We start from the raw sequence: 72,089 nt of genomic DNA, 5'->3' as shown, positions 1-72,089 counted from the left end.
GGTGTCTTTATGACATATGGTTTATTTACACATATTCACAACCTGCGTGTAAGATGGAGGGGTTCACAGCATGATCAGTACATCAGATCTTGCTGTCCATTGCGCACAGCTTTGGGGGTACAGCAAGCAAGCAAGCCTCTCTGTCTGTCTCCAGTTCCCAGCCTTTCCACAGACTAGGCTAAAAACACAAGTTTCTCTTTGGCTCCAGGTTGGTGGGAGGGAGGCCTCTCTCCAGAAAGAGTTCCAATAGCTGTATTCCCTTTGTGTTATATATTCTGACATATGCTAATAGTGGCCACTTGACAACCCCATTATCACACAGGCTAGCTTAACAAAGGAAACTAGTCTGACCAGTGGAACAGGTTTCTTCCTTTGCAGATCCCAAATCAGACGCTGAAAAGGGGATTCATAGAAATCATCCATCTCAACCCCCAATCCCATAACATTATGTTTAGCTCTTACTTTACATAACTTTTATATAGACTTCTAAAACACTTTGCATACATTATCTTAGACTTCCTTACAACAATCCTGTAAGATAGGTCAATTTTATCCTCATATTGTAATTTCAAGGTTGCAAATTGTTTGTTCAAGATGACCTAGTGAGCTTTTACTGGAGATAAAACTTGAATTGGTTATAGATCACTCTCTTAGTCCAGGGATGGAACACCTGTGGCCCTCCAGATGTTGTCAGACTCCAGCTTCCGTCACCACTGACAATCACCTACGCTGGCTGAGGCTGATAGGAGTTGGTGTCCAACAACATCTGCAGGGCCAGAGGTTTCCCATCCCTCTCTTAGTAAGGTTAACAAGTCATGGAATAAGAGGAGATGTCCTCTTGCGGATCAGGAACTGGCTAGGAAACAGAAAGCAGAGAGTAGAAATAAATTGACAGTTTTTCTGATGGAGGGCAGTAGAAAGGGGAGTCCCCAGAAGATCAGTATTGGGACCTGGGCTTTTTAACTTTTAAATGATCTAGAGTTCAGGGTGAGCAGTAAGGTGGCCAAGTTTACTGATAATACTAAATTGTTCAGGGTGGTTAAATCAAAAAAGGTATTGTTAAGAGTTTCAAAGGGACCTCTCCAAACTGAGTGAATGAGTGATAAAATGGCAAATGCAAGTATAAAGTTATGCATGTTGGAGCAAAAAAATCTTAATTTTGCATATATGCTCCTGGGGTCTGAACTGGTGGTGACTGACCAGGAACGAGACCGTGGGGTCTTCATGGATATCTCAATGAAGATGTTGACCCAGTATGGGGCAGCTGTGAAAAAGGCAAATGCCACGCTAGGGATCGTTAGGAAAGGTCTGGAAAAGAAAACTGCCGTTGTTGTAATGCTGTTGTATAAATCTGTGGTGTGGCTGCATTTGGAATACTGTGTACAGTTCTGGTTGCCTCACCTCAAAAAGGATATTGTAGAGCTGGAAAAGGTTCAGAAAAGGACAACCAGAATGATCAAGGGGATGGAGCGACTCTCCTATGAGGAAAGGTTGCAGCATATCATAGAATCATACAATTGTAGAGCTGGAAGGGGCCTACAAGGCCATCAAGTCCAACCCCCTGCTCAATGCAGGAATCCAAATCAAAGCATTCCTGAATCCTGACAGATGGCTGTCCAGCTGCCTCTTGAATGCCTCCAGTGTCGGAGAGCCCACTACCTCTCTAGGTAATTGATTCCATTGTCATATGACTCTAACAGTTAGGATGTTTTTCTTGATGTCGAGTCAAAATCTGACTTCCTGCAACTTGAGCCCATTATTCTGTGTCCTGCACTCTGAGATGATGGAGAAGAGATAGTATCCCACTCGTTACCTTCCCCCACTTTGAGAAGGAACACTTGATAAGCATTCTTTGAGCCAACTGTGGATCCACTTGATAGTTGTTTCATCCAGCCCATATTTAGCTAGCTTGCTGATTAGAATACCATGGGGCGCTTTGTCAAAAGCTTTGCTGAAGTCAAGATATATTATGTCCACAGCATTCCCACAGTCTACCAAGGAGGTTACCCAATCAAAAAACAAGATAAGATTATTGTGGCAGGATTTGTTCTTGAGAAATCCATGTTGGCTTCTAGTAATCACTGCATTGTTTTCAAGGTGCTTACAGACTGCCCATTTTATAAACTGTTCCAGAATTTTCCCAGGGATAGATGTCAGGCTGCCATGTTCCTCCTTTTTGCCCTTTTTGAAGACAGGGACAACCATCTGGCACTTCACCTGTCCTCCACAATTTCACAAAGATAATAGACAACGGCTCAGAGAGTTCTTCAGCCAGTTCCTTCAATACTGTATGATGCAGTTCATCGAGCCCTAAAGATTTGAACTTGTTCAAAGTGATTAGGTATTCCTTGACCATTTGTCTATGAATCTCAAGCTCCAGTCCTGCCCTTTCAAATTCACGTTTGCCAGGAGGGTCATAGACCCTCTTTGGGGAGAAGTCTAAACCACTTAGACACAATTTCTGGCAACCACTGAATTCAGCACAGGATGCTGAAAATTCCAGTAAGTCATTTTAGAAATATATGATTCTAGCCCTCATTGTCATGTTGAAATGCTTGAAAACACTGAGGCCATTTCTTCCATAGACTCCAAAGCAAGAAATGGGCTATGCTGGCCTTTTAGTAGCCAGGGGGAAAAGGCCCATGCACTTCCTTGTGACCCTTGGTTCGTAGGTATCTGCCCCTTCATGCACATTTCTTCCAAATGCATCCTGTTATCTTCCCCCCACTGCTAAAATGCTTTTTCCCACATTCCAAAGTCTACCCAGGTTTTGCACCTGAAACAAGGTAGGAAAATGGAAAGAAAAATCCTCCATTTTGCAGATGAGTTTTCTTTGTTTGCCCCCACTGAGTCATTGCTCCCCACAGCCCTTGCATGATAACTCCTATTGTTCTGGCATTGCAGCTGTACTTGCCCTGAGGCAGGGTGGTGGATTGTGGCTTTTGTCAGAGCGTACCCTGGAGCCACAGAGGCTTTCTTGCATCTCATTTGAAGAGAGGCTCTTCCACTTGAGTTTGAAGGTCAGCTAGTTGCTTTTGCTCTCTGTTGGAGAATGGCCTAACAAGGGAAGATACAACACCTTCCCACTTGCTTGTTCAGCACTACAAGTTGGCAGGCCTTCTCTGACCAGCTGCCAGGATTCATGCTCAGCTATGCACACCCAAGCTGAATGACAGCCAGGGACTGTTGTGCAGAGGTGTTAAAAGGAGGTGCACATGCCTCTGTGGAAGGGAGCACATGCATTTCATTTCCTTTGTGAGATGAACTGAGCAATCCTATCCTCAAGTTACGCCACGTAGACTATACAATCCACCTGAGAATATAGGAAGATGCCTTATACTAAGTCAGACTATTGGTCCATCTAGCTCAGTATTATGGATGTGAAAGTTGGACATTGAAAACAAGCAGATAAGAGAAAAATCAGCTCATTTGAAATGTGATGTTGGAGGAAAGTTTTGTGGATACCATGGACAGCGAAAAAGACAAATAATTGGGTGTTAGAACAAATTAAACCAGAACTCTCGCTAGAAGCTAAAATGCTGAAACTGAGGTTATCATACTTTGGACACATCATGAGAAGACATGATTCACTAGAAAATACCATAATGCTGGGAAAAACAGCAGGGAGTAGAAAAAGAGGAAGGCCAAGCAAGAGATGGGTTGATTCCATAAAGGAAGCCACAGTACTGAACTTACAAGATCTGAACAAGGTGGTTCATGACAGATGCTCTTGGAGGTCACTGATTCATAGGGTCACCATAAGTCGTAATCGACTTGAAGGCAGTAACAACAGCAGCTCAGTATTGTCTACAGGCAGTGGCTCTCCAAGGTCTGAGCAGGTGTCTTTCCCAGCCCTGCCTGGAGACCCTGGGAGGACTGAACCAGGGATCTATTGCCAACAACAGGTGCTCTGCCACTGAGCTCCACCCTTACATTGGGCTCTGTGCATCAAGTTACATCACTGTGGCAATTCCCTTGCCAGTTGCCACTGCCACCAGCAGAAGAGGAAAAACTGAATGGCAGTGGGAGAGGGGTGGACATTAGTTAGAATCTTATGCTTGGTCTCCCATTCCTACCAGAGTGAAGCTATCAGGCCAGAGGGTGACAGGCTTGCCAGCAAGAGGGGGAAGTTGCCCAGCTAAGAAGGCAAGCTGACACTGCAGCCTGGGCCCACGACTTGATTGCTGAAACAGCCGGAGGAGAGCTGTCCACAAGGTAGCTTATGCCCAGAGAGGGCAGAAGATGGATCAGGATCAACTTGTGGGTCTCTGGGTCAATCTGTTGTAAATTGCCAAGGGTTTCTGCCCCCTAATTGTTTAACAGTAGCAACATTTATTTTCCCACCTTTTCCCAGCCAGAGTGAAACCATGATGAATCAAGATGGAGGACAATTTTGCTCTATATGTGTCATTTTTGGCTGAAGGCCGTTTTGTGAACATTTCACTTTCTACTGCTAGAGAAGAGCAGTTGCTAAGGGGTTGGTACAGAGATGGCAGACAGCCAAACAATATCTAAGAAAAAGAATACCAATGTGGTTTTGAAACTCTGTCAAATGTGCCAGTGGCAAATCACTGATGCAAGGGTTTCATTTTGTCCTCCTGTCAGACAGATTATTATAATTCATAGTCTGTGCATGGACTATGTATTGTGGGGTACCACCCACAATTATTAAAATTCATGTCCCATTATTGGATAATTCCAACCTCCTGATCCAAATTTTCTGGGTGATATAAAGGGATATATTTTCATTTTAGAAAAAAAGCTTTTTCTTGGGTGGGGGCATTGCCTTTGGATTTCTTTTTCTCCTTTTCTTGCCGCTGTCTGCTCTGCTCTGCTTTCGCACGCTTTGGCAGCTGAAGGCTTCAGGCCTACCCACTCGTAGGTAACTGTGTCTTTCTTTAATCTAATATTCTAGGAAACGTAGAGATACATCTTGCATCGTATCACTTTAAGTTATTTTGTAAGTTATTTTAAGTTGCTGTAGTTTCAAATATTATTTTTGTTTTATTTTCTATCAGTGCTATAACACCATTAAGCTTTGTACATCAATAAGGAGGAAGGGCGGGATATAAATCAAATAATAAATAAATAAATAAACCGTGCATTTGCTTCAGTTATAATTTGTAGTTTTTGGTTTTTAGTAACAGATTGTGTTTACCTCCCTGTCCCACCGGGTCGCTGCTGAGCAAACAGAACCAGGGTGATGAATCCAATGACAGTTGATGATTCATAGGCCACAGTTTGGCGGTGTATGCAAGGGCCTTGGCTGGATCCACAGATTTAGAATTTGGTGCCTAATTTTCATGGGGAAGTGCAAATTTCAAAGGATGGCTGTATTTCAGTCCATGTATTCTGTCAAAAAGTGCAAACTTGGTAAGTTTTTGCCCCCCTGGGAGGAAGGGTGGGATATAAATCTAATAAATACATAAAGTAAAATAAATAAGTTCACCTTGAAATGCAGACTGGATCAAATTTCTCCCGCATCTATAATCACTGCACATCACAGAAGGTGTATAAAATCCAGCAGGGAAACCCAGGTCTCATTTGCCTGTGGAATGGGGGACCTTGATGTCTTCAGAGCAGCAATGGGCACAGAAGGAGAGCCTTTGTTGCTGGGGTTCTTTGCACAATCAACAGGCAGTCAAGGCGATGAACAAATATAGGAAGGGCAGATGAATAGCAGGGATCTTCTTAGAACCATGACGAGTACCCAGCCTCAGGATTCCAAACAGTGGGCATCCACCAGGCTGCCCAGCTCTGTTCCTGCAACTGGGGTGCAAGTACAAAATACTCCATTCAGGTAAGCAAGGAAGAGAGGAGGGCTAGCTAGCAAAGGGCAGCTCATGCCCCAAAGCAGCATTTCTGCTTATCCTCCTCTTCCTCTCATGCCCCAAAGAAGAGAGATTGGCATGTTCATTTTAGCATTGCTTTTTCAGATGAAAGGGAGAAAAAGAAAGAATCCCCCGCCCAGTTTCATTAATAAAGAATGTTGCGACTTGTCACACTCATAGGCTTTTTAGAAATCAATACATATACATATTTGGATGAGATGTTTGGAGTTTGAAAGTCCTTTAGAGCTTCTTAACTGCCTAATATAGGACCACTTAAAAAACTATTATTAATTTGGAACTACTTCATGTGGGATAATTCTTCTCTGGTATACATTAATATTCACAAGGCTTGAGTCACTGTGATAAGAAAAGGCTGTGCTCACTGTTTTGAAAAGACTAATCAAATTCATCATTGCCTTCTTAACCCACATTTTATAGAACTGGTATGTAATAGTTGAGAGGGCCACAGGTAAATTACCCCTGCAAGGAATTCTAAAAGCTCTCCAATCTGAAATGATACAACCAGGAAATTCTGTTTGTGCACATTAAAAGACATTGCTATATATTCCATCTCCACGCCATGCTATTAGATGTTAAATACTCTTTTGTGGTTCAAAACATTTCAGGAACCTGGCATTTAACAGCCATTATGCAACAGGCAATTACTGTGTGCTATGGTTTTATGTACTTTGTAGAACTTCTAAACAGATGACTATTTAATGCTCAGGCAAGGACCGTCTTGTAGAAGCAAAAAGTGCAAGAAGACAGTGTGCCTGCCATTACTTTGAAATGCTTCTAAGAGTGCTGGCTAGGGCTGATGGGAGTTGTAGTCCAAAACATCTGGAGGGCACCAGGTTGGTAAAGGCTGCTATGTTGCTTTTGCAATGCAGAGGCCAACTCCAGTGGTGTGTGGTGGAGATGCAGCCCTCCTGAGATCACACTTGTATATTTGTTGAGCAAGTATCCCCATAAGCAACATGACATGGAAGAGCCATCGTAGTTCAGTGGCAGAACACCTGCTTTGCATGCAGAAGGCCCCAGGCTCAATCTCCGGCGTCTTCAGGCAGAGCTGGGTATGTACCCAGTCTGGAGTCCTGGAGAGCTGTTGAGGTAGGTGGACCTATGATCTAACTCAGTATAAGGTAGCTTTCCATGTTCCTGTATGAAATGAAAGAATGCACGAGTTGCTTAGGAAACTTGTTACCATAAGACACACTGGCAACTAGCTTTTATGGCTTATTTTTTTAAAAAGGTATTATACTAATTCGTGAGTTAATTATGGTAGCTAATAATAGAACCTCTGTCTTCAGAAGCAAGGTAACTGATTATCAGAGATGTGTAGAGTAAGTAGAGATGGTTATTGCCATCAAGACCTGCTACTTCTGGGAGGAAGGGAAGGATATTAATTGAATACATAAATAATACTCAGGAGCTTCCAGGGCCTCCCAGTGTCAGAAACAACGCCAAACTGGATGTAAACTGCTTAGAGCTTTTTTTTTTAGATTAAGCATGTCCTGTTCAGTCAAAGAGGAAGGTCTTCAATAGGTGCTGAAAAGATAACAGAGATTTAACTCAATCCCACCCCACTAAGCAGAAAATGAAGGTTCAAAGGTCTGGGTGATTAAAAATGATTTTGCCTGACACCTCCGATAATGATGGCGCCAGAGGTGCCTCCCAGGGGGAAACATTTCAAAATCAAGGAGCACCACTGGGAAGGCCCATTGGTTGGCATTGGCTCTCCTTTGCTGCCCTGACTTGTTGCCAGAGCTGAGCCCTAGGCAGCCAGCAGATGGGAACCATGAAGTCAGAACTAGACAACTTACCAAGAGTCAAGCCAGGAAAGACCATCATTGCCCAGTACAAGTCCCAGCCCAAACTGGAAGCCTTTGTAGCTCTCTGGTTCAGGAGGACCAGTGGCCTGCCTGGCTGGATAGAGTTATGGAAGTACTTGGGAACCCTTCACTGCCCAGGGGGATGCTCTAACCTGTGGCCCTGTTTGCTCCCCCCATGGGGGGGAGTCATGTACAGAGCTGTGGATTCCTAGTTCTGCCTCTAGCAACTCCTGGAACTGGTGCTAATTAACCTTCCCCCAGATCTCCATCAGGGATGAGGAACCAGCAGCCCTTCAGATGTTGTTGGACTCCAACTCCCATCATGCCCAGCCATTAGCCATGCTGGCCACTGAGGTTTGATGGTAGGTGGTCTCAAAACACCCAGAGCAGCACAGGTTTGCCCTCCCTGCTCTACATGCACATCACAACATAGGCAAGACGCGCCTCCATTGTGGTTCTTAATGTCTTTAGCATAAAATGCCCCCTTTTTAAAAAACAGCCATCTAGCTTCAAGTGTTATGCTGGGGACAATTTAGCAAAGGAAGTTTTCATCTCGTTTACAGTAAAAATGGTAAACATGCCATTTAAGAGTAATTCAGTGCACTCCGAGTTCCACACATCCCCGTCATAAACACATTTCCAGACGCCACCAGACCCCCCCAATTGTATCTCTGCCCCAATCTCCTGCCTTTGGTGTATCTTCCTGTTGGCATTTGAATATCCTCAGCTTGCCTGGGGTGATCAGCAAGTGACTCACAAGAAGTTCGACAGGCATTATTCCATTTTGTCTTTGCACCTCTCACCCCACCTCCACTTCCACCCCTGGAGCAGCTGCCCACCATTCCACAAGGAGATGTCAGCATTCAGAGGGAACAAATGAAAGGGTGCCAGATAGAGATATAGTGATTCACGCCCCATCATAAAATTATATCCCTTCATTCCAGCTGACAACTTGAACAATGGCACATTTGAAGCATAAATGAAGGTGCTCTTGAGTTATGGAATGGGCAAGGGGGGGTGCAGGGGAGCTATTAAGACAGAAGACGGGAACTGGGACCTACTGAAAGCTCCTTTCTGAAATAATTGGTGTTCTGCTTTTTGCAGTAACAATGGGCTTATGTTTTGCTTTTGCTTTTAATTGCTTTTAAAGACAGGATTTGAAACCAAAGAAAAATAAATATGACAAAAGTTATTAAATGAAATACTTTCCTTTATCAAGCCACACAGGCCCGCACACACATCTTTCCCCAGGTGTGCTGTTCTTGGTTCAGGTAGCTGAAGAGGTTGAGCCCAGCTTGCTAAAGAAGGAGTGCACCTGGGACATGCCATTTTCGCATACAGTTCTTCTCCCTGGTGATGTGAAGGTTGATGTCTATCCAGAGACACATAGATGCTGATCTGTAGTTTTAACCTCTTTTTAGTTTACTGCTGCTTTAATTGTCTTTTTAATGTTTTTAATTACTTGTTTTTATTGGTAATTCTAATTTGTAAACTGCTTAGAGCAGGGTTTCCCAAATGGTGGTTCATGGAGCTTCATTCAGGTGGTCCGCTGTGTGTCCGCAAGAATATTTTTGCTTGGATTGTTATATTGTGTTTGAATTTACATTGGGCTGTTATTGAAGTGCTGTATCGATACACATTTGTTCTCTTGTGCTGCAAGCTGCTTGTGCACATTTATCTGGAAAAGCAAACTGAATGGATGAATGAATAAATAAATAAATACTCATTTTGATTTTAATGCAGCTTTTCTTTCTCATTATGTTGTATTACAATTTTGAGTTCTATGGAATGTCCATGGTTAAGAGAATCAAATACAGCATAATAAAAGAAGCAATAAAGATACAATTAAAAATCATGCAGCATCGAGCACAGCACATCGCCGCCTAGAGTGACCATCGGCCAGATAGGCGGCTTATAAATTAAAGTTTATTATTATTATTATTATTACAACTGCTGCCACAGGCAGAGAAAGCATGAAGGGGGCCTGTCAAGACCACCAGCATTTTCAAGTGGCCGGGGGAGTTTGGGAACTACTGGCTTAGGGTTTTTCTTACAATCAAGTGGTACATAAATTTGGTTAATAAAATAAAATAAGTGTTCCCTTCTGTGGTTAGGAGACACATCCAGTCTTGTTGCTTTCCCTCTGGCTACTGCTGCTCTTGAGTCTGCCCCCTTATTCCAATCCAGTCCTGATCCACAGTCCTCCCTTGCCTAATACACTTGATAGCTCCTAAGGATGATAGTCCTAAGGGCCAATTCCAGTCTCTTAATCTGCTAAGCACTCCAGTACTGCCCACCCTGATCTGTTCAGGCTAGTTATACATGCAAATCATTACACAAAAATGATCTGTAGCTATATTGGTCCATAAGAAAACCTCCAATTCTTATTGGCCCAACAATTACCCGAGGATGTGCAATCTTTTGAGTTCTTCAGAATTCACTGGGATAGATAGTAAACAAAAGGGGGAGGGGTGGGGTTTGTCAAAATGCAAACTCATGACTTCACCACCAACCAGCTTTTTTCTCTTCCTGTCCCTACCCTCTTCCTTTGCTTTCATTACTGATGAAGAGTCCTGGAGAACTCAAACACTTGCATACTACAAGAGATCTGTTCAATAGTCTCCATTCTAGCACTCCTTTGTAGCTTTTTATTTATTTAGAATATTTATATACAGCTTTTGGTCAAAAAAGTTGTCAAAGCAGTTTATGTAATTAAAGGTGGCTTACAAAATTGCTTTAATAAAGTTCTTTACAGTCTCAGCAGGGGTAAGCTTTTGCATATAGGCCTTCCACCTGCAAACAAAGGAAAAGGCTCTGCCGGTTCTGGCTGCCTTAGAGAGCACCCCTTCCTGCAAGCTCCCATTCCACACACATCCAGACCAAATTTGGGAACATGTTCTTATTAGGACAAGCAAAAAGGACTTTTCCACACAGCATATAATTAAGCCCTAGAATTCTGTACTACAAGCTGTAGTGATGGCCACTAACTTGGATGGCTTTAAAAGGCAATAAGACAAATTCATGGAAGATTAGGCTGTCAGTGGCTACTAGCCTGATGGCTATGTTCTACCTCCAGTGGCAGCCTGCCTCTGAACACCAGTTGCTGGGAATCACAAGGGGGGCGAGTGCTCTCGCACTCAGGTCCTACTTGCTGGATTCCCATTGGGGCATCTGGTTGGCCACTGTGAAAACTGGATGCTGGACTAGATGGGCCCCCTTTGTCTTGGCTGACCCAACAGGGTTCTCTTTCTAATGCAATGGATCAGACAGTGGAGGCTGGGGAATGGATCAGACAGTGGGGCACTGAATCCACTCCGAGTTGCAGTCCAAACTTCGAAGGAGTTTTCCAAGGTGCTTTGAAAGTAAAGACTAAAACCTGGAGTGGATTCACTGCCCCACTGGCATCGGAGTCATCAACCTTCATTGGGGTCAGATAATGTCCAGGCTGCTGCTATTACATAATTCTCTCTTCAGGCAGCCAAATTCTCACAAGGGGTTTGATGGAGCCTTCTTCCCTTGCCAACATTAGTGGTGGATCTGGCCGTCTTGGCCTCAGCAAAAGCAACCCTTTCCTAGAAGTATCTGGAAGCAGATCAGATGTCAATGTCCAGGCCACGAGTCCAGGGCTGCTCTTGCCTCACCGTTTCTTCCTCAGACAGCTGACTTGATGTTCCTACCATCAGACATCAGGTGGCTGGTTACTGGGGGAAAGACCAAATCTTCTGACCTTTCCATGCCAGGCAAAGACCTTTTTATTTGCGCAGATCTGCTCTGATCTTCTTTTCATGCTCATTTGCTTTCTGGCTGCTTTACCACTCCTTTAATTACTGATTTGCATTTCCTCCAACCTGTTTTAATTCTGTTTTGTTGCAATCCACTCAGGGAGCTTTCATACAGAAGGGTGGGATATTAAAAGGTATAAATCAAAAGACATACATTTCATTTATCTATATGCAACTCTTTGAAAGTATATAGAAGACCTCCTGCCTTGCCCATACCATCAGAACATCAGAAGAGCCTGCGGGATCAGGCCAGTGGCCTATCTTGTCCAGCATCCTGTTCTCACAGTGGCCAACCAGATGCCCATGGGAAGCCCCCAAGCAGGACCTGAGCACCAGAGCACTCTTCTCTCCTGCTTTTTCCAGAAGTGGAGGCAGAGTATAGCCATCATGGTTAGTAGCCATTGATAGCTTTATCCTTCATGAATTTGTCTAATCCTCTTCAAACCTTCATTAGTTCCTAGTTTCCAACACCACCTCATCTGCGCAACCGGAAGGAAGGATTCCAAGGCTGCCTTACAATTTCTGGTTTGAACAGTGACCTACAAGCAACACAAGCTTTAGGTCCAGTGTGGGGAACCTCTGGCCCTCCAGAAGATGCTGAACAACCACCACCAATAGCCCCAGCCAGCAGGGCCACAGTCAAAGGCAGCATGCTTCTGAAGACCAGTTGCTGGAAACCACAGAAGAAAAGAGTACCCTTGTGCTCAGGTCTTGCTTGCCAGCTTCCCATTGGGGTTTCTGGTTGGTCACTGTGAGGACAGGAAGCTGGAGTAGGTGGACCACTGGTGTGTCCTGCTGGCAGGCTCTCCTTGTGGTCTTATGATGGCAATTGTAGTTGAGCAACATCTGGAGGGTCAAAGGTTCCTTACACCTGCAGTTTAGGAAGTTCAGGCAGTTCAGTCATGTTAAGCTATCATTGTTGTGGGGAGGGGGCCCTTTTGAGTTCCCCTCAGATTTACCAACTCTTCTTGCATCCTTTCTGTCAGTGGGGCAGTGGAATCCTCTGAAGCACCATGGACAGCTCCTTGGAAGCACAGAGCCATCAGCCGCCACTGCTTCCTGTTACCCTAGAGGGCAGGTCTGGAATCAAGGGGTGAGAGCTGAAGCAGATTCTGGCTAACCGTTAGGAGAAGCTTCCTAACAGCAAGAGTTGTTTGACAGCGGAACAGATGGCCTCCAAAGGCAATGGGTTCTCCTCCGCTGAAGGCAGTTTAGCAGCGGCTGGGTGGCCATCTGTCAGGCTAAGGAACTCTTCGCTGAAAAAAAGTGTAGACAGTTCTTACATCTTTTACCATTCTTGACACTTCAGCTAAAAAAAGGAGTCCTCAAAGTGACATACAAGGAAGAAAATACACCATGAATTATTCTTGCAATAATTAACAGGATTGTTTTTCAGCCTCCTAAGCGCAGCTGGAAAGGATGCCCTGAAACAGCAAGGAGACCTTCCCTCCAGGCTCCTCTGGAAGATGGCAGAATTCAGGGATGCAGGCGCTTCTCTTCAGTAGCCCCTGGGGGGGTGGCTGCCTGCCAAATCGTTTGGACGTCCCCTGGAGGAGTCAGCATATGAAAATCTTATGGCTGAACTGGACACTGCAGGCAAGTGATCCTTGCATGATTTTTTTTTTAAAGTAGCAGTTATGGGGAGGGGGCAATTCAGGTTGGAACCATCCCTTTGGAAAGTTGTGGGGGCAAACCCTTCCCCTTGGGCTATTTTCTAAATTAAATCCACATCCTGTCAATGCTATTTGCTTTGCAAGGGGAAATGTACAAATACCTCCAATACCTGTAAGATTAACATCAGCTTTGATGAAAATGGGTGATTTTAACAGGAAAATTGGTTCAGGGAAAACTTTTTAAAAATCTCCCCCAGCACCATGCTCACAATCAGAACTTCATACCCCTATCCCCACAGTTGCTTTTCATTTTGTTATTTTTAACTACCGGGGAGCCTAATCACAGATCTCCTCTGTTACAACTTAGAAGACTTTTAACTTGTTGTTTTTTTAAAAAATGCTTACATCCACATCTCCAGTTCTGCCCCTCGCCTACCAATCCAGCCATCCAGAACCATTTGGGAGCTGGAGGTGCCTAACTTCAGGAAAAGGTATTCACTAAAATATTCCTCCTCCTCCTCCCCCACCCATCCCTAATTGCTGTGTGGGAGTTCCTCACTGGAATAAAAGAGCCTTTGTGTTTTGCTCCTGCATGCACGCACACACATGGAGAGGCATTGAAGCATCAAGCCTGACACCATCCTTGTGCATCGCTGTCACTGTTAAGGTGGCCCTTGGTGCCAAAGAGCACTTATCAAAAGTCTTCAGAGGTGGGTAATGAGTTCGAATGACACAGGGTGAGAGGCACCGAGATAAGAAGCCAGGATTCAACTTCATGGACCAAATCTGAGAATCTTCCTTCCTTCTTCCACCAGTCTGGAAAAATATCAAATGTTTGATATGACTAGAATATGCAGAGAGGGCCCCTTCTAGGAAAATCCATAAAACACTGCTATTCTTTTAGACTGCTTCCTTCACAAGGGCTAGCACAGTAGCCAGAGAGAGTGAGAGAGACTTGTGACACATTTAACTACTAATAGGCATGAAGTTGGCAGGGTGGCATTAGGCCAGCCATCATCTCTCAGCCTAAACCACCCGACATGGTTTTTTGTAAGGACAAAATGGTGGTGAGTGGGGAGAATGACCTCATTTGCCCTGAGCTCTTTTCTAAGAAAAGTGGGATTGAAAAAACACTGATAAATAAGTGATGGGCAAGGATAGAGAAGGGAAGTCATATTTATTATTTTAATCATATATTTGCAACAAACAAAGCCCTGGTCTTATAATTGAGATGTTAACTGGTGGATTTGGACTGAGACAACTCACACCAAAATCATCCCATTCACCAACGTGCATCCTCTGTGAAGGTTTTGCATTGCACCCATCTGTACGTCTCTTGCTCCTACACTCTCACTATCGAATCTAAGACCTGAAGTTCTCTGAGCCCCAAATTCCTGTTGCTCAAGGGAGTCCTGATCCATTGTGGCCAAGCACAGCAAGAGCCCAGAAGAGGCTACAAGTGATCAGGACCATGGACAACGCAAGGATGCAGCTGGTTAGGAGAGACGAGGCAAGCTAAAAAGCAGAGGATGGTTTTCAGCTAAGTCCTACTCAGAGTAGACTCACTGAAATTAATAGGCCTAAATTAGTTGGTTCAATTAATTTTAGTGACTCTACTCTGAGTAGGACTAGCACCGAACACCATCCAGAGTTCTGAAAGAACGTTGCTCCATTGCCAGCTGCAAATGTAAATAGAAGGCTGTCCCAGCTTCATTTCCTCAGAGGAAAATTTAGGATTAGGGTCAGGTCACATGTGCTCCAGTGGGGCTAGAAAGCCTCCTGCTCTTCCTGGACATGCCATGGCACGAGGGGTCCTCCTGAATTGCCGGTGGTTCTGGTAATGATTCCTCTGGGTCAGAGAAGGGGGGAAGGGCTACTACTTCTCCAGGTGCAAAGGACGGAGGCACTTCTGACCCCCCGGGCTCCCCCTTCCACAGAGTCACTGGTGGGTGATGGCTTCAGAGTTTCTCTCCCAGGGTGGCTCCTGAACCCAGCCTCCTCCTGTGATCCTGTGTCATCGGACCCCTCTTCCGATAGCGGGGGCAAGGGGGGCAGTGTGGAGGTCTGAGTCCTTGACCATAACAAAGCAAAGGTTTTCTCTGAAGCACATGAAGAACTTCTGGCATTTAGCAAGGAGACGAGTTACCCCAAGGCTGAGCCCCTAGTCGGCAGCCTAGGGACCTCTTTGTGTCTTACTGGGTCATTCACTCCACAGAGGTGTGTTACCCATTTAACTCTTAGGCTTTTTTAAACCCCACACTAAAAGTCTAATTTATTTAATTGCATTGGCTCAATTCTGACAGATTATTTTGAGAAGGCTGATGATGGCAGTTTACAGAAGATCCTTTAGTGCCTGTTGATTTGTCAAGGCCAAGAAGAACAGAGCAGATGGCCAGAGAGCCACACAAGACCAGACAGGCCCTCAAGGCAAAAAACTGTCTTTCTGAGTATAATGTAGCTCGACATCCATTGACGATATTTTCCTCACACGAGGAAGCTTGACCTGGTAAGTCAAGGACTCGCAGCTCGGACTGCAGGAAACTTGGTCTAGGAAATAAATGAACAGAGAATCATTTTCCATTTCACTTCACCTATTTCTGCTATTAAAAATGATATAGGAAAGCTTAAACCGGAAATTTGATTTCTCTCTCTCTCTGTTTACAAGATATTCTGTAAAACCTAGAAAATTATTACAGGTAGCAGTCAGCGCTTGCCCCAGTCAGAGTAGACCCACTGAAGTTAAAGGACATGACTAACTTAGGTATAATTAATTTTAGTGGGTCTACCTGCATAAGACCACATTCACACCTTATGTTTATTCCACTTTAAACAGTCCTGGCTTCCCCCAAAGATTCCTGGGAAACATAGTTTGTGAAGGTGCTGAAGAGAAGCTGTATTCCCCGGACAGAGCTACATTTCTCAGAATTCCCTGGGAAGGTTTGATTGTTAAACGACTCTGAGAATTGTAGCTCTTTGAGGAGAATAGGAGTCTAACGACTCTCAGTGCCCTTAACAGACTACACTTCCCAGGATTCTTTGGGGGAAACCATGACTGTTAAAAGTGGAATTATAATGTAATATATGTATGGTGTGAATGTGGTCTGAGACTTCGTTGAATACAATCTTATGTTATGTTAAGAACTTCTTTTTTTAAAAAAAGAAGGAAAAAAGAAAGATGCTCCGTCCCACCCCAAAGCAATCTGAAGTGGTAAACCAGGAATAAATCTCCCACATGATTTGGTTATCAGACAGAAGCAGCTGTTGATTCATTCCATTTTAATGTCTTAGGCCCAGACCACACATGCAGCAGAATGGGGCATACCACTTCAGACTGGAAGGGCAGACAGACAGCACTTTTGAAAGCTCCACTGCCCTGCAAAAGCTCTCTGTGTATTAACCCTCCATCCCCAAACTAGCACACCAGAGGGAAAATCTCTAGACAACTCCCTTTTGTCCTAGTTTTCTACTTTGGGGGAGTTTTTGACATAGGGAACTATTCAAAAAAGTGACATCCTCCATTCTGGCACTTCAGGATTCTGCTACCCAATTTCCTGCTGCATCTGCAATCCAGGCCTCAAATCCTATATACAGAATATATTTTGTCCTTACCAGTTTCAGCATGGATGTCTACACTAATGCCTGGTAAATTTCCCGAACCGTTAGATGTAGAGCTGGTTGCACAAGACCTCAGCGACTTCAGAGAATTCGACTTCAGAGAATTGGGCGACGGGTTCCGTTCAAGGTTCCGCGAGTGATGCTGCTGATGATATCCCAGAGTTGAGGCAGAGCTGCTCCAGTCTGGAATGGGATCAGAGGACAGATGTTGGGGGCAGAGAAGCAGAAGAGGTCTCCTCCCCCTCCAAAACAACTCCACCCATTAACTGCGCTAGTCTTACTCAGGGTAGATGTTAACAGACTTGGTTTCGTTAATTTCAATGGGTCTACTCTGGGTAGGACTTAGTTGAATGCAGCCCAGCACAAAAAAGTTAACTGAAGATAGGCCTTTACTTTGTTTTAGACCTAAGGCAGAGATCTGGTCATCCAGCTGGAAAAGTCACTGTTGCCCACAATGACCACCCCATGCCTGAACAATTGCACAAATCCATCAGGCAGAGGCGGCGAGAAGGAAAGGGCTGCTTAAAAAAAAATGCATGTCATACCAGAATAGCTGAGTCGGAACTTTCCCCAACAGAAGTGCATTTGGCACTGTTTCCTGACGTTCTCCTTCATGAGACAGTGAAAGATGAAAATGAAGAATCCTGTAGAAAGGAAGGGGGGGAAGTAGCATCAGTGTTCATTGGATCCCACACTCACTCCCCCCCGGCTCATTTGGGCAAGCCTCTGCCATCACCTCTTCAATGACAGACCTGCTCAGGGTTGGCCCAACAGATTTTGCAGCCTAAGGAGAAGGACAAAATGGTCCTCTCCCCCCCAAAAAACCCTCATTCCCTGCACAGAAACCAACTGGACTGGCAGCTGATTCCTATTTAAGAACACAAAAAGGACCATCTGCATCAGGCCAAAGGGGTCCCATCGAGTCCAGGGTCCTGTTCTCATAGTGGCCAACCCCAATGCCCCAATGGGAAGCCCACAGGCAGGACCTGAGCTAACCAGCACTCTCCTCATGCGTGATTCCCAGCAACTGGCATTCAGCAAGCATACCACCTCCCACAGTGAAGGCAACACATCTGAACATGGTTTGCATTTGAAGACCAGCAATGGGCTAAAGTCCTTCCTTGCACCAGCAGACGCCAGGATAGTTACAGGGGTTCAGGACAGGCCACGTGGCATTCACAGCGCCTTCCACCAACAGAAGGTGAACAGCAAAGGAGTTCAGGAGGAGCAGCCGGGGGGTATCCCCAGTGCCCTCCAGCATCTGTTGCCTGAGGCAGTCATCTCACTCTGTGTGATGACAGGACTGGCTCTGGACCCCAGTGCACATGTGGAAGCAGAACAGATCCTGACTTCCCCCATCCCACTCCCACAGGCCACTTTGAGAGGGGGATGGGGCCTCCCACCTGTCAGTCACCTGCCATCATCAGGCCAGTCCGCAAAGGAAAAAAATGTCCCTTGGTCCCTGTGGTTTGATTTTGCAGGGGCAAAGGAGCCTGTGGAACCCTGGTGGCAGAAAAGCTTTCAGCAGGCACTGTCAGAACAGAAGGCGCCTGTTGAATCTCTGTTGGCAGAGCATTCCCGAGGACTGGGCCGATGACAGGAAAGCCTCGATTTCTTATTGGTGTCAAATGAGCCTCACCAACTCAGGGGATGACCAACAATGCTCCTGCAAATGATCTCAGTGAACAACAACTGCATTGCAGTAATCCAGCCTTGAGGTTACCAACGCATGGACTACAGTGGTCAGGCTATCCCTGTTCAGGAATGGCTGTAGTTGGTGAACCAGACAAAGCTGGTAAAAGGCACTAGCCACAAAGGACAACAGTGATGTTGCCTATCACTAAGTTACAGCCCCTCCTCTAAAGCCCTTCCACCTTTGTCCAATGTGTACCTTGCAAGGTGTTGCAAATGGCAAAGAGGTATGTGAAAAAACTTTTCAAGGGCTCCAATGCAAAAAAGGCAAAACCCCATGTTAAGCTGAGCAAGACCATCAAGCTGGCCACGCGCTTCAAGTCATGGAGGAGGTTGTGGCTCCAGGTATCCACCTGTCCTGGATGCTTTGCTTTCATTGTGTGAATCTGCACAAGGACAGCGATGAACGTAGCCATGTTCAACAGGAACACTAAGCAGAAGTAGGCCAGCACAGAGATGTAGAAAACACGGTCGTCCTGGATCCAGCAACTGTAGAACACAAGGAGACAAACCATGCCGTTAAGGCTACAGGATGGGTCATTTCTTTGAGACTGGCGCCTGGTAGCTGGAAATTTCTTTTGAGTGTTTTCAGTGAGATACCCGTCAGTGGTTAAAGAAGGAGATGCCTCTCTAGCTGAGGACAGAGTGGTGTGTGCATGTGTGTAAAACAGGGTCACCAACAGGCAGTTTGGCAGAGAGTAAGTGGGTGTTTGTAGCTAGAATTGGATGTGGAGACTTCGGGGGCTTGCCCTGTTGTTCTCTGAGAAATCTTCTGTCTTGAATCACCTGCTGTTTGCCACTGCTTGGGCTCTGCTTATGTTTGTAAATGTTGTAAAGATGCAATTGGTCTCTCCAATATGTCTCTATGTTTGGAACTCGGAAGTGCATAACACCACAAAACCAAAATCTAGATGCTCAGCACATTATATGGGACAGACACTGGTTCATCGTGAAAGCGGCTGGGGGCCAACACTGTCTGAGCCCAGCATATTTTACAGAATGTCCTTTCCTACATAAGCCGGCCCTGCTCTGAAGCATTCTCTCACTAGGGCGGTTTTTGCCCAAAAGGAAGGGGGAAGCAGTATGGTACAGTGGTTAGAGTGCCAGACTAAAACTGTATGTTCAAATTCCCTCTCTGCCATGAAACTCACAATTAGGACATTTGGATGGCGTATATTTTATTGATCTCTATGTTTAAACTGAAATGGAGGTATCAGTGGTCATTGTATGATGAATGTGAGCTGATGTTTTCTTTGTCTTGTTTTCCTTTCTTTCTTTTGTTTAACTTCCTATAAACAATTTAAAAAATCTATGAAGCTCATTGAACCCACTCTCTCAGCTAAGCCTACCTCACAGGGTGGTTGTGATGTAAAATGAAATGAAAGAAGTAGGAAGAACCATGTATATTGGCTTGAGCTCCTTGAAGGAAAGGTGGAATATAAATGTAGTAAAATAAAATGATTAAAAGCCCAAAAGGAAGAATCCAGAATGAGATAGATAAAAAAGAATGAATGAAACAGAATACTAAGAAATCAGAGAATATGTCCAAAGCAGATCATCTTTGATTGAATCAAAATAAATTTTACTCAGAGTTCCCCACACTCAGCAGTCCTTCAAGGGAAGGCACTGTCTTTGTAATCATTTAGAGCTTGAAACAGGTGTGTGTGTGTTTAGATTCTGTCAAGGGGTCAGAGAAGAAAAAAATTACCCCCTTATGAGGCAGTTTCCTGGTCATTCCTTAGAGACCCTTTTAGGCAGCAGTGAGGAACATCTGGCCCAAACCAAGCACACCTATCCATCAGCTGACAGCACTGGGTGATGTCATATGACCGGGGGTTAATCCTGTTGAGCACAGCTTTGCCAGCATGTTCCCCACAGGGAACACAATGGCGAAGTAGCTCAGGAACAGATGGCATACCAATAGAGTTGCTACAAGCTACTGAGACTGAATCTGTCCAAATTTTGACAAAAAATTGTCAACAAATATGGAAAACTAAAGAATGGCCCACAGACTGGAAGCATTCAATATACATCCCAATTCCAAAGAAAGGGGATCCCAGGGAATGCAGTAATTATCAAACTATTGCCTTAATATCCCATGCGAGTAAAGTAATGCTCAAGATTCTACAACAAACGCTCTTACCATATATGGAGTGAGAAATGCCAGATGTCCAAGCTGGATTCAGAAAGGGAAGAGGCACCAGAGATCATATCGCAAACATATGTTGGATAATGGAACGGACCAAGGAATTTCAGAAGAAAATCACCCTGTGCTTTATAGATTACAGCAAAGCTTTTGATTGTGTAGATCATGAAAAACTATGGAATGCCTTAAAAGAAATGGGGGTACCACAGCATCTGATTGTCCTGATGCACAACCTATACTCTGGACAACAGGCTACTGTAAGGGCAGAACATGGAGGAACCAATTGGTTCCCAATAGGAAAGGGTGTGAGACAGGTGTATTTTATCCCCCTATTAGTTTAATCTATACACAGAACATATCATACGAAAAGCGGGATTGGACCTAGATGAAGGATGTGTGAAAATTGGAGGGAAAAATATCAATAATTTAAGATATGCAGACGATACCATACTGCTAGCAGAAACCAGTAATGATTTGAAACGAATACTGATGAAAGTTAGAGGAAAGCACACAAGCAAGACTACAACTGAACGTCAAGAAGACTAGACAACAGAAGATTTATGTAACTTTAAAGTTGACAACAAGGACGTTGAACATGTCAAGGATTATCAATATCTTGGCACAGTCATTAACCAAAGCAGAGACAATAGTCAAGAAATTAGAAGAAGGCTAGGACTGGGGAGGGCAGGTATAACAGAACTAGAAAAAGTCCTCATATGCAAAGATGTATCACAGCACACTAAAGTCAGGATCATTCAGACCATGGTATTCCCGATCTCTATGTATGGGTGTGAAAGTTGGACAGTGAAAAAAGTGGATAAGAGAAAAATCAACTCATTTGAAATGTGATGTTGGAGGAGAGCTTTGTGCATACCATGGACTGCGAAAAAGATAAATAATTGGATGTTAGAACAAACTAAACCAGAAGTCTCACTAGAAGCTAAAATGATGAAACTGAGGTTATCGTACTTTGGACACATAGTGAGAAGACATGATTCACTAGAAAAGACAATAATGCTGGGAAAAACAGAAAGGAGTAGAAAAAGAGGAAGGCCAAGCAAGAGATGGGTTGATTCCATAAAGGAAGCCACAGACCTGAATTTACAACAGAACAGGGTGGTGTGTAACAAATGATACTGGAGGTTGCTGTTTCATAGGGCCGCCATAAGTCGTAATTGACTTGAAGGCACATAACTACAACAACAACAACATTGGATACAATCTGTAATAACACTGGATATTATGTTTGAAATTATGGAATGATTTCTAGAGTGTGTTACGCAGAAGATCAGTCCTTCTGGTTACAGATTTCTAATCTGCATGATCTTAACATCTATGAGTCAGAATGTGATGATGAAATTGTAGGTTTTGGATGTTTGGCCATTTTCCGCATCCAGCTGAAGAAAGTATTCCCTTGAGAAAAGCCAGAACAATCAACTAATCCATGCATTCATCAAGTGAAAGTAGAGTGGAGGGGTGGAAGGCAGGCAGGCATAGTAAAAAGCAAGGGAGGCTGAATCCCCTCCAGAAGAAAGGAAGGAAGAGGTATTAGAGAAACAGAGTCCTCCTTCCTGCTCTCAGGCAGAACTAAAGGGCCATCAAAACTGAGGGTAAGACTCACAAAAGCTTAAATGGGCTGCCACTTCCGGCCCCATAGAAGTCTCTGCTTATAACGAGGACAGTAGCGATGATCAGCATGGGAATTCCTAATGGCACAGGAGAGAAAAAACAAGAGAAGTGGTTAGGCAGAAAGGAGAAAGACAAGCATAGAGATAATCGTGGCCTAACTGAGGAAGGAAAAGATCCTCCGTGGCGCAGAGTGGTAAGTGGCGGTAACACAGCCAAAGCTCTGCTCACGGCCGGAGTTCGATTCCAATGGAAGGAGGAAGTCGAATCTCCGGTAAAAGGGGTCGAGGTCCACTCAGCCTTCCATCCATCCGTGGTCGGTAAAATGAGTACCCGGCATATGCTAGGGGGTAAAGAAATGCCGGGGGAGGAACTGGCAATCCCACCCCATATATACGGTCTGTCTAGTAAATGTCGCAAGACGTCACCCTAAGAGTCAGAAACAACTCGCACTACAAGTGCAGGGACACCTTTACCTTTAACTGAGGAAGGAGACAGTCCTCAAGAATAACTGGGAAGGGAGGATAGCCAATGAGTATGGCAATAATTTAGCCTAGCTTATAAACTTTAATTTGAAGAAGTCCACTGAAATCAATACAGAACTCTCAGCTGTGCTGTGTTTAGGAATCTGGCTCTTGCCACATTTAGGCCGTGATCACACATACCTGGAAAGTGAAGTGGCTACGAGGAGTTTTCCTATGGAGTGAGCTTGCTTTCCCCTTCCCACTCCTGCCCTGAAAGACATACAGCCTCAAGGATCAGAAGCTGGCCCACCCCTGTGGTTCACAAGGTCAGCTAAATGTCCCCATGGAAACCCTGCAACAAGCAAAACTTGGAAACTGCAGTCACCTGCCACTGGGGGTCCCCAGCAACTGATTTTCAATGGGGGACTGCCCCTGAACCTGGAGGTTCTACATAGCCATCGTGACCAATAGGCACTGACAGGCCTGCCTTCATCCACGAATTTGTCAAATCCTTTTAGGAAAATCAGTAGTGGCAGGCAAGTGGTCTTTCAGAGAAACTTGTCTGCCATGACTGATCATCTCACCCCTCTGCTAAACCTCCAAAGAATCTTAGCACTCCTCAGAACACCATTTCCAAACTGCTGCCTCTGATCATTAGAATCCGCTCTGTACTAAAACATGCAATCTGAGGGTCCAGTATTTGAGGATTGCAACTCCATTCTAAGCTAACAATTCTCCCTACTTTGATGTTAGATGCTAAATCCAAGATGGCAGGGCCAATCCTCTATTCTGGGGGGGGGAGCCTTAGACCTGGGCCAGATGTAGCCCCCCAGCGCTCTCTGTTGGGCCTTTGGGACTCTCCCCAGACCACACACCCTCCTAGAGGCCACACCTCTTTCACTGTTTTTTGCCTAGCTGGACTGTGTCCTTGAACTCTGATAACACCTACATCTACAATACCTCTGCCTTTTGCATGACTGCAATGTAGCCTACTGTATGAAGGTAAGAGTCTCATCCTTGGCTCTGCCTACTTTTGCATTTTGCCCTGCAGCTCCCAGAAGGTTCCCCAAGAGGGAATGTGGCCCTTGCGGTGAAAAATGTTCTCCATCCCTACTCTATACTTACCCCAGCCAGCAATAAAAAATTTAAGCATGTAGCGAGGGACGTAAGTGTTGAACACCTTGATGAGCGCATAGTACATGTGGATGGCTTCCAGGCCCATCCAGGTGAAGGTCACCAGCAGAAAGTAGTGGAGAACCACAGCAACTGTGACACAGAGGGCATGCATGTGGAAGGTAGCCAGCCAGGAGTTCAGCAGGAACGTGAGGTTGAGCATAAGCAGTGCAAAACAGTGGTTGACAAGGATTTTGGAAGGGTAGTCCCCACGGAGCTTGCTGGAATAAAATGGGAGAAGGGCAGTTTCACCTCCTGTGCCTACAACGCAGCCCTTGCTTCTTGCGAATGAGTCATGAATGGATTTAACGTCATTTGCACTGGATGGGTAAAGGATCTGGAACTGGGTGGCAAACACCTCTTGCAACTTACAGCAAGGATAACCAAATGGTGGCTTACAAACCTGATCTGCCCATCAAAACTGCCCCCCCCAACAGCTCTGTCAAATTGAATAAAGGTGTGATTTTTAAACATTGTCAATAGATTCATTTGTCAGGAAAAGAAATGGTGGAGGCTCCACGTGTAACTTGGCATATGCTCAATCATCTGGCATGCTCTGGAAAGGCAAAGAGGCCATCGCTGCTGGGATTGATGCTTCCTCTTTATGGGATCATCCAGGCAGGGCCGGAATGGGTGAGAAATTCGATTCAGTTCACATTTCAAGCTGAATCTATTAAATCTGCACTTTCCAAAACAATATGAGAACCGAAACCCAGACATCCTTCGAAATCCGCACTTATTCACATGTTGTGATGCAGTTTGCCAAACAAGGTGTTTACAGAAATGAATATATTTGAAGAAACCGTGCATAAAATGAATAAGTGACAATAACATGCAAAAATGCATTATGTGACAAGAGAAGGCTAGCAAAATATGTACATTTGTGAAAAACGCTGGAGAATTTTCATGAGGGTTTTTTTTAAAAAAATCGCAAATTGTTGAAGAAATGTGCAGAACTGAATTTAAGACTGGAAAAATGAGAAACGCCCAAATGGACAGGTCTCTCCATCCCTAATTTAGGGCAAACAGCAGCAACTGGTGGGGGGTCCCAGTTCAGGTTCAGAGTGCTGCACTGGATCAGGGCCCCCTGCCTACTTTTCCTTTGAAACAAAAAGAGCTTCATTAAGCTTTTCTTTTTTAAAAGAATGATTAATGTAACATGTAACAAGGTTTCATACTGTTACAGTCAGGCCCTGCTGGCAGGTTTCCCACAATGGGCATCTGTGAGCACAGGATGCTGGACCAGATTTATTTATTTATTACATTTATATACCACCCCATAGCTGAAGCTCTCTATTACAGATGGGTATTTGACCTGATTCAGCAGCCAGTCTCTTCTTACGTTCTTATGTTGTCTGGCTCAAACAGCAGAGCTGAGCATGCTTTTTTTTTTTAATTGCCTTATAGGCCCCTTCCAACTCAACTATTCTATGATTCTATGATTAATATAAGGTGTAGCTTTGCCCAAAGTGACCTGCAACAAAGGGGCACTGGTTCAGATGCACTTTGTAATTGGGAGGGGGGAAATCTGTACAAAAATCTAAATAAATAAATTTTGATGTAATATAGAAAATGACAGACAAGCCTACTCACTCAATGGAAAGGTACACCACCAGAGCCAATCCCAGGAAAATGGAGGAAAGGCCACATCCCACATAGGAGACCAACGTTAAAATCTTATCATCTGCATCGCTCACAGATGTCCGAGATACGTCCTAGAAATCAGCATGGAAGTAAAGAGCCACAAGTTAAAAAGGCTAATGAGAACAGACAAAAAATGATGAGTGATGGCTGGTGCAGTGCCCGTTGGTGGCACCGGTGGGGTGGAAAGCAGAGAGCCCAACAGTAGGTGGGGCCAGAGCCAATGACAGGCAGAGCCAACTCATTCCAGTTTTGTCCCCACCCTCTTCCTCCTCCCTCATGAGGGCAAGGGGCAACACATAGGCTGTAAACACACTAGTTGCCGGATTAAAGTGTTTCCATTAGCAACACAACTGGAGAAGGAATGCGCTCAAGGGGCTCCCACCAGCTTTTACAGGAAAAAGGAGTGAGATTTGAGTAGCGTCATGTGCCCCCATTTTCAGAAGAGAGAGGCAGAGACGCGCTGGAACTGGCAGAACAGCGAGTGTGTTTCTACCCTCACAGTACAGTGGATTTTTATCTCAGTCTGCATCTATATTGGAAATTGTTTTTAAGATGGTTTTAAAGATGGTTTTAGTGTTTTATCACTTGTTGTTTGCTGCCCTGGGCTCCTTTTGGGAGGAAAGGCAGGATATACATTTTAAAAACAAACAAACAAAATATGTTTTAAAGTCTTTTGTTTTGAAGATGTTTCAGAGTGCTTTTAATGGTTTGTGGGTTTGGGGGGTTTTTTTGCTGCCCTGGGCTCCTTCCAGGACAAAGGATGAGATATACATTAAATAAAGATATTTATATATCAGTGTTTTATGTTAACTTAATGGAATTGCATGAGTCAGTTCTGGTAGATCTTGGTACTTCAGGAAGAACAGGCAAGAAGAGAGGGAGATGCAGACATGGTTTTCTAAATTAACATAAGACCACCAGTGCAAGCCAAAAAAAGGTAAAAACGAGGTTAGCACAGGTGAGTATGGGGGCATTCAATGCCCTTGATAGCTGTTAACACCTGACCTGATTAAAATAAAGGCAACCCCACTTTTTGCAGGGAGTTAAAATGTGATTCTACTATACTGTTATCTTTATATAAAAGATCATCAGATGAGGCCTTAACCAGGTGAGATTATGAGGAATACATTACTGAGTGGTTCCCACACATTTTCCCTCTATGGACCACTTGAAACTTGATGAGGGCCTTGAAGGACCACTTAATGGCTTTTTTCCTTCCTGTGGTAGCAATTAGAATGTGCTGTGCTAGACGCTGTATGATTTTTTTTAAAAAAAATTGTATATTGCTTGTTTTATTTCTTATATTGAATTTTATTGCATTACAGTTTAATTCCATAGAACCCATATTGTAAGTGTTCTTCTTCACAAACACACTGCAGACCATGTGAATAAAGCTCGTGGGCCACTCATGGTCCACGGACCACAGTTTGGGAACCCCTGGCCGACAGGTTTGCTTTAATATAGTAAAGGCAGTCTTGGGAGGAGGGATGGGTGATTTGGATCAGGCCCATGCCGGGGAGGGGGGTTAAATGCTTTTGCCCTTTACCAGTTTCCCCAATTATTACCAAACAAAAAGAGATTTTTTGCCTAACACCACCCAGGGACTTGATGGCTGTGGGGTGACATTTGAACCCGACATTGGGAGGGCAGCTCATAACCACTACCCCAACTCCATCAGGCTAAACATACTGAATCCACAGTTGCAGTCCAACCCTTTCTTCTGATGTTGAAGATAAGATTTCAAGAGAAATACAGACTCCCTAGAGCCCAAAGAGATCATCCCCTACTGTCCTTTGTGGGAAACTCATAGGACTGATGAGTTTTGACAAAATAACTTACCAACAAGACTCCAAAATGGGTCAGGTGGTCGCAATTGCAGATTGTGTAATTTGGATCTGTATGTTGTACTTGACACCCTGTTTTATTCCAGCCGCCGTGGTGATCTGCACAGCAGAGAAGAGACATATTTCATCTGCGCATAGTCATCTCTTACCATTTATAGTCATTCCCATTTATAGACAGAACAGACTGCAGGCTCACGCTGACTGGGGGTTCATCTGCAACTACCACCACTGGGGTGGGGGGGGGCAAGTGTTAAATATTTCATGCTCCCAGCACCCATTTCTCAGATCACCCACTTACATTAGTGTTGGTAAACTTGGGGGAGGAAGAAATATTAAAAGTTGTTGTTTATTTGACTGGGTTCCATTTAAAAAGTGACATAATTCTCTCTAACAGGGGCTCCCTGCTGCCTGGAGTAGTTACAACGGAATTTTGGATTAAATATGCACATATGAACACATCAAAATATTATTTCAATTACAGCTCCCCACTTCTCCGAATTATGCAGCCCTTGACTAACTTGGGATTTGCTGCATTTATACATAAAGACTGGCTGCTGTATTTGTTACATTTATTTTGGGTTTAGCAAAAATTATCATGCTGAAGTTAGTCATTGTCACATTGTAAGTTGGGTTGTTAGGGTTGTTCTAACATCCCCTCCTGCCCTGGATTTAAATAAGTGATGATCTGTCGTCCGTGCCTTGCCAACCTTCCATGCAGTGTTGAATGCTGTCACAGCCAACAGCTAAAACCACAAAGCTGAGCTTAACTGTTTATTAAGATTTAATCCACTCTTGCATTGCCGAAACTGGAGCTGGCCCTGCCATATAGCATCGTAAAGCTACCTGCTTCAGGTGGCACCATGAGAAGTTAAGCAGGATTTGGTATCTGAATGGCGCAGCAAGACCTGTTAAAGCAACAGTGGTAGGCAAGTAGCCTGCGGCCCTCCAGAAGTGGATGGACTACAAGTCCCACCAACCTGGAACACTGGCCTTGGCAGCTTGGGCTGACGGGCGTTGGAATCCAACCACATCTGGAGGCCACAGGCTTCCCATCGTTGCCACTGAAGTATTGCTCTTGGTGGAACTGGGGGGGAGGGGTCAGTCTGGGCTCCACTTCAGGCAGCAAAATGTCTTGGGCCAAATCATCAAATTCTCTCTGACAGCAGAAGTTAGATAACTCTGTGGAGCTCCCTCATTTTGAACCAAAGCTGGGCAAGATGGACAGATAGTCTAACTCAAGTTATGTTAGTTTCATTTGACACAGAGGACTGCCAGTGGACAGGATGAAATGGCCGGAAGCTGCATTAAAAGAAGACCACTGGAGACGGTGGTGGCAGTGCTGTGATGCCACGTTTGCATCCAGTTTGGGAAGCAACAGCAAGGGGAAGGCCTGTTACCCTGGAGGCGCAGGACTAGATGGGCCTTTGATCTGGTCTAACAGAGCTTGTCAATTGCCCTGAATACTCACTGTTCCTTGTAAAGTCCCAAAACACACAGTGCACCGAAGCATCCGCCTGAAAGCAAAAGGCAATGGCTTAGGACAGGTTTGCTTCCAGAGTTTGGGAAGGCCCATAGCTCAGCGGGAGAGCAGCAGAAGGCCCCAGGTTCTGTGCCTGATGGCATCTTCAGGTAGGGCTGAGAGAGAGTTTGAAACCCCAGAGAGCCGCTGCCAGTCAGTGTAAACAATACTGAGCCAGATGCACTAATAGTCTGACTCAGTGCAAGGCAGCGTCCTACATTCCTGTGTTCTAAATGCTGGTCTTTACCTTCATCCACAAGCCTTCCTAATAACCCACTGTGCCATAATCCAGAAAACCAGAGAGAAGATCGCATAGGAAGAGTTAAACCACCTGTAAACCAAAGGGGGTGGGGAACCGGAAGCCCGAGAGTTGCGTGTAGCCCTTGGCCTAATTTCATGCTGGCAGGGGGGGAGCAGGGGGGAGGGAGGGAGGGAAAGGGGGTGGCTTGTCCACTGCTGACATGTGGCTGACTGCCCATGAGGAAATATGGCCCACTACAGGAGAAAAGTTTCCCCATACCTGTCCTAAAATGGTTGGGGCCAGATATATGCAGTGCAGCCCTAACCAGAAGGAAGCCCCACCATGTTTAATGGGGATCATTCCAAGAAAGGTAAGTGTGCTTAGCATCACAGCCTTAAAGGATTGTTTCCTCCCACATGATCTTCCCTGTTCATTCGGGTTCTCAACAGAAGTCCTGCTCTGTGGTCCATCATTAGCAGAGGCATGGCTGATGAGCATGCAGAATAGGGCCTTTTTGTCCGTTACTCCTTATGCTGCTGTATAATTTATATAATGTATACATTATACATTGAGAGCCAGTGTGGTATAGTGGTTAAGGTGTTGGACTACGACCTGGGCGACCAGGGTTTGAATCCCCACATAGCCATGAAGCTCACTGGGTGACCTTGGGCCAGTCACTGCCTCTCAGCCTCATGAAAACCCCATTCATAGGGTCACCATAAGTTGGAATCGACTTGAAGGCAGTCCATTTCCATTTTCATACAGCAGCAGCCGATTACAGAAATAATTTTGTAAACAATTACATAATTCTCTGTGCGGATTTTAAAACAAAATTACGGTGTTGCCAACAGCCGCAATTGCACGCAAAGGGTGGGCGCCTATTCAACAACAAGACGAACTTGCAGATTATCCCAGAATTTGATACCAAATCCAGTTTAGCGAATATTCTACACCATCTCTAATGTGTGTGAGTGTATACACACACATACACACAATGTTATTAATCTGGTGTAGAAGATGCCTGAGAGCAAGTCCCATTGATGGGAGAGAAATGCAGGATAAAAATATCTTTATATAGTCATGCCAAGTGAAATTAACCCCTCCCTCCTTGTTCTCTCCTGTCCCCGCTGGCAGCCCTTCTGTCTACCAGGACACAGTGTATTTTGCTTAAATGGAGCCCCACAGAAGCACCCTGCCCCTTCCTTTGTTTAGAGCATTCTTTAAGCAGAGCATCTCAATCTGCCAGCAATCAAAACAGCTGTCAAACCATGGACTTTAATGCAGTACAATCAATACTAATGCAGTCAGAGACAGCAGGATCCTATACCTCTTTTTGCTTTATATGTTGCAGAATTATATTCACTGGCTTGTCGAGGTTTTGAACAGACACATTTTCAACACTGGCACCCACAACATAAGTGATCAGATCTTCATTCTTCACGCTGCTGTCCTGCAAGAGAAATACAGCCAGGTGCAAAGTTTCACAGCTCGGGAACCAGTCACTGGTATTCAAACCCATTTTTCTCTTACACTTTTTTTGGTTGGATGAGCCATTCCCGAGTGCAAGGTCTGATTCAACGGTCATCCCTGTCAAATAATGAGGAACTTCAGGGATCACCAGGGACCCTTCTCAGCATGCCCAGATGGAGATGACACTTGTAGTTATTACTATCAATACCAAATATATGCATGGCAGTATGTTGCATAAAACACTCACTCACAAAACTCACTCCTTGATCGTGTGGCACAAGTTGCATTCTGGTGAAGAAAACTCTTACAAAAGAAAAACTGGCCCAAAGGAAATAGCATATATGAGGAAAATCATTTTTCTATTTCCTAAATGCTCTTTTGTTTGTTGTTTGATATTTTTGAATCTATCTTCCTACAATAAAAAAGAATTAAAATATGTTTGTGTTAGGGTTGCCAGGTTCATGGCCTGCCAGGTTCATGGCCTGCCAGGTTCATGGCCTGAGACTGATCCTGTATCTTTAGGAGAAGAGAAAGTCAGCCAAGTGCAGGTGTTCTTGCAACCCTGTAATGGGCAAAACTACAAGGTGGAATTCTCCCTTCCCCCTGCACAACTTTTAAAGATACAGAAGACCTCTTGGAGGCTGGGCTTGGCAACCAAAAGGTCTTCTGTATCTTTAAAAGTTGTGCAGGGGGAAGGGAGAATTCCACCTTGTGGTTTTTCCCATTAGAGTGTTGCAAGAACACCTGCACTGGACTGACTTTCTCTTCTCCTAAAGATACAGGATCAGTCTCAGGCCATGAACCTGGGAACCCTAGTTTGCATGTGTGTTTTAAAAGAGTTGCTAGATCTATTGAGGCCCGGAGTTTGGTAGCTAATGGGGTGGAGCCTGCGAGGTAAAGTACCAAGTGATGGATGGAGCCTAGTGGTCCATGGTGGGACAGGGGAGAGGATGGCACCTGGCAGGTCAGAGAAAGAATCTGGCAGTCCTGGGGCCTGATGAAAGTGGTAAGGAGAACTGAACAGCAAGAACCAGGTGAAAAATAGCCCACCTCCACCTCCTGCTTCTGGCTGCCAACCTTGAGATATTACTGAACATGTTGCAACCAGTCTATTGATAGGTGAGAGGCAGCAAGAACAGGTTGGCAATACATGTAACCAGTGAGAAATACAACAAAATGTTGCAGTGTATCCTCCCTCCTAAAGGCAGTGTTCCTGTTCAGGGTCCCAGCCAGCCATTCTCCTCAAGCAAAGCATTACACTCTTCCTCTCCCACTCACTGCATAATCTTCTGACTTGCTCCCTCCACCACTTTAAGATTTTTGCTGACACTTTCCTCGTTTCATATTTGGGCTATAACCCTGTTGGCACTCACCACTTGAGCATGCCATTATAAGGAGTGTGATTACAGTGCAGATGCTAACACATCATTTCAAGCTGCCCCATTCAAGCTGCTGACTTTAAAGGACAAAGTTCTTCATGGTCCAGGTCTCAAATATCTCAAGGAGCACTTCTGCACATGATCCCGCCTAGGGTGTTACAATCTGCCAGTGAGGTGCTGCTCCAGGCAGCATCCTCTCAAAAGGTAAGAAAGTTGCTTGACAGCAGCAAGGCTTTCCCTGTGGTGGCCCCTCTGAGGCAATGGAAAGCTATTCCTTGAGACTCCTTTGTCTTCTTTTCCTAGCCTCTTTACAAAAATGAGAAACAGAGATTGCTTTACCATTAAATATAGAAAGATTTAACCATAACATCCGTAGTTTACACTCATTGACATTGCTTTAATTGGATCTGTTTTGGAAATTCTTCCGTTCTAAAATTTTAACGATTGTATACACCACTTTGTGAACCTTTTTGGAAAGGCGGTTTTATAAACACTGTAAGAAAGAAAGAGGAGCCAGTCAAAGGTCTAGGCTGAAGGCCGGTTGAAACCCAAGGAATGACAGCTTTCTTGGGAAAAGAGATCCCAGAGCTTTCATCCTAGTGTTTCAGGCCTGGTCTGCCTACATGATCCGTTTGCAGTCATGCTTACCTGAAACAGTGAAGTAAAGCCAAAGAAAGTAAACTGGATCGTTGTGTGATCTTCTGGATTAAACGACTGTTCCCCTAAGTAATCACTCAGTAATTCTGGCAAAAATATCGAGGCCAGGGCTGTTTTGAAGGGTGTTGAGCGGATATCGATCTGCAAGGAAAAGAAGGTGGTTTGGGAGCTATGAAGCCATCTCCACACAAACCGACTGAGGCCTGTGTCCCCCTCATTCACATCGGCCTGTCTTTTCAAAGTCTCTTCCTCATCCAGCTGGTACATACATACATCTAGGCCACAATCCAGAGAAGGAAGCCAATGACCCATTTTTACCCCATTGGTTCAGGCTTTGATTTAGGAGCTCTCTAGTGGGAGGGGGGGCTGAAGGACAGAGCCAAAAAAGGGACCCTCACCTCTGGAGTCATATTTGAGTTATAGGATGTGACTCCAAAAGCAATACCCTGGAAATTCAAGGGGTCTGGACGCATCAGAGCCAAAGCCAACCTCGGGAGAATGATGGACTCGTTTTTCCCACTGAAGGACATCTTGAAACTTATTTGATCCAGTAGCTCTAGGATGCTAAACAGCAAAGGAAACAGAACACATGGACATTGTTTTATGGCTGTCGCAACTACCCAACAGAATGTGATTTACTCAAGCGTTGTATTTACACTCTTCATCCCAGATAGGCTCTCGAAGCCACCTACAGTTTAAAATGTACAAAAAGATACAATACGAGTGAGTGGGGAGTAAGGGCCAGCGGAGCAACCTCTCCTGGCCTCTTGGCACTTGGAGATGCCCCATAGAGTCCAGGCAGAGGGAGGAGCCGGACAGAGATGCGGGTATGAGTGACTCAGCGTGAGAGAACATTGAATTAAGTGGGGGAAAGGAGAACGGGAGCAAGCCTTGCTGCCTCCTTGCCTGCCTCCAGATTCACAGGTTTTCCACACCATCTGCTCCCCCAAAAGGTGCTGAAGTGGAAAACAGAAACAGTTGTTTGGGCCTGGTGTGGAAGCAGACTTCAGATTTTTCTTCACTCCAACTTGTAGTAATAGCAAACTATCTTGCTGCTCCTGTTAAATCCTTGCCTTCTCCTGCGTGCAGGGGCATATATCTTGGATCCTGTTATCCTAAGGGTTAACCACCACCTTGCAGGATTCTGCCAGAATGGGCAGCTGCCAACACAGCCTCGTGCACCCGTCAGCCCAGGGTAGAAGAACCCTACTTTGAACGAGATAAAAGCTGCTGGCTGAAGGCTGCTACTCCGATCCCCACAGCAGCTCGGGAGGCTTTCGTAGGAGAGAAACCTTGTGAGGAGAATCACGACATAACCCAGGGCTTTCTATCTGGCAAATCTACAGACTATTTTTGTCATACACACAGTTTCTCCCCCCCCGTGCCTTTGATTCCTACATGTAAACAAAAATGAGAGATTTGGGCTCTCACATTGTATTTCAGAGACCTTGAGAATTTTATGCACTGCCTCCAAATCACAGGGACCCAGAAAGCAGACACACTGAGCCACGACAGTGGTCCATCTTCCATCTAGCTCAGTACTGTCTACACTGACTGGCAGCCACTGTCCAGTGTTTCAGGTCGGAGTCTTTCCCAGTCCTTCTTGGAGTTGCCGGGGTTCGGACTTGGGACCTTCTGCATCCAAGGCAGATGCTTTCTTTACCACTGAGCTACACCCTTCCGCACACCCATCACTCTACTACAAGATTAGTTTAGGTAAGTGTTGGTGAACTGGCAGCCCTCGGATTGAATCCGGCTGCTGAAATTACTTTGGCCCACAGGCAGCAATCTTTAGGTAGGGTGCCAGCTTTGTCCTTTAAAGTCCTGCATGGTCTGGGCCCCACCTTTAAATGACGCCTTTAATGTTACATTTATTTCTGTGTTTTGCATGTATCATGTCCGCGTATGTTGCTCTATAAGTATGAACCCATTACCTTTAGGAGGGCTGACATTACTGACGACCAAGGAGGGAACAAGCCGCACAAACAAGATCCAGTCCTGTTCTTTAGACCTTTTCTCTGCAGCCCCTGACAAGACTAGTGCTGTGCCAAATTTTATTTATTTATTTATTTATTATTTGGTCTATATCCCACCCTTTCTCCCAGCAGGAGCCCAAATCCCACCCTCAGATTTCTGTTTAAACTTCGGGGGAAGCTTAGTGGTAGAAGCATTTGCTCTGCACGCAGAAGGTTCAGTCTCCAAATAATAATAACAACAACAACAACTTTAGGTTACCAGATGGTCTTGGACTACAACTCCCAACATCCCCAGCCAGCTTAGTCACTGGTCAAGGGATCATGAGAGGTATCATCCAACAACATCTGGAGACCCAAAGTTGAAGAACACTGGAATGCAGGCAGCACTGGGGTAGATGGATCCATGGTCTGACTCAGTATAAAGAAGCTTCCTATGTTCAGCCCATGAGAAAACAAGATTTTTCCTGCCTCTTTCTCAGAATGCTTGAGATTTTTTAATATTTTCATTTTAGCAGAGTTTGGCAAAGGCATGTGAGAGCGTCCACTTTCATTGTATCTTCCCAGCTTGCACTTTTACCTCAAAATCACATGATATCCTTAGCTTGGCTTTCCTGTATACAGACAGGCACCTGGGAAGACTGCAGACTACAGACCACCAGAGAGATAAAGGATGCTCACAGACCCAAAGGACACTCACAAAGGGAAATGCAACAAGATCCCTGGCACCCCATCCATGAGAATTTCACTGAAACTTCTCTTCCTTGATCGTTTTTAATGCATTCTTTTTCCCCTTAATTGATGGGGAATTGTCAAAAACCAAAAGGAGAAGGGATTTCTGGCACAGCACTAGAGAGGAACAAAATTGGCCATCCCTGGTTTGGATTTTCAAAGCCTGGGGCAGTCAGCAAGTGTTCAAGGAGGAAAAGTTGCAAACTGAAAGAAGGTTTATGATGGTTGCGTTCATCTTTTCTTGGAGCTGTCCTTTTGTTTCCTGCACTGCTTTCAGGTCCGTTAATTTTGGCAGACATTAACCTGGGCCTGGACTGGAAGCAATGATTCATGAGCTCAGCAGCATATGTCTCATGTAAGCTGGCCTCAGACAGAAATTAGCGAAACCATGTAACAGAACTTCACTGCAGTTACATAAACACATGAGATTTACAAAAAAATGTAGCACATTAGGAGATCTATGGCACACAAGACAACAGAAAGCAGAAGGGAAAAGGCATGGAGCATGCCCTCTTCATCAGGAAACAGTCCACTTGTACTGACATGAGTGCACACACATGTACAACAGGGTAAGGGGGGGAAATGGAAGAAATACTGCCATTCATGGATCACATGGACAAAACACAAGTGGAATTACAACACAGGACAGATGACAGTTGCTCTGGACAGTGATTGACAGGATCAGCCCTTGCATCAGACTGTGGTAGAGAGCCCTCAGCCCAACTGACATATCTGTTGCTGGAATGCACCACTTTAAAACTCCCAAAAGAATATTCATTGCTTCCAGACAAACTCTCTGGGCATGGAAAACCAGCATGTTATGGAGAAGGGCCCTCCTTGCCTAGCCCTCCACCTGACATGCTAGTTTTGTTCATGAATGGAGTTGCTTTTCAATACAAGGGAGTACTAAATCCACTAACCCAGACTTCGCCCACCTGGTGCCCTCCACATGTTCCGGCCTACAACTCCCATCTGTGCCAGCCAGCACAGGCATATAAAGCTGGGGCTGTTAGGAGTTGTAGGCCAAATCATCTGGAGGGCACCAGGTGGGTAAAGGCTGCCCTAACTATGCTTTGAAGTCACACAAGGATCATTCTGCTCCTCTCCTGTAGACAGGTAATCCTCTGGCAAGTCCCCTTACCTGTTGACCTCCGGTTGCAAGTCCTGTATGTCAGTGCCCCATGTCATAAAGATATCTATAATTTGTAACATTTTCGTCGCAAGCCTCTGGCTAATCTCTTCACAGTTGGCAATATCAGTGAGTTTAGTCACAAGAACCTTCATTTCTTCTTTACTCAACTTAGAAGCATTTAACAGAAACAAAATGCGATCCACAACATCCTCGGCATTTTCTGCAATGGAACAGAATAAAAACCAAGTAGATGTTCCTCACAAATGAAGGCATCGTCAGGGGCCAACATGCCTTTACAAGCATGTTGGCCAAGAGACCAACATGCCTCCACTTCTCAAGAAGGGGGCAGAGCACAGGAATGGTAGTCAAGGAAGGATATAAGCTTTATAAAGATTCAGGTGGGCCTAGGAACCTGCTTGAACAAGCTGTCTGCACCATGGGACCTGACCAGGGTACTGAAGGACCTTGTTCTCTGGTCTGTACTTCCCGATCTTGGATTGAGCAGCAGCCCCCAGCCACTTTTTGACAGCTCTAGGTCCCTTGCTGGATTCCCATCCTCCCAAACCTCCTGTGAGCTTGGCCACATCAAAACAGGCAGGACTCTCTGAAACTGCAGCCCACGGCCTCCCCTGCCAGGGCTCCAGAGAGTCACATTTATGAAATCAATACAAGTCCTGAATTCCAGCAAAGTTAAAAGCAGCCTGGGAGGAGGTGGTTTCAGGGAAAACAGAATTGATAAAGAAAGGCTTAAGGGAACATGGGGGGCATCTGTGGCTCTCCTGATGTTGTTGGACTACAACTCCCACCACCTCTGACCATTGGCCATGCTGGCTGGGGCTAACGGGGCCACAGATGTTCTCTCTTCCCAGGTGTTTGAAGTGAATGGATAAACTATGTCCGGTTTTATTTTTGTTCCTATGTCAAGTAAACAAAGCCCACTTACCCTCTGTAATGTTCACATTTTCAAGTGCTATAATATTAAAAGGTAGGTCTTGCAGCAGTGGACATGCAGTCAGATTTTGTCTCCTCCAGTAAGAGTTTCCCTTCTCAATATTAATCAAACTATAAAATATGAAAGAGATAAACAATTAAAGCACGCATTGCTGTTATTATTTATTGTATTTTACCTTGTTTTGTAAACTGCCCTGAAAGCTCTGTGGGTTTTGCAAACTGCCTTGTGTACTGTTGTAGACTGATACTATTGATATAATCATCAACAACACTGTGTTCCAGTGAATTGTGGTGGGGTTGAGGAAGGGAAGTGGAGAAGAACCTGCAACTCACCACTCTCTGCTTGCAAACTTTTCTATGCTTCTGTTGCAGGGCAGCTTTGCCACATCAGCAGGAATCGTCTCAGGCCACCTGTAGGTCCCTTTGTATAGTGACTGGGTTTCACGCTGGGGGCATATCTTGGGATCTTAGAGCAAGAACAGAACACAAGAACCACAGTTGTTGAATCAGCCCATCTAATCCAGCACCCTTTCCCCCAAGGGCAGCCAAAATCAGGGCACAGAGGCAACAGCCCCATTCTGTTCTGTTCTCCAGCAAAGTAATATTCAGAGGTAGACTGCTTTAAAACATGGAGTCTCTGGCTTAGCTATCATGGCTGATAGCTGTTAGTAGTCCTTTATGAATTTGTCTATTCTCCTACTAAAGCTATCTAAAGTTAGTGGCCATGACAAGATCCGTGATATAATTCTGCAAAATAATTATGCATTATATACAAACAAAACAAAAATGTGTTTAATAGGAGATTGTGAAGAGATCCTTTCATTTTCACAACTCAAGAGATATTTCTCTGGGGGGCACCACTCACATCCACCACAATGAAAATTGTGTTTCCTTTTTTCTTTTTTAAGGACACAAAACCTGGCAAGCAAAAATGTGCTTTGATATACCCTCCATTCATACCTCAGCTGGGGAGCCAGTGGGGAGTCGTGGTTGGAGTCTTAGCAACAGCTGACGACGACATGGTGGCGCTATGCTGATCACCTGAACGCCATCCGGCTGAGTCGTTGCAGCATCCTCAGATGGAGTTGGGGAAGTGTGGTGATGGCATGGTCAGTGCAGTGCAAATGCCCCGGCTGGAGCGCTGGATTGGTTCTGCCAGTGCATTGGCACTGCACCAACTTCACTGCAGTGCTCCTCCTCCTCCTCTCCATCCCAGAATCCTGAAGCAACTCAGCCAGAAAGAGGCCAGGTGAGCAGTGCCTTCTCACCATACTGACCACTGAAGAGTGTTCATCTTAAGACCAGAGAGACCCACATTCACATCCCCACCCAGCCATAAAGCTTACTGGCTTATCTTGGGCCAGTTTCCGTCTTTCAGCATAACCTACCTCACAGGATTGTTGTCAGAAAAGAAAGGGGGGGAACCATGCATGCCACTCTGACCTCCTTGCAGGATGAACAGGACAAAAAATAATCATTATCTGATTATTTGTGTGCCAGTTTTCCACTAAATTGTCCAAAGTGGCTCGCAACATATCAAATGAACAATAAGTCTAACAACTGTTTTCCTGCAGGCGTTTTAAGAATGTTTCCCCACCCACCCAATCATGTGGTTAATTTTTACCTGGTTTTATGCCATATCCCTATTTTATCCCTCCAGCATCCCTGTTGTACAGAGTTTAGAAACTGTGGTACTAAGCAGTATATAAATGGTTAAAAATAAATACATTCAAAAACATTACAAAGAGAAAAAAATCATAACATCAATCAGTAAATACCAAAAAAATCCATACAGCATTGTATTAAACAATACAATAATACCTCAGTTAAGGAATCCTCCAGGAATGAAGCTCCTTTTAAGGCTTTTTAGAAGGTGAAACTGACCTGCTTTATTTTGCTATGGACAAACTTTGAAAGGTATGCCTTTGCTTTGAGGTAAAACTGACTAGTCTGTGTCTTTGCTATCAATAAACTGATAAGCCTGTGCCTTTGCTTTACTAGTCTGAAACTGACAAGCCTGTGTGTTTGCTTTGCATTAAGGAGATCTCTTGCTTTCGCCTAGGGCTGGGGAGGGAAGGATCCAATACAATTCAGAGGAGGAGGGGGGAGGGGGAAGGAGGAATGGTTGGGTGCTGGGTAGGCACCCTTTAAAGCCCCTGTCGAAGTTGCACCTACCATCTATGAGCAGGTATAGGAACCAGTGGTGTAGTCATCCAGGGTCTCAGGGGGTCTTAGACCCCTTACTTATTTGGGAGTAGGGTCCCAACAGGGTCCCTATGTCTCCAGCATCCTATGAGCCAATCAACATGAAAGGAGAGTGTGTTAGCCACTGAGAACAGTCTTCTAACATGCTTCCTTGTCCTCTCCTGCTGATTGGAGCCAATCGCAGTGAAAGGAGGTGAGTCAGCCACTGAGAAGACTCTTCTCAGTAGCTAACACTTTCCTTTTTCAAGCTTATTGTGGGAGAAGGCATTGACAAGGATCTCGTTCTCTACCCAACAGCAAAGAAAGAGGAAGGGGCATGGCTCTGACTATCATGAAGGGACCCTGCACTTCTGAATTTATGTTATTGTATTTCTTTGTTCACCGCCCAGAGAGCTATTGCTAGTCGGGCGGTATATAAATTTAATAAATAATAATAATAATAATAATAAATAATAATAAATAATAATTTGCCACTATACTACTTGTAGGACCCTATCCCTATGCTTTCCATGTTATTCCTACCTCTGGTACCAAAGTTTCTGTTAAAAAAGTAATGTCCAGGAACACATCTACTTTGTTAACTGAGGTTATTACTGTACAGACAAACTAATCCCAATTTAACAGTTTAAATCTGATGGGTTATATTACCAAAGTAAGCAACATGCACATCATTCGGCTCCACAGCCATTGTCAGCAGCTCCTCAGTATAAACGCCACTCAAGGTGCCTCGCAGCTTCCCCATGATCTCTTCTTTGGGTCGGTCAGATGTGGCTTTGATGATGGACTTTGAGGAAAAGCTGAAAGCACAACAGACCCAGAGAAGGAGGTTTGTTTTGCACTAGGGCTCAGGCCTGACATCTCTTTTCAACACAAGGTTCAATCTTTGCCCCTAAGCAAATGCAGAGGGCATTTCCTGCATCGACAGATACCTGAAGGGAATCCTCACATACCAGGGAAAAGTTCTTCCAGCTCAAAAGGTGTTGTTGCCAATGAACGTCTGACACTCCGACCCTTTTTCTAGAAATTAAGGAACTGCAAACAGAGCAGTGGCCACCTTGCACAAGCGCTAATACGCAGGTTGAAAGATGATGGAACAGATCTCATTATTTCCCCCAAGAGGCTTTGACAGGATTTTCACATTAAATCCTTCCCGATGATTGATTCCAACAGATTTTGCCCTCTTCTGCATTCATTCGATCTTAATGGATTTACAGAGTGCTTTTACTAGAAAAGGATGCTGGGAAAGGAGAGTTTCTTCGGCAACAAAATCTTCCAAGCTGTAATCTGGTATTTATTTATTTACCACATTTATGGAATGTCTTTCCTCAAAGTTAGTTTTAAAAATCACATATTTTTCATATGGGGGTTGGGCAGACAAAAACCAGCCAGTTCCTGACCCTCACTGTTGGGAGAACACCATGTTTTAGCTATTCAAATGATGCTCAGTGTCTCCCTCAGCCACTTGTCTGCCAGTTCCACAGGAGCAAACACAGACCTCCCAAATTGGTCCTGCTTTCTTCTGTGCATTAACCCTTTTTGTCTTTCCCATTTCCATTAGTCATATCATATATGAAGGTCTCATCTCTTTAACTATGTGATAAAATCTGGTCTAGAGGGAATTAAAATGCACAATGGAGTCCACTTTGCAAAAATACAGTGTAGACTTGTGATGCTTAAACTATGTGCTAGAGAACTCTAGGGTTCCTCAGAGGCTTATCAGAGGTTCCTGAAGGGCACAGCCCCAAACTGGGTCCCTCTGGCTCTGCCAGTGCTGTGTTGCCACCACAAGCGTGGTTAACCGAGCTCCCTGGCTCAAGGGCTCCACCTAGGTGGCAGTACCAGCCTGCCTGAACATTCCATCAGCTGGCTGCCAAGGACCAATCCCTGCCCACCAGGTCCTATAAAGCCCAAGCCTCAAAGATAATTCCTGTCCAAGCAATTTGCCTCTGATGTGAGAACAGTGCTGAAGCTCCTACTGCCTATAATCTTGACTGCTGGCTGACTTTCAACACACACCTGCTTCTTGCCTTCCCGATTCTCTGTTGCTATCTTGGTCTACCTTGGCTCGAGCCCCTCTTATCCTTTCTTGTTTGCTCTGGGTCTCTCCCCCATCTGGTTTTTAAGGCACGCACACCCAGTGGAGACTGGTGGCTCCAATCTCACTGGGGCAGTAAATCCCCGCAGGTTTTAGCCGAACTTGCAAGCAGCTGTCCAAGGTGCTGAAAGCACTGTGGACACCTCCTTGAAAGTCCGGGCTAAAACCTGGAGCAATTTTCTACCCCACTGACATCGCAGCCAGCAGGCTCCACTGCACACACCTGTTCCTGGACCACTACAAGATAGATCATGGTGGCCAAGCTTCTCTGGAAGATGGATTGCCCATCGCCGCCACCACCCTTTTTTCTGCAATGTGTAGATTCAAGGGCATGTTTGATGTGTTCCATGCTGAATTCTGAGTTCATATTTGGTTTAAGATGAGGCCTGTTGCAACATATCCCAGAACCATATGCAATGTGCACATAAGTTCTGTGGCATGAACACAGCAGGCACTCTCTGCAAACAAGCTGATGTGCAAAATAATTTCCAGAGGCAGAAAGCACAGAAACTGCTACTTTAGAAAATGCACAGCCTACCTTTGGGAAGCCTGCTTTTCAGCCATCTTCAGTTCACAAGGTGCAAAGTTTAAAATAAAATAAAAAAGAGGCAAACAAAATTACTAAAGAATGACGCTTTAATGTGCAATAGCACAGTTATGATGATTTAGCAGAGGAATTATCCCATACTTGTTATATTCTTCAAAGGGCAATTATGCTCCTTCTGTCTATGTGCAGTGAATGCTATTTGAACTATGCCACATTCCTCTGACATCACACAGCAGCTTGATTACTCTCAGTTCGCACCCTCAAAGCTCTGATTATTGCCTTCTTCATTCTGTGACGAAGAAAAACTCTAAGCCACTTGCCTGAAGCATTTGGAGCAATTGAAAGCAATTGCATGTTACCTGGATACAGGAGATTTCAAAAGGGTGGCATTTGGGGGTTGTGGGGGGAGGAACAGAAAAGCAGATGTACCTGGGGAAGGAAAGTCTCACATATGTCCATGATATGAGATGTTGGCTATAGAATATTATGTATGAAATTACACTGAATAATCAATAAGGCAGAGTTTCCGGTAAGGTCTGAACTAGTCTATGGGTTGCATTCAACTAGGTCCTACCCAGAGTAGACCCACTGATATTAATGAATCTATATTAGTTGTGTTTATTAACTTGAATGGGTCAACTCAGAGTAGGACTAGCACTGAATACAACTCATTACAAGGGACCAAGGATAAGGGAGAACTTCTATTCCATTTGCATTTAAAGGTGAATCGATCTCTTTGCACTTTCCAAAGCAATGTGCAACTGAAACACAGCTCTCTTTCCAAATTCACACATATTCAAAATTTATAATGCACGTCTCATTGATTACAAAAATGATGATGTGAAGGGAACATGTGCATTGTATTTAGGAAAATTGCTTGCAAAAAGGTGTTTATTGATGTAAATTTGCACTAATATGCTGATGATTTTAATGAGGATCTTTTAAATTGCAAATTGCTGCAGTAATGTGGAAAACTGATTGGAAACATGAGAAACAGAGAAAACTGAAACTGGCCATCCCTACAAGGGACACAAGAACCCTCTTAACCACAATAGACCCATCCGACACACGAACAGCAAACTCATTCTCTGAGTATGGATCCCTGTGTAACCAGAAATGCATCACCCTGGCACAAAAGGTGAGCTACCAGCAGGTTTGGGGATCTCCAAGGTATGCAGAAGTACAAGAGATCTTGGGGGGGGGAACTAAAGTGGGGCATGGAGAGAATCTTCCAAAACAGCCCAGTTAGGACTGAGCATGCTTCAGAGTGCATGGTATGCTATCAGATTGTTGGGGAAGAACCAAATGTCCCCACTTGCACCTCATAAAAGAAAATGTGTGGCATGACACCATCATGCTCAGGGTTGCCCTGCCCCACTTCCTCATCACTGCCATGGGGGGGGAGCAGGGAAATTCCGAGTGTGATGACATCATCTTTTGGTAGATTTTAGTGAAGAAGATGGAGTAGGTTTAAGATAACCTTTGTCAACCTGGTGACCTCCAAATGTTTTCAGAGGAGCTGAGGCTGGTGGGAGTTGCAGTCTGAAACATCTGGAGGGCACCAGGTTGGTGGTCAATTTAAGATGCTGTCTTAAATACACAGAAGATGCTTATGCCCTATGAACATAATGGGACTGAGGGTGCCCAACTTTTCTTGACTGAGCCCAGTACTTCCTACCTACCACCCAACCTATAGCAAGGTGATCTACCTCTTCACTCCTCCCACGGCTGTAGCACCCAGCCCACCCACCTTGCATAGCATTGGTTGCTTCCTAAGTCTCTGCATTTAATTGGTGGTCTACCACCAGGGCTGAGCTCCCTTCACACAATGGCTCCAGCTTTTTCCTTGGCACATTACCAAATTCTTCCAAGCTACACAGGAAGTGGATTGGACTGTGAAAGACCAACACAAATTGTGTTTGCATTTTGACAAATTTGTAGGGCAGTATAATATCTCAGAGGGGAGGTCTCCTGTTCCCCTGGTGCATTCACTATAGCTGCCCAATTTCCCTGCTGTTTAAAGTTTCATAGAAATATCTGTGGGTTATAGGTACATTCTTAAACAGCAACGTTTTTTGCCTATTAGTGAATAATCATACTGGATCCTGATGCTGCAACTTCCCCAAAACCCTCCAGATATTGTTGACCTACAGTTCCCATCATCCTTTACCATTGCCCATTCTGGATGGACCCGATGGGAGCTGTAGTTCCAAACATCTGGAGAGCACTAGGATGAGGGAGGCTGCCCACCATGTGAACTCTTGGTAGACTTTTAGAGACCCATAACAGACCTGTTTAAGGGTTCTGGATCGGTTGAGTACAGGCAGCCAAAAACCTGAATAGATGTTGCTGTTATTTATCTCTCCATATGTACAAAAACAAGACATGTTTACCATTAAAACCAGTTACCATGGTACATCTTCCACCGCTGCCATGGTAATCCCTTCTACCTTGAGAAGAAAATTCAGGCGTGAAAAAGCTGCGAGAACTAATTTCCCAAATGCATGAGACACAAGAAGACTGAAGAAAAGAGACTGAAAACAACACCCAAGTGATTATTTGATGTCAGCAGGAGGAGGAGGAGAAGGAGGCAAACTCTAAGGCACAAAATACATACATACCCCAGCTCTACTCTGCACACCACTTCGTCGGATATTGGCTCTGTATCAAAAAGCAGGGGGAAAATTAATAATGGTGGCTCCAGGCAGAAAAAGGAAAAGGGCAGGGGGGAAAAGAGGCAACATCAGAGAGAGTGCGTGCATGCATTGCGTGCGTTGCGTGCATTGCGTGGCAAGGTCCAAAGGCCCCAACCTGTATATAAATGGAACAGGGGGAGGTAAAGCGTGTAAAGATCATCTGTTGTGATTGTTTTCTTGTTTTTATACCCCCAAGAACTCAAACAATAATTCCCACAATGTGCAATGGGGCACATTAGAGCTCCAAGAGAGGGGAATGTGGCAGAAGTGAGGGGGAGGCAAAAAAGAGGGGGGTCACCTGGGTTGCCGGGGGAAGGGGCGGGCCAAAAAGGCTACCTGGCCCATGACTGAGCCAGACTATTGGGTCACGTCCGCACCATACACTTAAAGCACTCTTATTCCACTTTAACAGTCATGGAGAATCCTGGAAACTGTAGCTCTGTGAGGCCAACACCCTTAACAAACTATAGTTCCTGAGATTCTCCATGGCTAGTAAAGCAGTACAAAAGGGCTTTCAATGGGCAGTGTGGACATGGCCTTGCTTCATGCCACATTCTTCCCAACTGGCTCAGCTGTGCACTAAGTGGGCAGCTTTTCTGACCGGATGGTGGATGTCCAACCTGTCCTGGATGGGGTTGCACTCCCCCTGAAGGAGCAGGTTTGTAACTTGGGGGTTCTCCTACAACCATCTTTGTCACTTGAGGCTCAGGTAGCCTCGGTGGCACGCAGTGCCTTCTACCAACTCCAGTTGGTGGCCCAGCTATGTCCCTATCTGGACAGGGATAATCTGGCTTCAGTTGTCCATGCTCTGGTAACCTCCAAATTAGATTACTGCAATGCACTCTACATGGGGCTGCGTTTGAAGAGGGTTCGGAAACTGCAGCTTGTGCAAAATGCAGCAGCCAGATTGGTAACAGGGACCAGACAGTTCAAACATATAAAACTGATCCTGGCCCACTTGCATTGGCTGCCTGTATGTTTCCGAGCTCGATTCAAGGTGCTGGTTTTAACCTATAAAGCCTTACACAGCTTGGGACCACAACACCTCTTCCGACACGAACCCACCCGTACACTACGCTCAACATCAGAGGTCCTCCTCCGGGTGCCTACTCCGAGAGAAGCTCAAAGGATGGCAACAAGGGAGAGGGCCTTCTCAGTGGTGGCCCCCAAATTATGGAATGATCTTCCTGATGAGGTGCACCTGGCACCAACACTGTTAACTTTTCGGCGCCAGGTCAAGACTTTCCTCTTCTCCCAGGCATTTTAAGAGCATTTGAATAACATGTGTTTTTAACTTGCTTAACTTGCTTATCTGTTTTTATGGGTTTTAATGGTTTAAATTTGTTTTTAATGTTTTTAATCATTGTAAACTGCCCAGAGAGCTTCGGCTATGGGGGTGGTATAGAAATGCAATAAATAAATAAATGTGGGCACCCCTCTTCACAGCATGGCGCTCTGCCCTGGATTTGAACCTGGAACCCCCTGAGTGTGAAACGTAAGATGCCCCATGGATTTCCATCAGGCTGGGCTGCTCTTGTGGCTGTCATGTTCCTGTGCTGCCTTGAGTAAATCTTGGGGATGGACAAGACAAATGCTCCAGGATGCATTTGTCTCCTGCCTGATGTGGCTCAGGGTGCAGCAGGGGACGGTTCTGGGGTGGCTGCAATGTGCATTCAGGCCCAGGAAACTCCCACTCCTTCGCCCCTGACATGCTGACCATGCTTGAAAAAGCAGCAATATTTGAATCAGTGCATTTATGAATAGTTAATATTCCTTCTTAGAAGTACGTTTTTGCCATTTTTGTTATGATGTTCATTTATTTTTCACTACATTTATATCCCACCTTTTTTTCAAGAAGCTCAAGGTGGCATACACGATTCTCCCGCCCTTCACAATGACCCTGTGAGGTAGATTTGGCTGTGAGACAGTGACTGGGTCACTCAGGCCCCTTCTGCACTATACATTTAAAGTGGCATCATACCACTTTTAGACAGTCATGGCTTCCCCCAAAGGATCCTGAGAAGTGTAGTTTGTGAAGGGTGCTGAGAGTTGTTAGGACAGCCAGAGCTATCATTCCCAGAGTTTCCTGGGAAGACAAGTGGGTTGTTAAACAACTCTGGTGGTTTGGTGCTGTTCAGGGCAATGCATTTCCTTCCCTGCTGTTCTGGGCTGGATGGATGAGAGATGTGGCAGATGTTGGACCAGTGCAGTGCCAGCATAACACTCTCCCTGGAGTGTAGGTCTATGTTGCCCAGACTATTACTTCTTAGTAATAAGAGATTTTAGCATTTTTGCTGTTCCTGTATTCAATATCTGAGTAGGAAAAAACAAAAATAAATAAAATACTCACTGTTGGTTTATCCTGATGTTATGATTTGTAACAATAAACTCAGAATTACTGAATATCTGTATAAGCTGTGGAAGAGAGAAATAGTTAACTACAGTTTGATTCCCTGGGTGAAAGTGGTTCAGCATTTTGACTAACAATGATGAGCATCTGTGGAAAGCTTCCCAAGTAACATTGTCTGCTGGAGTGTGATAGTAGCCACAAACTTCCTGTATGTCAGAGCAGTATGACAACGGAACCAATGACTTAGGGAGATGGTGGGGGCTCCAACACTAGAAGCATTCAAGAGACAGCTGGACATGCATTGACCAGGGGTTGGGACTCGATGGCCTTATAGGCCCCTTGCAACCCTATTATTCTACAAGAAAGGAATCCTGCAGATCCACTGAACTTGTCCCACAACTAGGGAGAGGGGTGCGTGTGTGCATGTGCGTGTCACACCCAACAAAATAGACAGGTGAGCATTCATACATAGTGGTGCATATATACTAAGTACATGTTTTCATCTACTTAAGTGTATCTTAAATCTTTCCACTCACACCGTGGAACTTCCCCTCCCTCTCTTCCCTCCACTCATCCCCTACATTACCCCCAAATCTACTCCAGAGGATCAAGCCAACCCCCAGAGCAAATATTGTGGGGGGAAGTGTGTCAAGGGGCACACAGGAGCAGGAGAGGACAAGTGGAATCATTCCCCTTGTGCAAGACTTAGTACTGAATGCATACCAGATTCCAATAATTGGGATTACTCGATTATACAGTTTGCTTTCTGCTCCACTCTGGTTCCAATCTGCTGATGTGATATTCGGAAATGATATTTACCCAGTTTGTTGAGAGCTTCCTGGCATCATAGTAATCAATTGTCTGTGTAGCCTCTGTGTGTGTGTGTGTAGAGAACACTGAGAAGTTCATCTGGATGTTATAGAAGGTCACTGCAACAAGGAAAAAGGAAAAATGAGCTTATATAGTCACATATTTTTTTGATAAAAGCGGCAACATTTCTGAAGGGTTTCACCTGCAGAATATTTCATTGGATTTCATCCTCACTTGAGAACATTCTAGGTGTTATTTACCACACAGGGAAAAATTCTACTTTCTGGACAAAATCCTGGTTTTCCAGGAAGTGCAAAGGAGACTGGTGGCTACAATGTCAGTGGGGCAGTGAATACTCTGTTTTAGTCTGAACTTTCAGGGAGCTCCTTGGAAGTTCAGGCTAAAACCCAGAGTGGATTCGCTGCCCCCACGGACATCAGAGCCACCAGTCTCCACTGCAGACATTGTCTTGCCAGACACAGGAACACTGGAATGAATTATGCACCAAGCAATCTTGAGATGGTAAAATAACTTCATGATTGCTTTTAATAATATTAATAATATTAAAAGGCCCTATCAAAAATGTATTTAAACAAAAGGAAGGGAACATTTGATAAATCATTTTGAAACCACTGGTTTCAAATTTTAAAAAGAATATATGGGAGTCAGTCTAGTGTAGCAGAGTGTCAGACTAGTGCCTGGGAGACCAGCGTTCAAATCCCCACTCATGCATAAAGTCCACTTGGTGACCTTGGGCCAGTCTCTCAGCCTAATCTACCTCACAGGGTTGTTGTTGGATAAAATGGAGAGAAGGAACAGCATGTACATCACCTGGAGGTCCTTGGAGGAAAGGTGGGATACACAGGTAATAAGGAATACATGTTTTAAATATATATAAAGGACTGTAGAAATGTCTTACAGGCTCATGCAGCGTTTGCAAAAAAAGAGAGACTGACCATGCAGCCATATGCATCCCTACTCAGCTGTGAGTGCCATTGAGTTAAATTGAACTTACTCTCAGTTGTGCCTAGGACTACAGCCTCAAGGTGTGAGTTAAGCCCCACTGAGCAGAGCTTGACTTACATCTGAGTGCAGACGATTGCTCTGCAATGTCTCGGTCCAAGGTACATTTACTTGGAAATAAGACCCATTGATTTCAGCAGAACCTAGTACCAAATTTACTTCGAACTGCAATCTTGGTAAGACCTTGTAATTTCAGTCCTGCCACTTCTGGTTAAAGCAGGTTGCTTTATTAGAAGGCATTATCTAATCCTGTTAGTCAAACTCATTGGATGCACTGATTTCTTATTTTAAGTTTTCTGTCACATGAGCAGAGTTTAAAATTGCTCACCAAAGTTTGGCCACATAAAGTATTAATGTAAATTCCGTTTATTACCTGAAACTGGCATTATGGTTGTGGGCAATGATGTAGGCCAGGAAGTCTGCATTGTAGTCTTGGCACTGATATACAGGGTTGTTGCTTTAGATTCAGATGTAGGCTTCATATCAGTACGTTGAGGCACAGATACAGTTCCATCAGGCTGTAGTGTTGTTTGGGGGGTTGACGATGGGGTAGGGTCAGAGGTGGGCACTCGGGTAGGTTCAGCAGTGGGCACAGTCTCAGTGTGTTTGGGAATTGTCCCACCATATTGAGAGGATGTCATGCTCCAGGTGGGATGAGTTGGGATAGCCTGTGAGATAATTCCACTGGGTTCAAAGGAGGATGTAGCCAACTCCTGTTTGCGTGTTGTTCCATCTCTGCCAGACACCGGTGTGGTCAGAAAAGGCTTAGATGTGGCCTCATCAGCTTTTGGTGTTGTTGGGTTTCCTTTGGATATGTTTTCATCAGGACTGGGGGTGGTTGTTGTCAATGGGGATTCGTGCGAAGGAACAATCTCTGGAGAGATCCATGGAAGGCCATTGTCAGGGCGCGTAATTGCAGATGCAGGGGTCGTTAAAGAAGAGACAGTTTCATCCACATCAGAGTTAGCTGTCAAAGGGATGCTTGTTACTAGGGCTTTCACCGTTGTCATCTCAGGAGGTCCCACAGGAAATGTGGTGGCATCTGCACTGGGGTCCTGGGTAGCCACCGCCGTGCCTTCAAGAGGAGCATTGCCAGTGAGGACTGAACATCATGACATACATTTCATCTTTGCTATTCTACAAACACCCTTTAAACCCGATACCTTCAGCGTCTCAAAAGGATGGCTCAGAAACATGCCACATTGTGATTGTACCTGTCCTTGAGATTTCAACTAGACTGAAGACTTTGTACATGCATTGTCTTACACATAGAACATAGAGAGCACTACTTGGGGAAAAAATTAAGGAGAGATGGGGACAGGTCTGACCAAGAATCTGTAATTTATCTATTATGTGGGCAAGATAAATATGCAATCCCTTCCACCAGGTTCTATAAAGCCCAAGCCTGAAAGATAATTCCTCAGTCCAAGCAATTTGCCTCTGGTGTGAGAACAGTGCTGAAGCCCCTACTGCCTAGAATCTTGACTGCTGGCTGACTTTCAACACACACCTGCTTCTTGCTTTCCCAATCCTCTATTGCTATCTTGGTCTCCCTTGGCTCGAGCCCATCTTATCCTTTCTTGTTTGCTGTGGGACTCACCCCCATCTGGTTTTCAAGGCACACACACCCAGTGGAAACTGGTGGCTCCAATCTCACTGGGGCAGTAAATCCACTGGGGATTTTAGTCGAACTTGCAAGCAGCTGTCCAAGGTGCTGAAAGCACTGTGGACACCTCCTTGAAAGTCCGGTCTAAAACCTGGAGCAATTTACTACCCCGCTGACATCGCGGCCAGCAGGCTCCACTGCACACACCTGTTCCTGGCCCACTACAAGATAGATCATGGTGGCCAAGCTTCTCTGGAAGATGGATTGCCCATCGCCGCCACCACCCTTTTTTCTGCAATGTGTAGATTCAAAGGCATGTTTGATGTGTTGCATGCTGTGTTCTCAGCTCACATTTGGTTTAATGGTGAGGCCTGTGGCAACCAGGATGCATTTAAACAAAAGGGAATATTTGATAAATTGTTTTGAAACCACTGGTTTCAAATTTTAAAAAAAATATATGGGAGTCAGTCTAGTGTAGCAGAGTGTCAGACTAGTGCCTGGGAGACCAGCGTTCAAATCCCCACTCATGCATAAAGTCCACTTGGTGACCTTGGGCCAGTCTCTCAGCCTAACCTACCTCACAGGGTTGTTGTGAGGATAAAATGGAGAGAAGGAACAGCATGTACGTCACCTGGAGGTCCTTGGAGAAAAGGTGGGATACACAGGTAATAAGGAATACATGTTTTAAATATATATAAAGGACTGTAGAAATGTCTTACAGGCTCATGCAGCATTTGCAAAAAAAAGAGAGACTGACCATGCAGCCATATGCATTCCTACTCAGCTGTGAGTGCCATTGAGTTAAATGGAACTTACTCTCAGTTGTGCCTAGGACTACAGCCTCAAGGTGTGAGTTAAGCCCCACTGAGCAGAGCTTGACTTACATCTGAGTGCAGACAATTGCTCTGCAATGTCTCGGTCCAAGGTACATTTACTTGGAAATAAGACCCATTGATTTCAGCAGAACCTAGTACCAAATTTACTTTGAATTGCCATCTTGGTAAGACCTTGTAATTTCAATCCCACCACTTCTGGTTAAAGCAGGTTGCTTTATTAGAAGGCATTATCTAATCCTGTTAGTCAAACTCATTGGATGCACTGATTTTTTTTAAAAAACGATTTCAGCCACATGAGCAGAGTTTAAAATTGCTCACCAAAGTTTAGCCACAAAGTTTTAATGTAAATTCCGTTTATTACCTGAAACTGGCATTATGGTTGTGGGCAATGATGTAGGCCAGGAAGTCTGCATTGTAGTCTTGGCACTGATATACAGGGTTGTTGCTTTAGATTCAGATGTAGGCTTCATATCAGTACGTTGAGGCACAGATACAGTTCCATCAGGCTGTAGTGTTGTTTGGGGGGTTGACGATGGGGTAGGGTCAGAGGTGGGCACTCGGGTAGGTTCAGCAGTGGGCACAGTCTCAGTGTGTTTGGGAATTGTCCCACCATATTGAGAGGATGTCATGCTCCAGGTGGGATGAGTTGGGATAGCCTGTGAGATAATTCCACTGGGTTCAAAGGAGGATGTAGCCAACTCCTGTTTGCTTGTTGTTCCATCTCTGCCAGACGCCGGTGTAGTCAGAAAAGGCTTAGATGTGGCCTCATCAGCTTTTGGTGTTGTTGGGTTTCCTTTGGATATGGTTTCATCAGGACTGGGGGTGGTTGTTGTCAATGGGGATTCGTGCGAAGGAACAATCTCTGGAGAGATCCATGGAAGGCCATTGTCAGGGCGCGTAATTGCAGACGCAGGGGTCGTTAAAGAAGAGACAGTTTCATCCGCATCAGAGTTAGCTGTCAAAGGGATGCTTGTTACTAGGGCTTTCACCGTTGTCATCTCAGGAGGTCCCACAGGAATTGTGGTGGCATCTGCACTGGGGTCCTGGGTAGCCACCACCGTGCCTTCAAGAGGAGCATTGCCAGTGAGGACTGAACATCATGACATACATTTCATCTTTGCTATTCTACAAAGCCCCGTTAAACCCGATACCTTCAGCGTCTCAAAAGGATGGCTCAGAAACATGCCACATTGTGATTGTACCTGTCCTTGAGATTTCAACTAGACTGAAGACTTTGAATATATTATACAGCCACGAGAGTGGCTGTATAGTATAGTCAGCATGGATTTTTCACATTCTGCTATGTTAAATTGACAATACCCCCATGCCATTTTGATGCTTCCCATAACTCATTTCAAAACAAAACCTTACAAAACTTATAGTCCTAAACTCAGAAACGCTTGCTGAACAATACTCTAAACTTTCACGGTGATACACAAAACAGTTGGAGAGAATACCTATAGCCCACAGATATTTCTATCAAACTTTTAAAAACAGGGAAATTGGGCACCTATAGTGAATGCACCAGGGGAGCAGGAGACCTGACCTCCTCTCTGAGAAATTGGACTGCCCTACACATTTGACAAAGTGCAAACACAATTTGTGTTGGTCTTTCACAGTCCAATCCACTTCCTGTGTAGCTTGGAAGAATTTGGTAACATGTGCCTCTGAGCAGATGGTAAGTGGTGGCAACACCTGCAATCAGCCCAGATAACAGAAACAAGACATGTGCTGTGCTGATCTTGTTTTAGCAGGGAGGAAGCAACAATATTAAAACATGTGATATAGTTCTAATAGTCACTTTAAATATGTTTGATTTACTTTGCAATTTTAGTGGTTTCCTATACTAAATCATTCTCTTTTGCTTCTGTTTCTGTGAATACGTGAAGTACAGCAACACTTTGTAACACTAAAAAAAAACAGTTGTGCAATAATGGCACTGACTGTTTTGCAGAATAGTTTCCAGTGGTCATGAGGTGTGTCTCAGTTTCCACAAGATAAAACAGTGGGAGGTGAAATATATTCTAACAGATTTCTAGGTGTGTTCTATGTTTTTAATTGACCATGCCCACCTTTCCTTAAGTGGAGTGGTTTAAGCATAGCAGGCTGAAAGCATGCATCTTGGGCGGGCCAGGTTTGTTTTTTCCAACAGCTAGATTCATTGCTTAAGTAGCAACATATTGTAATCAGTCTGATTTTACATCGAACTGCAGTTTCTGATTCAACTGAATCACAACAACCTGTGATCTATTCATCACTGTAGCATTCTCCTTGCAACGCGAGATCAGAAGCAAGAATGTATGGCTCAATTTGGATTGCTTCCAGACTACAGCCCTCGAGCCCTGCCATGCCATTACTTTTCTGCCATTGGCTACAAAGGCAGGTTTGGAATAGAGGTCCCAAACAGCTGTAGTGCAATGTTACTTAGCAATGCCCTCCCCCAAGACCAGATCTTGCTATGATGTGACTCATTCCTGTTCAGCAAATATTCCTGGCAGCTTCAATTAAAAGTTTATTTCTTGCAGGTTCAGCCCATTTTATTGCTTCCTGTTGATTGTGGCTGGGGAATTAGTGATGAATAACTCATTAATTGTTCCTTGAATAGCTTCTCTGCATTGCCCCAATGTCAGTTTCTCTTCCTGCAAAGGGTAGGGAGGATTTAATTACTGGTTTCATGATTGGTGTACTTTTTCCATTTTGCATATACCAAAATATTTCAAAAAGGCTTAGTTACAGGTGCACTTAGGACGGCAGCCTTAGGAAATTAAGACCTTTTAATTTCAAACGTGTCATTTTTGGTCAACACAAGTTGTTTTATTAGAAGGTACCATTTATTTCTGTTAAACTAATTGACTGCTGCAGTTTTTTTTAAAAAAACGATTGTTTTTAATTGCTTTAGCAGAGTTTCAAATTGCTCATATCCTTTTAAGCACAAAATGTTTAATGTAAATTCAGGTATGTAAGTGTAAATATAAATCCTGGAGCTGGCATAACACGTGTGGGTCTAGTTGCAGGTGGGTACTGTGTTAGTTCCAAGCTATAGACTTTAATACAGCTCCTTATAGTTCTTATGCAGTCCCCTTACATTTGGAGACGGAAAAGACCTGTGTGTGTTTTTCCTTAATAGCAAATGGGAATTAACAAAGCAATCCTATACCTCAGTTGCCCCACTCCCTCAAGGGGTGATAGGATTTGACTGAAGTGCCACTATACCTTTGGAATGCAAGATACATCACTGACCCAAAAAACAGGCCAGTGGAATGCTCCAGATATGGCAGAAAAGGGTGCCTCCAGAATACTTTGTGGGAAGGATTCAAGCACATACTGGAGCTTTAGATTTGTGCAAACTGAAGTAGATTAGCACAAGAAATCCACTAAAAAAAACCCAGACGTTTGCAGTTTAGAAAGTGATAGGAAAATGCACTGGTAAATGTGTGGGATGAGTGATTAATGGGAGAACATGCAAGCAACTCACAAGCAAATCAGGATAAGTGCTCATTATCGTACAACCACCTCAATGAGCATTCGTTCTGGTTTGTAAGTAAGACCAGATATTGTCTAATCGCCGCATAAGCAATGTGCAAGCAAGTCAGGAGGAGTGCTCAGTAAGCAGGCTGTTTGGAGGAGCCCCAAGATACACCCCAGAAAAGCTAAAACAGGGTGGAATTGTGAGCAAGGACAGGACAGGGAAGGAGCAGCCACAATCTACAGCAGTGGTGGGAAACCTTTGGCCCTCCAAATGTTGCTGAACCACTACTCCCATAATCCCCAGCAAGCATGGCCAATGGCCATGGATGGTGGGAGTTGTCATTCAGCATGATCTAGAGGGCCAAAGGTTCTCCATGCCTGTTCTGCATTCTTCCAGACTACACAGCCACACCCTGCCAAGAGCCCAACTTTACACCAACCCTATTGCTGGCACAAGTCATTTCCTCCCCATTGACTTCAATGGAAGGGGGAGGGAAATTAAGGATACCTTCCTTCCAACATTGCCAGGGTAGAGCATACAGTATGGTGTAACTCAGCACCCATTCATAGCACACCACCAGGAGATGAACACCAAAGTGGAACACCATAACACAGAAGATGATGGGATGTGCAATACATAGGGCATTCTCTCTCTCTCTCTCTCTTGCACATCTCACATTGTGCACACAAGAGGGAACTCCAGTGAAGGGAGCAAAGGGGAAAGAGCATTTTGCACCTCCAGAAGATGCCCTGCTAACGCTTCTCAGCCTAGACCTCTTACCCTCAGGACAAACGCCCACCCGCACCTCCCACTCAGCTCCTGTAACTGTGGATACTGGCGCCCGGGAGCGCCCCACACAGGTAAGCCAGAGAAGTGGGAATGCTTGCAAGAAAGTATGGCTTCTGGGCCATGCCCCTCCCGTACCCCCCACCCCTTCCTTATATATACGAGTACTGGCTTCTGCCTAATGTGTGTTGTTGAAACGCTCTCTCAACCTTCCAACCCCACCCCACCCCCAACAGCAGGGAGCCATTGAGCTCAAGCTTCAGGCAAATAAGGAAGTGGAAGCTAGTAATGGGGATGGGAGAATCTGTCAATGACGGTTGCTCATTTTTCCATTCTTAAGTTTCGTTCTCCTCAATTCCATATCATTGTGATTTAAAAAAAAAGTCCTCATGAAAATTCATAATCATTTGAATTTCTCCTAATATACATGGTTTGGCATGCAGTTTTGACCAATATACATATTTTTGCAAAGCATCTTCTGTAATGTAATGCATCTTTATATGTTATTTCCCCTAATATATGCATTTTTGTACTGCCTGGACACTAGCATGTGAATGATTTTTGTACACATTACTTGTCTGGAGAACTGCATTACAAAATTCAGAGAAGGGCAAATTTCAAGGGACAGCTGTTTTGGTTTTCATAGAGTTTCAGAAAGTGTGATTTGGGTAGGTTTGCCTTTAAATGCAAATTGAATCTAATTTCTCCCACATCTGTACTAGTAAACAGCGGGAGCCACAGCAAAGACATTCTCAGTGGCTGAGCCGCAGCTCAGAAATCTCCCAAAGTAAGCCTTTCTAATCCCCTCGCTACTGTCCTTCCCCCAGCAGGTAAAAACCTTTCTATTCAAACAGGGTTTTGGCCTGCTGAGATGATTTTCCCTTTTCTGCTACTCTGTGTTTTAACTTACATCTTAATATGTTTTAAAACTGGTTGTTGTTGTTTTTTAAAAAAAACCCAGCTCTTAATTATTACGCTGCCATCATTTCAGGATCATTCTTGTTTTGTTAGCTTCCTTGGACATTTCACATAGTCATGTGAACATAGTTTAGCACAGAAATAATTGGAGGAGGACCCAACCTGGGTCTTGCCCCCTCCCTATTAAGCAGAGGTGGGGAATCTGTTGCCCTCTAGATGTCGCTGGATTCCATCGTCCCTGACCATTAGCCATGCTGGCTTGGGGCTGATGGAAGATGAATTCCAACAACATCTGGAAGGCCACAAGTTCCCCAGGTCTGCTATAAAGCAAGGGAATGAATTTGAACCCTGATCATCCCCAGTCCAACATCCCATTCACTACAATATTGTGATTCTTGCAAAAGCATCATAAAAATGCAAAAGCCAATGTTAAGATACTTGCAAAAACAGCCTTAGCCATTTTTAATGCTCCCTTCCAGCAGGCCGCATACCTGTAACTGAAGGATCAGGTGCTTTGCTTGTGAGTGGCGGAGCTACAGATGTAGACTTATATGAACCTGTTGAAAAGAGAGAGAAATATATAAAGACAAAGACAAGAATATATCTTTAGGAATCTTGTGATTCCAATTAACCTTCTGCCAGGATTCAGAAAACAATATACAATTCCAGGCAAATCGTATGGTACAGTACTCTTGTAGGCTGTTGTGGGGGAACATATTGCATGACTGAATGGTGTGCCATCCATGGAAAAAGTAGGGGAAACACACAGAGCCGTTCACCATGCAGTCAGGATTTCTTTATTCCAGAGGGCCTGTGGAAGTTAGCTTTTGTCTGATGTTCCTGATGATTTGCCAATATGTTATCATTTATCTCCCCTCCTCTCATATTACTTCATATTATTTTGATTTTCATTTGTGTGCTCCTGTTGTGGCTGCAATGCCATTTTGGATGCAAAAAAGAGATTGAAATGTTTTAAAATAAATACATTTATTCCCAGGCTACATTTAAAGTATTATTTGTCCTTCCAAATCAGGGCGGACATCAGAGATTGCCATCTGCATGGGTCAGGGTCCCACCAATGACCAGGGCTGCCCCCCACAATTGCTGCTGGATGCTGTTGGTTACTTCTGCTCCCTCTTGCTCATGCATGCACACCCACACACAGACACAGAGACACATCCCAGTGGCCTGCCTTCCACCCCCTCTGCGCCCAGCACACCAGTGGCTGCTGCATTCAGACATCACCACCGATCCGGTTGGGTCCAGCTGAATGTGGTGGTCAAAGCAGGGAGCAGGTGGAAACACAGGAGAGAACCAAGACTGCTACCACACTCCCTAGGCTGGGAGAGAAATGATGAGGAAGGCAGTGCCCACTTGGAAGAGTCTCTTGCTCACTGCCCACAGAGTCCTGGAGCCAGCCCTGGTTGAAAATGCTAATGTGAAAAGCGCCTTAAAGACCAAGCCATTTATTCTAGCGCAGTCTGTTGCACACCCAAGCCCACTTCATCAGAGGCATCTGACAAAGTGGCCTTGTGCCCCGGAAAGCTTGTGCCATAACAGATCTGTGCCCTCTTGCAGCAAACATGTTTTGAAGAGTCTTTTGGCACCGTAAAGACCGTCACAGCTCCTATCCCTCTGGAAATTTTTAAACAATTTAGGGCCAAACTAGACACGACATGTAAAAAAGCATATTGCTGTTCAAAAATGTAAATTGTATCAGTGGGCACTGATAAGTTCAACCCTTTCATCCCTGCTGCAGTCTTGAAGAAAACCCCTTCTTTTGAAGCTGGTTATTTGTTTCAGGAGAAAAAATCTACCATTGGAGCCAATGGGGGATTTCCTTTGTCTAGCTTTGAGTTGTTCATTTCTCTTTAAAGCCCTGCATGTTAATTTGGCCCTCAGTGTTCCCCCATATATTTTTTTTAAAACTCCGTCTTTAAAAATGAGCACACAAGGTCAGGACACTACCCTTTTAGGCTATAAGTGGGGAGTTGTTGAATAAAATCCCACACCTGCACCATGACCCTCTACAAGTCCCAGGAGAACTGGACCATATGATTCTCCTGATTCTGGGCAGAGCAGTCAGTCATTTAGAAGCTCACAATGCTAGATAACAACCAGGCCCTTGATGAGTACTCTTATCTACTGGCCAGCCAAAAGCTCCAATAAATCAAGCCACCCCCTGATATTTCTAGTGCTATGTCCTTATTCCCCATTATCCATTCCAACTACTATCTGCTATTCATAAATTTTGGGTTGTCAAAAGGAGCCATAAAAAGTAAGAGGCAATTTATTACATGCGTAGAAGTTCTCACACACTGTGGGAGAGATCTGACATGACAAATTTGCAAATAGACTTTATAGCCCTGCCTCCAACCTTCCAGGACTATATGCTGTTCAGAAAGAAGGAGGCTCATCTGTTGGCTTAGGTATTGCAGGGTACTCACCACAACGTTGGTGACAGGCGGAGTCATTTCTAGCACCATTCGAAGACCAGTAATTGCCCTCCCAGCTAACGACATTCCCAGAATAACACTTGTCCATCTGCTGTTGATCTAGCACATGGTCCCACATTTCAAAATAGAGTAAAATGCCAACAAAGCTGAAGGATGTAAGTGGAATTATGTATCCATCCTGGTTCTTGTGGAGTTGACCTATTACCAAAGTCCCATTTGGCTTCAGGCACTTGTGGGTGACATTATGGAGAATTACAGTTCTCATCTTCTTCCCATTGTGGAAAAGCTCAAGAAGGTCCTTATTGCCATCCCACACGCAGCATACTTGGTGCATCCTACTGGCCAAGAAATCGCCCCCCAACTCCACCAGAGTGCCCAGAAGGGACATTTGCAAGACATGGTTATCAGCAAATAGGGCTAACTCGTGCCTGAAGGAACTGTTGACATCATAAGAAAATGCTGTCCAGCTGCCGATACTTTCTTCTGACTTGTTCAGATCAATGCATACAGTAAACATGCACAGTTCAGTGACATTGTGGCCAGCCAAGAAAGCATATTTTAGTGTACTTCCAAATAAAACCAGTTGTTTCTCTTTCAGAGAAGCAGTTTCTGTTTGTAAGACATGTAGCAAGACAAAAAAGGAGAAGAGAATGAGGACATTTTTTCAGTCAGCCCAGCCTCACCTAACCTGATGCCCTCATCAAAACCTGAATGTGTTGGACTACAACTCCCATCAACCTCTGTCAGCACAGCTGTGGACCTCGTAGAAGTTTTCTACACTTAAGTGCTATACAAATTCTGTTAAATATTTATATGATTTATATCCCACCCTTCCTCCCAGTAGGAGCCCAGGGCGGCAAACAAAAGCATTAGAAATACTCTGAAACAGCATAACAGACTTTAAAATATATTAAAACAAAACAACCATTAAAAACATATTAAGATAAAACATTTTTAAAAAGCTTTAAAAACATCTATTTTGAAAAAAGAAGGCTTAAAACATATTAAAAAGCATATTTATTAAATATAATAAATAAAGCATCTGGAGGGTACTAGGTTGGGGAATGTGGTGTGGCCAATTACCAATAGAAAGATCAATTAAACAGTGAGTTTTGAAAGATCACAAAACATAAGTAAAAAAAGAAGAAAACATGAAAACTTTTATGCAAACACAAATAAAGTGAATATATAGAAACAGGCATCTTAACTCTCCTTACCACGTAGGTAGTCATACAGATGTCCAAGTAGTTGGTCTGAATTTTAAATGCAGACTTGGTTAACTCAGGGCAGAGACACACTCCCTGCTCTGCCGGTTCCAGTGCGTCTCCACCCCCTCTCTTTTCTGAAAAGGGGGCACAGGCTAGTCAAACCCTGCCCCTTTCTACTGTAAAAGCTGGTGGGAGTAGCTCATGTGGGCGTGGGTTTTTAAATTTGCTTCAGAGATTTTGCAGCTGATTGGCAGATCAACCTGCTTCCCCTCCAGGTGTGGCCAATGGAAACAATTTGCTGTAGGCACCTAGTGCGCTCACAGCCATAGAGTCTGCTTCTGAGATCCGCTGCTTGTCTACTTAGATGCACCTCTGTACCCTGGCCTGTGACACTTGAGATGTGTATTTTCTAGGACCCACCCTATTCTTGCGGTTCCAATTTGTCTTAAACTGTTTTTAACGTTGTGTTGCAAATTGGTTTGGCCCGCCCCAGGACATCAGGGTGAAGTAGCCCATCTAATCCAGCATCCTGTTCTCAGTAGCCAACCAGATGCCAATGGGAAGCCCGCAAGCTGCACCTGAGTGAAACATCTTTCGATTCACCGCCACAAGTGATCACATATTTCCCTGGTGAGAAGGGTGAGGGGGCAAGGGAAGGAGGCTCTGTCGGGAGGAGCCACATCCGCAAGGTGCCTGGAGCGCCACCTCTGAACAATAGCAGCAACAGGCATATGAGAAAGAGAGGACGGTGGGGAGGCTGTCAACTGCCAGCACTGGCCCTTCCTCCTTTGGTTTTGGCGGCTCTGCCAAACACCGGCTGGAGGTCCCACCAGAAGGGTGACCTCAAAGGAATGCAGCCCTTGGGTGAAACCGGCTCCTGCTCGTGGGCTATGGCAGCAGGAGAGGAGAGGGGAAAGGTGATGGCGTGTCCTTTACACACTGCCCAGGATACTGTCAGGATCTGGAAATTCCCAATACTGGAAGCAGATTGTTATGCATTATGTTTGTTAGTCGCTTTATACAAAAGAAACAGTCTCCAAGAGACTTAACAGGATAAAGTACCACAATTAAAACCAGAAACGTTAAGACAATGAATACATAAATACACAGGATGCTCATCAAAAACATATTGATGAGGACAAGCCCTACCCACGCGACAGATGTGCACCGCCATAGGGGCCAACTTGATTACTGAAAGCCTAAGTAAATAAAGAAAAAGGCCATGTGTGGATCAGGCCACCTCAGCAGAGGAAGATCCACCACCACAGGCTCCAACCTCAAACAGGAAAAGAAGGAGTCAAGACCCCAGGAAGGAAGCCTTGACGCCATAACCCTTGCGGAGTTTGCACACATACACACCCTGGAAACTGCCAGCGGGGGGGGCGGAGGGCTAATGTGCCTCATCTGCATGCATCCCCCCCTGACTCTGCTCCTCTCCTCCTCCTCCTCCTCCTCCCTGCCACCAAATCACCACCACGTCCTCGAAAACAGCAAAGACAAATCCAAGCCAGAGCTTGGTCTCATCGCCAGCACAGTGCTCACTTGGCACGGCAAGGAATCCCCCGACAACGTTCTATTCAGGCAGAGATGCCATGACCATAAGTGCGGTCAGGATCAGGACCCTTTTAGCACACCAGAAAGTGTGGAGTGCCCAGGCTGACTCCTCCATCCAGCCTTCCCCAACCTGGTGCCCTGCCTGATGGGAGTCCAACACATCTGGAGGGCACGAGGTTGAGGAAGGCTGCCTAAAGGCTGCCTGGAAGATGCGTGTCCAGCAGCTTCCACAGACCTGCTCCTGGACTGCCTGCCTTCTGAACTGCTGGGCACCTCCCCAGCCTTTCCAGCCCAAGCACCCCAAGGCACCATGGGGAAAACTTCCAGCTCTTCCGTTCTCCCGTGGCCCCCATTCCTCACCAGGCAGAACACGTAAGGGGCAGAATGCACAGGGTTAAAGCCCAATGCATCACTCACAAGGCCAAGCATGTGTTCCCACAGGGTCCTCTCAACCTGTTTATCGTTATAAGTCTGCTTCTGAAAAACGAAGCACAAGGCAACCAAAGCCTTTATTGCTCCATGCTCAAGACCGTTTTCCCAGCCCATGTCTCCCAAGTTCACCCATCACTAAGTTCAAGCCAGCCCTGCCCAGCAGGCATCATAAATCCACGCCCAGGCCTGTTGCCTGGCTGTAAATCTTACCGGATTATTTGTAATACCAATAGAAGCTGCACCTATCGTGTCTCTGTGGAAGAGAAGCAATTCCCACCACTCCCAATCAGATATTCCCCCCCCCCAAAGTGATAGATTGGGAGTTCACAAGGCTGTGTTGCTGTCATTCCTTAATCCCATGGTATGTAGGAAGTGTTTCTTTCTGGATGGTGCATGGTAACCAGCTGCCTTAATGTCAGGAGGAAGTCACTGAGGGCAAGGTTTAGCATCATGAAGTCACATCAGAGTCATGTTCTGGATGTTCATTTCTTAATGTTAGTACAAACACACAAATGCACACACACAGCAAAAAATATTTTGGAAGCGGGGCTGATTGTTAAACTACTCTGATAACTGTAGCTCTGTGAACACTCAGCACCATTTACAAGCTACATAGTTGTGGGAACCATGACTGTATAAAATGGTATAATAGCTCTTTAAATTTATGGTACAGATGGGGCCTAGATCAGCTGGAAATTAGGTGACAAATAAATAATAATATTTATTTACTTGCATGAAGGCGCATTCAAATGTGCAGACCTCCACCTACATCCGAGAATGGTGTTGTCCATTATAGGCTGGATTTTAAGAACTATAAGTAGAACACAAACAGAACGTGGCTTTCCTGCCTCCTCTGCAGCACCCCCCAAAAGCTGATCCTGGGGGTTAAAGGATCCCCCAGGAAAGGTGTGCAATGTGCTGCTGGAGACTGCAACTAGAAGGTGAACTTGTGAAAAGTGAGACCCTCCCCCTGTTAGCAGAGACACTTGAATAATGCACGTGAAGTGCAGAGAGGAAATCCTGGCAAAAGTTTACTGAACAAGCTGAACAAAACACTATATAACTTTGTCTTTCTGCTCAAGTGGGGCTTCACCTTTTTGGCAGGGTTAGATTCAACTAAACATCAACAAGAAAACTCCCGGACAGACAGCCCACCTCAGTAAAGATCATGCCACCTTCCATGGTTGCTATGCAACATTTCCACTCACCCCCTCTTGGTTAGTTGACTTACCAACAACAGAATTAACCCTTAAATTACACACTGAATTATCTCTGCTGTTGCACTCCTAACTCCCCTCCCCACACTTTGCACAAGAGAGAGCATCTCTTTGGATCCAACCCTCTGTTTGAGTCTCTAAACATATGAAATTGGGTGTTCAGGTTTCAGCTGAGGAGCAAACTGACTTTTTTCTCCAATATATTTAGATAGTTGAAAGGATTCTTGGACCACTGGGGCCTTGGTTAGGCGAGGAGCACTTTTAAAAAAGCATTCATTCATTTGTAGCAAAACAAACAATAGCCTGTTCTCTACCAGAGATGGTACACCTGGATTCAACTCAGGCATTGGGAAACTCTGTACCTGAGAGAAGGAACAAGGACACCACAGAGATGGCCAGGCCACAAAGGATTTTGTCTGAAGAACTTTCGGCGAAACTCCCCTTTCGTTCTCTCATCATCTAGACATGGTCTGAAAGGCAGAAGGGAATTCTGTGAGGAACTTTCTGGAGTAGAGAAGCCCAAAACCCACTCTGGAGAAGAGATGGGGCCTGCCTGCTTTTGGATGGAAGACAAGCTTCCCTGCAAAGCCCTCCATGAGCTCTCCCCCAGCCCCCTTCTCTCTGCTCTCCCACCCCAGAGCATCCCTGCTTGGGACGGTTGGTCCTCCTGCTCCACCCAGTCAGCCCTCCAAAATTCTCCTCCTCCTTCCTCCTCCTCCTATGGCTCGGCCTTCCTTTCCCCCTGGTGGCCCCATGTGCCTGGAACTAGGGGTGGAGAGGAATTTTTGTTTGGTTTGCAGTGCTCATCCTACGCAGGGGCACCCCTTGGAGTTAATACACATGACTAGCTTAGGTTTGTTCATTTCAGTGGGTCTACTCTGAGTAGGACTTAGTTGAATACAACTCAAACTGCCCAATTTGCACTTCTCAAACCAATCCACAAATTGAAGACACAGCTATCCTGTGAAATTCAGGCTTTCCTGGGTTTCGCAGTGCAATTTTCCAGCCAACAATGTTTACAAACATGCATATTTTAGGGTGGTGAAAGCAACATAAAAAATACATTGTATCTGAGTAAATTGCTTACAAAAATGTGTAGATTAGTTAAAGTTACGTACAAAATGTGTATACTAAAAAGCTGAATTTTCACGAGGATTTTTTTTAATCACACATTTCTGCAGAAATGTAGAGAACTGAATTTAAGGTTGGAAAGACGAGAAGCTGAGAAACCTTAAATGGACAGACCCCTCGTTGGGACCATTTCGCAGAACACCTGCTCAAGTCAGCAGACGAAGTGGGCAGGGGGCACCTTGCATATCACCAAAAAAGAGAGAGGATGCTGGTTCCCATAATATTTGCATACGCTAATTGATATCTACAAATGCAATTATAGATATAATTTAAATAAAAGCAGCAAAGTGCATTTCTGCCCACCTGACTGCTCACAAGGTAAGGGGCAGCTTCAACACACACACCCTCCCTGCTTTCCCTTCATAGTGTACTTGCTTCTTGAACAGAGCAGACCTCCAAACAGAGGACCCCTCACTTTCTGTCGAGGAGATGCAGCTGCCAATTACAGAGGGTGGCTTTGCCTTCCCAGATCCAGAGGTTTGCCACAGAGCAGGACTGCAGAACATCTGTGGCCTTCCAGTTGTTGTTGGCCAATGGGGGCAACAGGTTCACACATGTGTGCAGACACACACACGGGAGGTACACCTGGTACCATCATTATGTATCTTTAAGTGTCAGGCAAAAACATTTCTCTTCTCCCAGGCATTTGATTCTTAACTTGGAAGGCTCTTGGAGGACTTTTGTTGTGTACTCTTCCTAAGAAATGTTGCTCTACCGCTTTATCTACTGTTTTTGTTTTTAACTTTTTGACCTGGGCGACCAGGGTTCGAATCCCCACACAGCCATGAAGCTCACTGGGTAACCTTGGGCCAGTCACTGCCTCTCAGACTCATGAAAACCCTATTCATAGGGTCGCTATAAGATGGAATTGACTTGAAGGCAACACATTTACGTTTGTATATATTTGTAATGTTTTACTTTATTTTAATTTTTCATTATCTGTAAGTTGCTTGGTGTTGCATATATGTGCAGAAAAGTGACTAATAAATAAATTAATTACAATAAACACACATACACACACACTTGCCATAGATCCTACCTATTGGCCAATGCTCAAAGGTGGCAAAACCCTGAACAAGCTACAACTATATGGTGGGCCATTTTAGAGTCCTGTTCTTCGAGCCTCCAAACTGGGTGAAGTATAACCTAATCGAGGCATGTGAGGGGTAATCAAGCCATTATGCCATGGGGCACAGAAGTTTGTTTTGACCCTTATACTCATCCTAAAACCACCCTTTGGTGCAACCCCTCCTTAAGGATAGGTGGGCAGGTGTTTCTTTGGAAAAGTTAGGCAGAAGGGAGAATAAGCACCTTTGTATCATGGCATCTTTTGGCGTCTCCGTTTGGCCCGGGGCCCTCAGCACCTCTCAACACCTTGACTTATCAAATAAGTTAATTGTCTCAGCTGGAGAAAATACGCCTGTAACTTGTTTCAGATCAGGTTTATACATATGGTCATAGATCCATTATAAAATGTAACTAGAGTAACAGACCTCAAACAGCACAGAATGTTACATATAGCATGCAGTATAACAGAACTAAGACATACAAAACTTTGCATCCATCCACAATAAAGGGCCCTCTTTGGAGGAGTTTAAACAGGTTGAGGGAAGAGAACAGACAACTCTCCGGAGAATGAAGAGGGTACTCCTTAGAACAGTAAGCATAGTGACAAATTCAGAAGTGCAGGGTCCCTTTTGTGAGAGTCACCCCACACCCCCTCACAGCCACCCACCCGTTTCCACTCTCCCTTGAGTCTCCCTTGCATCGCACGAGTCCACACTCCGCTACAACAGATGTCCCTAGCAGTCAGTTAGCATGCAATGGGAGACTGCATGATAGTGACTGAGAAGAGTCTTCTCAGTGGCTGACTCACCTCCTTTCACTCTGATTGGCTCTAATCAGCATGAAAGGACAAAGACTCTTCTCAGTGGCTAACACTCCCCTTTCATGATTACTGGCTCATACATAGGGACCCTGCTCCCAAAAGAATAAGGGGTTCTACAACCCATCACAACCCTGGATGACTACACCCCTGCCTTAGAGGTTTATGCAAGCTTTGCCATTCAACAAAAATAGTTAGCACAATTTCCAGGAACCCAGACCTCAAAGCTAAGGGCCGCTGTCTGCCTCGCTTCTTTCAGGAGCACAGGCTACACTCCCTCAGGAACATGGGAAGATGCCTCACTGCTGTGTCGGACCATTGGTCCATCTAGCACGGTATTACATATACAGATTGGCACTCAGTGGGTTCTCTCTCCCACCTGAAGATGCCCAGGATTCAACTGGGGACCTTGTGCATGCACAGCAGATGGCTGACCAGTGAGCAACAGGTCTTTCATCTGCTTTATGGATTGAATGGGTTGTGTATTCTTGTGGTTTTTAATATTTTTCTGGTTTTACATTGTTTTCTATGCACTGCGTTTTATTTTGTCACGGTGCTTTGAAAGACTTTATCGTATAAAGCAACTGATAAATGAAATAAATAATAACAATTATAATCAAAAAGGCAATTTCACTGCAGTCTTCAAGCTCAAGATTTATTCACTGGTAGCAGAGCACTTAATCTGCATGCCCTGCCACCTTGCATACCTTTGCATGCACAAGGTCTCAGGTTCAGTTCCCAGCATCTGCAGATAGGAAAGACCCCTGCCTGAAACTCAGGGCAGCTGCTGACAGCCAGTGTCTGCAATACTGAGCTAGGTGGACCAATGGCCTGACTCACACTAAAGCAGCTTCCTAGGCTATCAAGGTGAGAACATTAGATTAATAGCAGGTTTGCATTTTAACATCTTTCTTAACCAATAGTTCTTGCACATGTTTAATTTACCTATTTATTTATGTGTAGGTGAATTTATTATAAGATGTTTGCAAACAATAGTAGTAATAATAATAATTTACCTTACCTGTCAAGGAAACAGTTAATAAGATTTGTGATGAAATTTTGCCGGCTCTAGTCCATTTTCCATGCTGTCCAACAGAATTCTTTACTGATGGGGGGGAAAAACCTGCAGCAGGACATTTTCAGTGCTGTTCAAGCATCATAAACAGGACCTCTCCAGTCTGAAGTGCTTCTCCTTATGAGTTGGCAGAAGAGCTGCAAGAGCTGCCTGGAGATCAGCCCTGCCCACCCTCCCTTTCATGCCCCTGGCTGTGATTTGCTGTCCTTCCTCTCACGCTGCTTAACAGAGCCTCATATTTACAAGCAGGGCTTTTATATTGTATTCTCCATATTAAAAAAAAAAGGAGGATTAATCCTGTGCAAAACTAGCTTACATACATTCTGTAATCAGCACGATTGATCAGAGGTCCTGGGGAACTGATGAAGACTGAACCCCTCCTGGCTCCCCATTGAGAGAAGTTGTGCTGCTGCAGGTGATGCACAGAAAGGGCAACTGAGAGTCAACAATGGACCGCACCAGGACCGCAGTCTGACAACAGCCCAACATTCCAACGCAGAGGCAGCACCAACAGCAAGGACAAAGGCAGGCAAAGGTGAACTCTCAGAGGATCCAGCAACAAGCTAGGTAAACAGGGATCCACCCATAAAGGCACAGAAGCACAGACAACACTCCAGCGATATGCACCTAGAAATTAAGGCTTTTAAACCTGACCCTTCAGAGCTCCATTTAGAGTGCAGGTGCAGGCCATCCTTACAGACTAATGATCTGGTCTACTTGTGAGGAGCAGTTTTCTAGTCAGGAGTATCCCTGTGCTCCTGAGGAGCCCTTGTTCCTTAGGTGGGCGCTTTGGCAAAGGGCAGCCAACTGAGCCTGCTCTGCACCTTTAGGCACCTGCTTGTCCTAGGATTTGGTGGCCCAAAGTTTTGGACTACAATTCCCATCAGCCCCAGCCTCGTTCATATGTCCATTTGGCTGGAGCCGGTAGGAGCTGTAGTCCAAAATATCTGGAGGGCTCCAGGGTGGCAAAGATTGCCCCAACCCCTGACTATTAGACTGAAATCCACACGCTGTTGACTTGCCATTTCCTAACAAATCTTTCAACCCTCAGGACATCTCAGGAGAAATACCATAAGGCCCTTTTCCAGATGTTGCTTTGGGATTTCTCGGTTGAGGGGAGGCAGTTTTCAATGATCTCTGAAATGAAGTAGAGGCAAAGGAAATGTGTGCTCACTCCAAGGAGCTACTAACTGTAGCAGCATAAGCCATAACACTATAATGGTCACCACACATTAGGAAAAAGAAACAGTTTTATTTATTTGTTAAACGTCTATCCCGCCTTTCCTTCCAGAAGGTGCTCAGGACAGCAAACAAGGGACAAAATATTAAAAACAAAACAAAATTAAATATCAAAAGCAAATATCTTAAAAAGAAAACATCTTAAAAACATTTTTTAAAAAAATATTTAAAAACATATTTAAAAGTAATTCCAACACAAACGCAGACTGGGATGAGGTCTCTGCTTAAAAGGCTTGTTGAAAGAGGAAGGTGCTGAAAAGATAACAGAGGTGGCGCCTGCCTAGTATTTAAGGGAGGGAATTCCACAGGGTAGGTGCCACTACAATAAAGGTCCGTTTCCTATGTTGTGCAGAACGGACCTCCTGATAAGATGGTATCTGCAGGAGGCCCTCACCTGTGGAGAGCAGTGATCTACTGGGTATATAATGGATAAGACAATCTTTCAGGTATCCTGGCCCCAAGCTGTATAGGGCTGTGTACATCAGAACCAAAATCTTGAACTTTGCCTGGTAGCTAATGGGGTAGCCAATACAATTCTTCTAGCAATGGGGTGACATGTTGGTGATACCCTGCCCCAGTGGGCAATCATGCCACCACATATTGCACCAGCTGCAGCTTCTGGACCAACCTCAAGGGCAGCCCCACAAGGAGTGCATTACAGTAATCCAGCTTGAAGGTTACCAGTGCATGGACAACAGTGGTCAAGCTATCAGCAGAGCCTGTGGTGTCTTTATGAAATATGGTTTATTTATTTACACACATTCCAACCTGAGCTTAGGATGGAGGGGTTCAAGGCATCAGCTGTCCAACAGATTTTGCATTTTCCATCAGGCTTACAAAAGGCACCCTAAACCCCTGGTGCAGAAAGCCAGTCTCTCTGCTGGCCTCCAGTTCCCAGCCTTTCCTCCAACTCATTTAAAAACACAAACCTCTTCTTGGCGGGGGGGGGGGGCTCTCCTGAATAGCTTCAGTAACAATAGGATCTCCCTGGCTCATTCTCCAGTTGATGGGCACTTAATAGGCCCATTAACTCACTTGGCCACTCTATTAGACTAACAAAGGGAGATCTGGCCAGCACAGCAGATTTCTCACCTCCAGGTGCAGTGTTCCAAATCAGAGCCTGTGAGGGACTCCTAGAAATCATCTATCTCAACCCCAGACCCATAACAATATCCATTTTGAATACCAGATTTTGGCAAGCCACTGCCCTCCAGATATTTTGGACTGCAGCTCCCATCAGCCCCAGCCAGCACACCCATGCTGGCTGAGGTTGGCCCAAAACATCTGGAGGGCACCAGTTTGGCCAAGGCTGCTTAACACCATTTGTTGGCACCCTACATTCCAAGGTAGAATGAAAGCACAGTCTGTTGTGTTTGGGAGGGGGATAAAAATCTGTGGTTTTGCTCTAGTGCTGCAGCTGGGGTTGGACCTTCGGGTCAAAGTCTGAGCCCCACAGCCCAGGGAGGCCTCAAATAAGCATCCAGAGAGAGTATCAGGTTATGGGGGACTGAGCAACAGGCCTAGCATCACCATCTGAGCCAGCCTGAGCGTGCCAGCACCCACCCTTGTCCCAGGGCTGAGGCTAGTCATATCCTTTTTTTAAAAAAATTGTAGTCGGGGCAGCCAGCTGGGCATGTACATCGTTACAGATGCTCCTTTTACGATTTTTACTTTAAATACATATTATCTTTTACTACAACAAAATGGTGCTTATTATTCCCAAGCAAATGTGTTCAGCACCAGAGCAGCAGAAGCAAGAACCCTTTTAGTCCGGTGGTCATGATGGTGCGAAGATTTAAGTGGGAAACTGCCACGTGCTCAGGCTTGTTTCCCCTTCAAATCAGGGTTGGTAAACTGCCTTGTGACACTTTTTGCTTTAACATCAGGAATGCAGTAGCACTTTTAAAGCATCCTTGGTCCAAGGCGGAAGAAAATAAGTGTCATGTGGTTGCATCCACATCAGACATTAAAAGCACTTTTACACCACTTTAACAGCCATGGCTTCACCCCAAATCTCCTGGGAACCATAGTTTGTAAAGAATGCTGAGACCTGTTAAGAGACCCATACAAACTACAGTTCCCAGGAGTCTTTGGGGGAAGCCATGTCTGTTAGAGTGGCATAAGTGTGCTTTAAATGTATGGTGTGGGTGTGCTTGCCAACTAAAGCAACACCTGTGGTTGTCCATTGCACAGTACCTGTGTGTAAAGTTCTGTGATGGGTGCAGCTGCATCATAAGGAGTAGACACACACTCTAGGCTTGTTGAGCAACAAAGAACACTTTACTTGGCTTGGTTCATGTTGTATAGCTCTAGTATCACTAGTGCCAACTTGTGACATTAACTGTAACTGCGATTACTTTACAACTAACAAATACGATATTTTAACACTGTGATCTCACTGGGAAGGTGACCAATATTCTCCTGTGGCGCAAGCACATCTTCCCAATTTTGTGAATATTTTTTAAATGTTCATAACACCATTCAAAAGTGCCCTTCCTCCCCAACACCACAGTAAACAGACACCTGCTCAAATAATTGGCATTTAACTAGCATAATATATATTCCCATTATGTTTTCAAGGCCTCTCTGCAATAATGAGGGCTAGAAGCTTGCTTATGTTAAGAGCAAATGCTTGATTTGGTCTCCAGGAACCAAAGGAACACTTCTGGATCTACACATGTTCGCTTAACTCTAAATTCAGGCAGCTGCTTAAGCTGAATTGTTCACACAATTAAAGATTGGATAGTGCTGACCTCTGATCACCAACCTTTAGAGCATTTAACAACCATGGAAATAGCAATGATAAGTAACATATTAGATCATAAAACATAATCTTGCCAGAGAGCTATAACAAAGATTAGATTAGCATAATAAAATCATAAAATGCAGGGGGTGTGGATGGGCAAGATCTGCAAAGGGAAATCACTGCAGCATCTCGAGGTGAGGGCTCACACACACACACACACACACAGAGAGAGAGAGAGAGAGAGAGAGAGAGAGAGAGAGAGAGAGAGAGAGAGAGAGAGAGAGAGCCCTGTGCTTTTCCTAGCTATATGGTGGAGGCAAAACTCCAGCCATCATAATCATTTTCTTGGCATGCACTAAGGATGGGTGAGAATTTTGATTCAGTTCACATTTCAAGCAGAATGATCAAATTCACAATTTCTAAGACAATATATGAGAACCAAAACAGCCATCCTTTGAAATACGCACTTATTAGAATGTTGGGATGCAG

General features: G+C 44.8%; 1 protein-coding gene across 3 annotated transcripts; it reads right to left on the bottom strand.

Moving 5' to 3' along the window:
• Positions 1 to 14,239: 14,239 nt before the first annotated feature.
• ADGRG4 (adhesion G protein-coupled receptor G4) lies at positions 14,240 to 68,219 on the bottom strand. Of its 3 annotated transcripts, XM_061598881.1 has the most exons (26): positions 67,562 to 68,219; positions 63,887 to 63,994; positions 59,105 to 59,722; positions 57,149 to 57,214; positions 51,846 to 52,547; positions 49,416 to 50,117; positions 48,029 to 48,138; positions 47,210 to 47,274; positions 44,785 to 44,824; positions 42,155 to 42,180; positions 40,170 to 40,318; positions 37,650 to 37,782; positions 37,309 to 37,427; positions 36,375 to 36,585; positions 32,927 to 33,092; positions 32,520 to 32,669; positions 30,350 to 30,472; positions 28,731 to 28,776; positions 27,258 to 27,361; positions 25,368 to 25,489; positions 23,727 to 23,995; positions 22,133 to 22,217; positions 18,565 to 18,854; positions 17,219 to 17,317; positions 16,668 to 16,856; positions 14,240 to 15,605 (listed from the first exon to the last, which is right to left on the bottom strand). In XM_061598881.1, the coding sequence occupies exons 2-26, from the start codon at positions 63,981 to 63,983 to the stop codon at positions 15,481 to 15,483; spliced, it is 4,806 nt and encodes a 1,601-aa protein (XP_061454865.1). In that variant the 5' UTR covers positions 63,984 to 63,994; positions 67,562 to 68,219; the 3' UTR covers positions 14,240 to 15,480. The 3 variants fall into 3 exon arrangements, 2 of the variants coding, with proteins under 2 accessions (XP_061454865.1, XP_061454867.1); XM_061598883.1 differs by lacking the exon at positions 63,887 to 63,994; XR_009759319.1 differs by lacking the exon at positions 14,240 to 15,605 and having other exon boundaries at positions 16,768 to 16,856; positions 18,719 to 18,854.
• Positions 68,220 to 72,089: the final 3,870 nt, after the last annotated feature.

Source organism: Rhineura floridana, chromosome 16 (assembly GCF_030035675.1).
Source record: "Rhineura floridana isolate rRhiFlo1 chromosome 16, rRhiFlo1.hap2, whole genome shotgun sequence".
NCBI lineage: Eukaryota > Metazoa > Chordata > Lepidosauria > Squamata > Rhineuridae > Rhineura > Rhineura floridana.
This window is presented reverse-complemented; position numbering and strand designations above follow the sequence as displayed.

Coding starts and splice junctions, on each gene's coding strand:
- ADGRG4 (XM_061598881.1), bottom strand. CDS start 63,983: ATGATGAGAGAACGAAAGGGGAGTTTCGCCGAAAGTTCTTCAGACAAA. Junction 32,670..32,926: donor ACTCAAATATGACTCCAGAG/GTGAGGGTCCCT, acceptor TTTTCCTTGCAG/ATCGATATCCGCTCAACACC. Junction 23,996..25,367: donor GTGGTGTACCTTTCCATTGA/GTGAGTAGGCTT, acceptor ATTTTATTCCAG/CAAGCTCCGTGGGGACTACC.